The sequence below is a fragment of the Vulpes lagopus genome, chromosome 1, assembly GCF_018345385.1.
Source record: "Vulpes lagopus strain Blue_001 chromosome 1, ASM1834538v1, whole genome shotgun sequence".
NCBI classification, from domain to species: Eukaryota; Metazoa; Chordata; class Mammalia; order Carnivora; family Canidae; genus Vulpes; species Vulpes lagopus.
Window position 1 is genome coordinate 178,615,895 of NC_054824.1, and position 72,089 is coordinate 178,687,983.

General features: G+C 40.2%; 1 long non-coding RNA gene across 4 annotated transcripts; it reads right to left on the reverse strand.

Annotated features, from left to right (window-relative positions):
- Nucleotides 1-34,843: 34,843 nt before the first annotated feature.
- On the reverse strand, nt 34,844-40,006 carry LOC121497933. 4 transcript variants are annotated; one of them, XR_005989567.1, is made up of 6 exons: nt 39,722-40,006; nt 38,383-38,587; nt 37,986-38,053; nt 37,732-37,901; nt 36,023-36,235; nt 34,844-35,145 (listed from the first exon to the last, which is right to left on the reverse strand). It is a non-coding gene; the product is annotated as an uncharacterized LOC121497933 (long non-coding RNA). The 4 variants fall into 4 exon arrangements; XR_005989565.1 differs by having other exon boundaries at nt 35,979-36,235; XR_005989566.1 differs by lacking the exon at nt 36,023-36,235.
- Nucleotides 40,007-72,089: the final 32,083 nt, after the last annotated feature.

The window sequence follows — 72,089 nt, forward strand, 5'->3', positions numbered from 1 at the left end:
TTCAAAGAATTCTTGGTCTGAACTCATTGAACCTTTGGTCCAATACAATTACCTAAAATCTTAAGAGGCTTCTGATCTATTATCTTTTTATCAGCTCCTTATGCCAGAAACCCAGCCCCAATTTATTGTCTGGATGATATTCTCAATTTGTTTTATTTCTTTACCTTCTTGTGACTTGCCTCTCTTTCTTAATACCAGTTTACCTTGGACTTGACAAAAAAATGCATGGAAAGGTGACATTCTTTAATCTCATCTTTGCCATGGGGAAGACTCATTTTGTTCAACTGATAACATTTTCTGAAGGCTCTGCCACTCAGCATATTCTTCAATTTTATCTTTTTTAAAATTTGAGTTTACAGGCTCTTGGCTTTTGTAACCTTCTGAGGCCCCAAATTTCTGGTCTCTCTTTATTTCCTTTCCTTCTAATTGAAAATCAGCCAACTATGTCCCGAAATGATCTCCTTCTTACAATAGCCATCCAATAATGAACAACCATGACTACTTCTTTCTGATTCCTCCAGCCATTTTTCTGGGCATCACTGGCTCAGCATGTATACAATCTTAGTTCCATATTTCGCTAAAAATTTTGCTTCTAAATAATAGGTCGGCTTGTTCACACTTCCCCAGTATCAGTTTCTTGGTGCTCTCTCTTTAGCTGCTAAGTTAGTACCACAGATTTTAGGTTTTTCATCCAATTGTATCTCAATTCTGATAGCAGTTTCTCTGTCTGCTAAGTGACTCTAGCTTTCACAATAGGCAAACCTGAAATCTTTTTTTTTTTTTTTTTTTTTTACTCTTCATTGGTTTATTTTCCCAAATGAGCAACAGACTATTTACAAACAAACAGATCTCCAACGATGCATATTAAAATGGCAAATCTAAACCTGAAATCTTAATGATTTAATAGGTTTCTCTTTTTCATAAGTTACAAATGTAGTGCATGGAGGTTCTAGTCCACAGTCATTGAGGATATTGGGCTGCAGGAGTCTCCACCATCTTGCTTCCACCATTGCCATGGTCATTTACATGACCGTTGGCAAATATAGGAGGAGGGGATAAGAAGGATACTAGATGTTTTTAGGATCCAGCCTTAGCAGTGGCATGCCTCCTTTTTTATCTCATTTCATCTGAGGCTGGGGTTTTGCATAGTGAGTGAAAAAGAACAGGGACTTCTGCGAGCAAGGATTAAATGGTGGAGCCAGCAATTAGAGTGACAGAGCTTACCCTGATGGGTAAGGGACTGAAATCAGGAGGAGGCTGGTTGGTGGGGGATCTGGTGGGGTTGAAGAACTGGTGATCTTGAGGAGATCCAAAAGCATAAGCATAAATAATAAAGTGAGAAAATGGACATGCTGGAATGATAGAGAGTGAGATGTTGGAATTCATGTTTTCATAGATGGGAGAGATCTATACGATGACACGAAGATTCAAATTTGGTTACGGAAATGGCTTGCTGAAGCCTCACTAAGTTATTCTCATTCCCATGTTTCCATCCTTGTGAGTATAGTTCAGAGGCTATGGTACAGGGTTAAGCTAGTGAGTTCAAGAGTCAAAATACCTTGGTTTGGACCTTGACTCTGTTAAGGAAGGAAAATTTTCCTTTACCCTTCCAAAGTATTTTTGGCTGGTCTAAGAATTAAATCAGCATGAGATACATTAATAGGAAAAAAATAAAATTTAATTATGTGTGTATGAGGGCTCCATAAGAATACGAAGCCCATAGGCAGTCAGGCAATTGAAACAAACATGTTATGCCACCCAGTGCTAAGGAGAAAGAGTAGGGGCCTGACACTTCAAAGGGAAGGAAAGCAATTCACAAGAAGATGACAAAAAGTGAATGTTTAGTAAAGAAATGTTTGCTGGGCCATATAGAAACAATGGGATGGAGAGAGGAATTTTAACACGCTTTGCTAGGTTCCTCCCTGTCCATCATAGGGAGTTCCTATTATGAACTATTATGTCGTTGTCTATGGTGATAGCTCCTACTTTCCTGGAACAGCTCCTCTATCTAAATTCTTTTAGGCCGTTAGAGGGAAGCTCAAAGATTGTTCCCAGCCTTCTGTTTCTTAAAAACAATCAGCCTAAAATGATCTACAGGCCAATGAGGCACATTTTAGGGTGGGAGATTTTGCTCCCCTACAGCTCCATTGCTCACTAGATTTGTGTCCTGTAAATAGGACTCTCTCAACTTCACTGCTCATCTGTAACATGACAATATAAAGTGTTCCATGATAAACAAGTCATTTATAGTCTCTATTCTGTCTCTGTCATTCTTGATGTTCTTCTGTTCTCAACATTCCCCACCTCCACATCTAGGCCTATTACTACTCTAACTCTATGGAGCAAACCAATATCAAATATACACACAGTTCATTTTTGAATGAGATAATATATACAACATCAATCTTTCTTCCAAATTCATCACACAACCTATAGATAGAAATTTCTTTTATATCACATTAAGTATCCAGTTTTGGATGTGGTGGCGTAGTCTAAAGTGGTTCCATTTCACTAAATTTCTCTTGAGAATAAGCACCTCCCCCCCCCACACACACACACAAAAAAAAAAAGAAAAGAAAAAATTTTTTGTTTGTTTTTGGTATTAAAAAGCTTTGTCTCCAAGGTATGGCAGATGACCCACCAACCATTACATTTACATCACAGCTGGTGCTCTCATAGCTGGTCATGTATCATTTCTAATGACAGTTCTGATGCCTCTCCTCTCATCTGTCCAGAAATTTCCCAGAGCTTCTACAGCCTTATAACCCCAAATGTGATCTACAAATCAGGGTATCACTATCACCCAGGATGTTAGAAATGTGGATTATGAGCCTTATCTAGGGACACCCTATTGCATCTAATTCTGCATTTTAACAAGACGCCAAGAGATTCTAATGCATAATAGAGTTTGCAAAGCCCTGGTATACAGCAAAGAGACTAACCTTTCCATCTCTTTGTCTGAAGGAAGGGTTACATCTTAAAACAGACATCAGGCAGGGCCCACTTAAAATTCATCCTTCCTATCTAGAGATGTGCAACTTAAAATTCTATGGTTACCTAATGCTCTTAACTTGAGATTCAGAGATGAGAGAGGTGAGGATAGTGGGTCGCTGGTTTCTCAAAGGAATTTCTGCTACACACAAGATTTGGAGAGTGGTTTTCAAATCTTGCTTTTTAGGTTGCCTGAAGAAATTTGCTAATTTCCCTAACGTAAGTTTCCCCCTACCTCAGAAGGAGAGAAACAAATAAAAAAGACACAAAGAAAATACAACAGGATTTGTGTTTGTGTATATAATCCTCAAGGGTCTGTTCCTTCTGGAATGAAGTCTAGTAAAATAAATCAGCTAGACTGGGGAAGTGGTGCCTGCTTACACATAGATATAGGACAGGGCTAAGAGCAGTCTGCTTTGAGAGAGGTGGGTAGTTGTCCCAAGGAACTTGTCTTGAAGCTGTTAGTACAGAAAACATACCATTTTTAATATATATATATATATATATATATATATATATATATATATATACTTATTTGGGGGTGGGGGGGGTGATTAATAGGGATTATGGTAGAAGCTAAATTTCATTCCAAAATTACCAGCTTAGAAGACAAGTTATTTACTTGAGTGGGGTCCTATTATTAAATAGCTGTTATTCTGCAGAGATCAAATGTGATTTCAGGTTGAAAGTTTCTATCCTCAGAAATACCTCAGAAATAAAAGCCAAAAGCAGAGGTTAGTGGGATTTTCCCTTAATTGCTATAGAGAATCTGGCACATCAGACCAAAAGCAGAAACCACCAATAGCTTGTAAATTTGTTAATCTTTTTTGACTGTTCCGAATCTGTTTAGATTTTTTCCTAGGTGCTACTTGGGTGATTACAAAGTAAATTAATTAATTAATTTAAAAACCGACAAGTTAAATCCCTGGCAAATGCCTATTTAGCCAATGATCAAAATTAACAACACCGTCAGTAAGATATGTATTAGCATCATACGACCCTCTGATTTGATGCCCTTAGAAGGACATGGTGTCACTTTTGTGGTAATCTTGCCAAAAATGTGTAACTTCTTTCTATCAGAGGTTGTCATAAGAAAACATCAAACAACCCCAAATCAAAAGACATTCTACAGAACATTGGTGCTCTTCAAAGTTATCGAGATTATGAAAGACAGGGAAAGGACCAAGGGGGTGCCTCAGACTGGAGAAGACAACTGAAAGGAATGATTGCTAGACTGGATCCTATAACAAAAAAAGAACATCAATGGAGAAAATGGTGAAATTCCTCAAATCTGTAGTTTATATACTAGTATCATATAAATGTCGACTTCCTGGTTAGACTATCCTACTATGGTGATATACAATATTAACATTAGGGGAAGCTGTGTAAAGGATATAAGGACACTTTTTTATATCATTTTTGCAACTTCTGTAGAAGTCTAAAGTTATTTCAGAATAAAAAGATTTCGTTTTTTCAAGATTGATTTATTTATTTGAGAGAGAAAGAGAAAGAGCACATGTGAGTGGGGAAGGGACACAGAGAGAGGGAGAGAGAGAGAGTCTCAAGCAGGACACCCAATCTGGGGTTCAATCTCACGACCCTGGGATCACCGCCTGAGCTGAAACCAACAGTCTGATGCTTGACCGACTGCAACACCCAGGCCTCCCTGGAATAAAAAGGATTTTAAACAAAAACTCACAGCTTTTTTATGGCTTGCCTTTCAAAGTAACTACAGAAAATAAGCCGTAGTCTTCTTGAGATGAATACCTAAAATAGGCTAGGAAGATAGACCAAGATCCTTGGGCCAGTAGGAAGAATAGGGGAAGCCACAAGAATTGTTCTGAATCTTGTGAAGTGATCTTTGGGTTTTACTAAATAACTCGTGAAGACCTGAAACACTAACACATGCTAAATACATGTACACACACATACACATAATGTGTATCTATATTCATTGTTATGGTCTGCAGTGTGTCTCCCCCAAACTCATATGTTAAAGCCCTAACTCTCAGTACCCCAGAATGTGATTGTATTTGCAAAGAGAATCTTTAAAGAAGCAATTAATTTAAAATGAGGCTGTTAAGGTGGGCCCTAATCCAATTTGACAGTGTCCTTATAAGGAGAGGAAATTTGGGCACAACAAGTGATGCCAGGGATGCTTGCACACAGAGGAATAACCACGGAGAACACAGCCAGAGGTGGCTGACTGTAAGCCATGGTGACAGGCCTCAGGAGAAATCCAGCCAGATGATACCTTGATCCTGAACTTCTCCCCTTCAGAGCTGTGAAAACCTAAGTCTATTATTAAAGCTACTCAGTCTGTGGTATCTTGTTACGGCAGCCCTCGTAAACTATACAATCACATATATTTTATTTTTTTTACAATCGTATATATTTTAAATAAATCTATATTTAATTGGTCTCTTTAACCTTCTTTAAACATGTCATATTTTGGGGACGCCTGGGTGGCTCAGCAGTTGAGCATCTGCCTTTGGCTCAGGGCACGATCCTGGGATATGGGATAGAGTTCCACATCCGGCTCCCTGCATGGAGCCTGCTTCTCCCTCTGCCTGTGTCTCTGCCTCTCTGTGTCTCTCATGAATAAAGAAATAAAATCTTTTAAAAAATAAAAAATAAAAAAATAAACATGTCATATTTTTAACCCCTGCATTTGTGGATGAACATACTATTTTCACATATGCAAGAATCTTAACCTAGGCTTCTCATAACCTTTAATGTCTGTCTTTCATCTAGAGGATACTCCACTCAGTGTTAGATGAATATTAGATACATCCAAGGTTTCTCAGATAATCTTTAGAATGCTTTCTTCAATTTAGTGTATTGCATTTAAGGACTTGAACCATCCGCAGTATGTTTGAAGGAAATTAACCTGGATTAGGAGCAGTCTATTAATCCTGTCAATCTGGGAGCAGTGGAATGTGGGTTTGCTAAGATTAAGGAAGAGAGTCAGGAAGGACATAACAGATAACTTTCACTATTTATAGGGCTGCCAGTGAAGGAGATTAGATTTATCTCATTAATGTTTAGAGAGCAAACTAGTTAGTTTGAGGGAACATATTTGGTACCAACATAAGAAAATTTCTTTTTGAACAGTTGGCACCACCCAGTAATAGAAGAGTTTTAGCTTGAGAGGTAATGAGTTCTCAGTCACCCAAGGCATTCAGTCATTTAGTAATGGCCAGCTGCCAAAGATCACGAAGACCAATTCCCTTCACTGGATGTAGGGTGAAATATAGTAAACCTTTAGAGTTAACTGGCCGTAAGAGTAAGATAATTCTAAGAGTAACATGGGAGAAAGAAGGGATTTAGGACATGGGGAACATACTCTGGAAAAAAAAAAAAAAGTCAAGGATATTAGCAAGGTCATGTCCCACGACGTGAGAGATGATTCAAAAGTCATGTGTCTACCCCGCTATGCAGGGAGTTGGTTTAATTGCTCTGGGCTAAGACCCAAGCACAAGTATTTCTAAAAAATCTTCTCAGGTAACCCTCAGGTGCAGCCACAATTGAGCTCTCTGATCTAGCTGAAGTGTGTAGAAATGCTGTACAATGTCCCCTCCCAACTCCTTATCATTTCCAGCAATTCTCACAATCCTGAGCTTTACATCAGATTTTCTGCCAAAAGGGATGACATAAATTCTTCTGAAGAATGCTAACACAGAGTTACCCAAGAGTTACGGGCCCATCACAGGCTTTTCCACTGTCTACACTTGTCTGACAGCAATCATCACATCCAAAATTAATGCGGAAGATGTGTATGGGAATGTTGCACTAAATATAAAAGTTTTTCCAACTCCCCCATTGCGTGATAAATTGGTAGCAGTTGGGTAAGTATTCCAGATGCTGCCTCATATTTACTATCCATCTATCATCCTGCACAGGCAGCTGGTACCTAAAAGGGGAGTCACCTTTGTTTGGGATAGTGTAGAAATATACCACAGGAGTTAATAAGAAATTTCTCGAAAACTGTCGGAAGATTCAGCAACTGCTACAGTGCAGAAAAAGATTTCTCCTCTTTAGGGCATTAGAATAATAAAAATAAAAGTAACAATATTTATTAAGCGTATATTCCATGCCTGTCGGTGTTCTAAGTAAGCACATCACATTGATCGATCCATTTAATTATCACAACAATTCTATGAAGTGGGTGCTATTTCCCCTCCCCAACCAGTTACACAGATGTAGAAACTGAGGCACGGAGAGGCTGAGTGAATTTCACTGGCTCTTAGAACAAGCAGGCAATGGTGCTGGGATGCAAACTTTGATGTTATAGTTTAGAGCCTATGTTCTCACTATACTTGCCAAACACACCCCCAGAGGTATCCGGTTTGGTATCCTCAAAAGACAAGGAAACCCATTTGATGTCATCTGTTCCCACTCTCCAAATCGTGGATGCCTATGAGGGGACATGACTGACAGATCTGGCCACCATGCAGCTAAGCAGATACACAGATCAAGGAAACCATAACATGTCCTTTTAATCAGGGACTAGATCATATACCACCTATGTCACTGCTTTCATTTCATTCAATTACCTCATTCCTCATATATAAATAGGATTATTTAATTTTTTGAAAAGTTCTTATAATTGGGACTGACTATTTGGTCACTTCTATGAGTTGATTTTTTGTCTTATGCTGCTAAGAAGATCTTCCTAGGTAATAATCACTATCCTGGTGTATTGTTTCAAATTTAACCTTTGCTAGCTGCCAATCCTTACCTATTATCTTTCTTTTATAGTTGCCTACCTATCTCTCTCTCTTTTTATTTACTTATTTGAAAGAGTGAAAGAGCACAAGGGGTGGGGGTAGGAGCAGAGGGAGAGGGACAAGCAGACTGTGCTGAGCATGGAGCCCCATGCTGGCTCAATCCCTGAGATGATGACCTGAGCCAAAATGAAGAGTCGGATGCTTAATTGACTGAGCCACCCAGGAGCCCCACTGCCTATCTTATCTTTAAGAACAAACAAAAGAAATTAGTGTGAGGAATGTTATTTTGTGATTAACATGTTTATCTGAATTAATGTAGATGAACATTTCTTAATTCAAAGATAGTCTGTGTTCCTGTAGAGAAATATCCAATACAATCAATCCTCCCAAATTACTTTATGAAGCTAGTGCAATTCCAATCAAAATTGCACTTTTTGACTAAAAATGATTCTAACATTCTTCTCGAAGAGCCAAATGAATTGCAGTGAAGATATATTTGAAGGATCAAGTAGGTTTACACTAGCCCGTATCCAAACACACTATAAAATGTAATAAGTACACAGTATGATAATGGCATAGGAATAGAAAGATCAATGGACGAGCACATTATTTCTGACTTTATTTTAGACTTTACCATCTTTAAGTTTTCATTTACAAGGGGATTGAGTACCTTGAAAATTTGGGAATAAGAGACGGGTTATAATCAGATTTGGGCCATCTACATGTTATTTTTATTTTATTATTGGAGTGTCTTTCTGTTGCATGTACTCTCCCAGCAGACTCTCTGCTAATGTGTGTTATTAGACATAATTTAGGACGGGAAATAGAATAGGGAGTTTTCAACTCCCATGGGGGGCCTTGGGATTGATTTGATTAATGTACTGTTTTCAATCCATTTCATAGCTTTCTGGAAGCAAAATCTAAACTCCTTCCAGAAAAGATACCCAAAAGAGCAATGGCCAGTGTTGGAGAAAGCAATTTAAGAAGGTAGAAGCCCAGTTCTCTGGGCAGACTGCCTCCCTGGGAAGATAGCCACACCTGTTACTCTTCAATGTTAAACACCAGGGATTTGGAGAACTCAACCTGAACTGGGTGAGAGAAGACTCTTTTTCTCACTGGGGAGATTTCTTATCTCCTTGTGCAGGGATTTTTCTCTAACCCTCCTGGTGTCTCACTCCTTAAGCTAAGAGAAGAGGGAGTAATTTACCTGATTAGTAGATTTTGAAAGACTTAATCTTGCTAAACTCATCACTCTTCTTTTTATTCTCCTAGGAACAAGCTGCCTGTTGAAGACAGGATATTTCTCTGTAAGTCTGGATGTCTTACCTTGGAAAGACAAGCCCTTGAAAAACCCTTGGATGCCCTTGCCTGTGACTCAACAGCTACATTAACTTTGGGGATTCAGTTAGCAGGGCACGTTTGGCTTCCCCACTAAGCTAATCCTCTAACACACCCAATCACAATAATACAGGTAATATTTGTCCCCCATCTGCACTACTGGTTCTTATTTCTCAATTTTTTTTGGAACCCAAATAGCCAAGAGGGTACTACATACATACGGGACCTCTTCAGATACTTCCAACAATAGTATTTGGTACAGGTGGCTTCTTGACCTTTCAAGTTAGGTAGTCACCACATGTTCTATAGAACATTAGTATCTCTGATGCTAATAGATGTTGTCTATAAAAGGATTACATGGTTAAATATATAATTCCAGGTAAAGCAAGATAAAATAGGTATCTTTACTGCAGAACTTCTTGAAGCTTTTTTTTTTCTTCTTCTTGAAGCTTTTAAATGGAAATATGCTCTGTGAATCTTAATGAGGGAATAGATTATTCAGCATCTCTTAAATATATATGTATCTGAAAGGATTGTTTTCTTCAAGAATTCTTAAGTATTAGTGGTCCATAGAACACATTTAGGGAAATGCTAAAAGCTTCCATGAATAGCATTGGTCCAACTGGTGGTTTGCAAAGAAAAAACAAAAGAGAAAGAAATTACTATCCAGGCAACATACAAAACTAAATTACAGATGAATTTTAAAAAGTAAAAAAAGAAGAAGAAGAAGAAGAAGAAGAAGAAGAAGAAGAAGAAGAAGAAGAAGAAGAAGAAAGAAGAAAGTATAAAATAAAATATTGGTGAATATAAAATCTCAGAACATTGAAGATTTTCCAAACATTATAGGAAAGAAAGAACTGTAACAGAGTAATAGACTTAATTTATCTAACATTAGAACTTTTCATAGATGACATCAACAAAACACACGGTAAATACAGAGGGAAGCAAGTAACAAAGCAGAAAAAAAAAAGATATTTTTAAGGATGTGTGGAAATGGTTTAGTATATTTAATATGTAATCACTTTCACTAGTGAACAATAGAAAGATTAATGTTCCAAGGTATAAAATAAGAGTACAATTTGGCAGTTCACACACACAAAAAAAATATGACCAATCACTGTGGAAGGGCATATCTGATTTCAGTGGTTGTCAAAACTGCAAGTAAACGTTATGATAAGACATGATCCTTCTTTATTTTTTAAAACTTTATTTGTCGTTTCCACATTGTTGGTTCTGGGAATGTAAATGGGAAGGTATAACTTTTCTGGGGAACAGGTTGACAATATGTTCAAAAGTCTTTAAAATGTACATAATCTCTGACTCAGCAATCCCACCTCTAGAAATGTATTCTAAAGAGATGATTGCAGATGCTTGAAAAGATTTATATTCGAGCACAGCCACTTTATCATTGCTTATAATAACAAAAATGGAAATATCCATAATGTCCTATAATAAATGTGATAAATTCATGAGCTAGAATACTATGCAGTCATTAAAAATCATGTTGTACAAGAGCATTTAACAGTGTGGGGACATAATGGCACAGTAAGTGAAGAAGCTTGTTTTAAGGCTAGAAGTACCAGAGACTCCCACTTTACTAGAAAATATATAGAATGAAAATGGCTATATATTAAAATCCAAAGTGATTATATCTGGTTAGGTGGGATTACATGTGATTTTTTTTCTTCTTTCTATTTTACTGGATTTCCCCATTCTCCTGCAATTAAAATGCATTGCTTTTTTTGCAATAAGGAAAAAAAATAATTTCAGAAGGATTATACTAGTAAAGATTGCATTTTACAAAGAAGGAATAGCGTGCCCCCCTTACTAAACTATCATAATTAGTGAAGCATTAGCCTACCAAGTTTTTAAATGATAAGGATCATGACTCTACTGCATTGTATACAGCCAAAAACAATTTAAACCCTTAAATCAATATCATTTACAGCACAAATTCCTCAACAATCTCCCATAGATTTGCATGATCTGAATGAGTGGTCTTTTGGGTGGTTTTTTTTGTTTTTGTTTTTGTTTTTTGTTGTTGTTTTTTTTTTTGCCTTTTGGGTGTTATATGGACTATGACAGTTACACATCTTTAGGTTACAAGCGTGCAAAACCATAAGTCAAACCATTTTCTGATATGAATAAGCTTTGTAATTCCAGACTTCCCAAGTAACCCATGAAGTCCACATTTTATGGTCAGTTCAACCAGAACAACCATCAGCCACTGCCCCCCCACCCCCACCGCCCCACAAAGCTGCATTTAAACTATCCACAGTATCTGAACATCTCTGCAACCATGAGATCTGTTTACTTGGAACCTAGGGATAAAGAGTAGTGGAAAGGAAAAGAAAATTGTTGTACTCGGATATCTCATATAACATAACAGTGAGGGCGAGACCTTCGATACTTTGGATAGCCTGAAAAAGATTGTGTTGGATCCAAAGTGGAAACACTTACTCGGTGTCTCTGGCATTCTCCTATTATGCTCGGTGGGGCCATGTCATTTAAGGCTGTTTCTTTCTACCTCTGTCTCTTTTCAAGCACATCTGCAGAATTAAATTCCATGCACTGATAGGGATGCTTTCAAAAGCTCGGAATCAATTCTTCAATCATTCCACTTTCTTAGCTGTGATTAAAAACATGTGTCCCCTAATTAAGCTAATGAGAAATTGTTAATTGGCATGAAGCCCCCCTCTGTGCACACTTATTAATGTCACCGTTACTTTGACAGGAGAAAGGATCAGAATCAAGGGCAGAGAGTTCTTAAGTGACTTCAACATTGGACTTATGTACAAGAGCTCCATTTATAAAGTGAGGGCTGCCCTTTCTAGGACCTGCATAGAGGAATAAGGAATGCCACTTTTCTCCTGATTTCATAAGGAAGCAGAAGAAAGAGATGTAATAGGACAACAGTTGATAAGCTGATTTCTTTTTTCCTTTTCATAGAAATGATGAAATTCATTCTTTCATCGGCTTTCCATGCAACAGTGAATCTGTGTGGATGAGGTATAGCTAGGCAGGAATGCATCCCCCTGAAGGACCACCAGGAAGGAAGGAGCCTTACTTAGTTATTCAGCTCACTGTTGACTCAGCTAGTTTCTTCCTGGCCTCTAATGAAAAATACCATTGCAAATTATCCTGCACCCAAGGTGCCTTGTGGGTGGGAGGGGTATACTTTGGCAGTGGAAGCACGTGCTTTGATAAAATTATTTTTCCTATGCTTTTTATTATTTCAATTTGGGAAATACCAGAGCTTTTTTTTTTTAAGATTTTATTTATTTATTCATGAGAGACAGAGAGAGAGAGAGAGGCAGAGACATAGGCAGAGGGAGAAGCAGGATTCCTGCATGGAGCCCAATGTGGGACTGGATCCCAGGACTTCAGGATCACACTGTGAGCCAAAGGCAGATGCCTAACTGCTGAGACACCCAGGCATCCCAATAGCAGAACTTTTTACCTACCTAGTTTGTCCCTAGCTTTTCCTGTATACCTTTGCACACAAAAAAATGATTAATTCTCAAAGTCTTGGAAACTTCTGAAGATGTACAAATGTCCTACAGTGCGAAGGTTGGGCAGGACTTGTGGTGGATTTTCAAGAGACCCTTAAGCAAAACAGGACGCGATAGATGAGGAGAACTAAAAGCATATGAATTTATCTTTTTGTTCAGAGCAGCTAGGTCCAGAAGATGGAGTTTTCTACGTAGAATAAGCCCAAATTCAGGACCTAGATTGATTTTTTCAGAAAGGGATAAGCTTAATAACTCAGGTTGCCAATAAAATGCCTAAGAGAAGCAATGGATGTAGGGAAGCTCTGAGCCCACAGCTGAAAGTCCAAGTTATGAATCATTGGTGATAGGAGATAGAGGCGAGGAGCCTCTGCTGACCTGAAGCCTCCCTCTCTGTCACCTGCCTGAAGCCAGGTACTCAGTACTCTTCTTGATCATCACAGGAGGGAAAGAGAACTTTGTAGTTTGAAGGCATGTGAGTCACTGCTGGAATCCTGAGATGTCACAGCAGCAAGCTAGCTCCCTGACTGGGTGTGTGGGGCAGGTTACTCCTGGGGCATTAGTTTCCATGAATGATTTGGTGAGAAAAGGGGAAGGCCTGTCTGGAGGAGGAAATAATTTTCCCTCTACCCTTCTAGGTTCTTAGCTGAGCTACTCCCCCCACTCCCATAATAAAAGATAGATTAATAGGAGAAAAACAAATGGAAGTTGAATACTATGTACTATATCTCCTTTATATATGAGAGCAATACAGGAAAACTGGGTCACTCCCAAAATGGCCCCAGCCACTGCCTTAAATAACATCTCCAGCTACAGACCAAAGATGTTAGGGGATGGGGAAGCCGGTTAAGGAGGTTACCAGGAAAAACACAGTCAACAATGGCAATGTTGTGGTGCAGATTTAAATCCTAGACTTCTGCATTGAGTTTCTAGAGATTTAGAATTCTCTTCATCCTGGTACAGAGTAGGAAAAACCCTTATAAATGAAGATTTCCCTTATAAATGTAAATGTCCCTTACACAAGGGTAACTTCTACTCAGTTTTCAGAGCTTTTCTTATGTCTGCAGTTTCTTAAAAATAACTAGCTTGAGACAATCCTTATGCCAAAGAGACACATTTTGGGGTGGCAAGTTCCTTTTCCCTTCACCAGTTAAGGACAAAGCTGTTTCAGGGATCACAAGTAACAGGTATGAGAATGTGGTAGTAATAGGTAGTGCATTCCCTCCATCCAATGCCATGGACTATGTGTGAGTCCAGAGAGACTACAGCTGATCCTTGAACAACTTGGGAGCTAGGGGTGCTGACCCCCTGCACAGTTGAATATCCACATATAACTTTGGACTCCTCCAAAATTAACTACTAGTAGTCAACTGTTGACTTGAAGCCTTACCAATAATGTAAGCAGTCAACTAACCCATATTTTTGTAAGTTATAGGTATTATGTACTGTATTCTTACAATACAGTCTGCTAGAGAAAAGAAAATGTTATAAAGAAAATACATTTACCATACAGTCCTGTATTTATCAAAAAGAATGCACATGTAAGTGGACGTGCACAGTTCAAACAGGTGTTGCTCAAGGGTCACCTGTATTTGATGTGGATTCTGAGAATCATGGAGAGGGGCAAGAAGCACCCTCAGTGCCCCTGGCTAGGAAAGCAGGACAGTACATGGTGGAGACAGGCATTATCCTGACTCCCTGCAGAGTCTGGCCTGGCTGGGGAAATGGCCTTGGCATAGACACTAGGCACAGAAGCAGCCTGCAGAGCTGAGGACCTTGGCAAGGAGTGCTGGGCAAGAGAGGAAGAAGTCTGAGGCCACTGTGTGATGGTTGGAGCTGTCAGGAAGCCCATGCGTAGCAAGCAAACCTGGAGGGCACTGTGGGAAGGCAGACGTCCCCGTGTGTCTATTGGGCTGAGAGGCCTGGAAGGATTTTAGTCCCACCCTCCTGCTGGGAATGGTGGTGGTGAGTGGGGAGAATTCAGGCAAGACTAGATGTGAGGTCCAAAGAGGAAGAGGGGTGCAGGACCTAGATCACCGTCACGTGATTGCAGGCTTGGATCATCCCATGCAATCCTGGCACGTGCACCTGAGGTTGTATTATTTCAACCCATTTATGGTTTTCCTTCCTTATAATCTCACCTTGGGAACTATAAACACAAAATTCAATCAGTGGAGCTTCCATTAGCTTCTATCTGGTACATTAAGGAGAAAGATAAGCACATCCCAGGATGGGCTTCCTGAGTATCAGCTAAGGGTCCACAGAAAGAGGAAAGGAAGGCAGAGAGTGAGTTTGTAGGGGTGGACAGGATGTCCTTGGCACTCTCTTCCACCTCCTGCCCCCAGGAATTTGTTGTTTAACCGAAGAGTTCTATCTTATGGCCAGAAGGCAGGTATAAATGTTTTATAATCTAGTTTTGTAAATCAGTGAATCTGTTCATTTGCGCCGAAAATGTTTAGTTCAATCAATAATAGATGGCATGGGGACCAAATAGGTCACGTTTTGGGATTCATCTGAAGTAATTCCTTTCTTTTACTTCAATGCTTGCCAGAGGGACAGAGATGAGATGAGATGATGTATACGAAAGTGTTTACAAACTCTAAAGCATTCAGAAAATAGGCTGAAACCTGCCGAGAGTAGCAGAATCGTCCATTTTTAAAGTGAGGATGACAAGCCACGATTTTAGTAGTTCCAAAATTCGGTTAGCTCAAGTCTCCAGATGCATTCATCGCAACTCCGCCAGAGACAGGGCTACGTGCCATGGTTTCGGTGTCCATGAGTGCATCTGGCCTGGCAGAGAGGCAGAGCTGACCAGGAACAAGAAAAAAAGTTGGTTATGCTTCAAACACACAACAAATGTGTGCATTTACCTTAAAAAAAAAAAAAGAGGGTTTTGAGATAGGTTCTGGATGAGTTATTTTTATGGACACTTACTTTAGCCTATTTTTTAAAGAGATGAAGACTTTCTATCTTTCACACAACCTGTTCCAAACTTAACTTAGAGCTGCCTATTCCTATCCTAATATTCTCAGGTCCTTTAACAGGCCCTACCTTCCAAGAGAGAGGACATAGACAGGCCAGGCTCTGGGCTTCTGTCTTCTTCACTCACTCTTCAAAACCTGTTTGCTTCTTATTGTTGCTTTCTTTTCCTCAGTCATCATCTTTAGACAGTTTATATCTGGATCTCCTTTTTGGTTACCATAGCCACCTGTGGATGCTCTCTTTTTGACTATCTAATTACCATTTAACTCCTGTGTCCACTGTATACTTCTGGAACCCCCAGGTTGGATCAGACACTGAGGTCTTGGAAAGAAAGTTTGGACAATTCCACTTCTTGATTCTAATTTCCAAGAGTAGCAGCTGGAGAAGCTCCAAATTATATCCTAAGTCAAGGGCAGGTGCAGAATATAGACATCTCCACTGCACTCACTTCAATAGGGCTGGGATAGTCATCCATGGGTCCAGATGGTACAATGTGGGTATGAGACATTTTATTCAGGTCACACAGGCATGAAGGGAAAGTGGCCCAGGTAAGATTATGAATACAAAGTCCGTGACTCCTAGGCCTTCTCACCGAAGAGCAGGAGTCCATGCTGTAAAATCTTCTTCTGAGTGTCTCCAGCAACTGATTCTGCCCTGATTGCTCTGCACGGTCACTCTGAGAACGCCTGTGATGACAAGAACAGATCAGTAAAGGGGAGAGCAGAGAAGCCAGAGTGGCCACACTCAGGTTCATTATGGTTGGCCGCTTTTTGCCCCAGAATGAGGCCACAGAATTAAGGAAGGATTTCTTCCCAACTATTGAGAAGTGCCCTCTCACTGGCATGAATGATTGGGCTCCGGTGGGTATAGTGCCCTTTTATATTCTTCTTTCAAACTTAGAATCCAGCTTCCCAAGTTCTGGGTCAGTAGTTGACCTGCACTCCTGCATGTTCCTTCAAAATCTCTCTGCTCTGACCACCACACCCATGTTCTGGGAGGAGATGGGTCCTGCAGCCCATTGGGAGCCTGCCTTCATGCCAAAGCAAACTTTCCTCCCAATTTTTCAGAATTTTGACCAAAGAGTGGACGAAATATCCATTCTTTCCAAAAATATCAATGGAGCACCCATTACATGCTAGGCAGTGCTCCAGACATTGAGGATACAATAATGCACAAAACAGACAAAAATCCTCCCTTCAGTGCAGGTCAAGGGGAACAGAATGAGGCAAACACGTGGTGTGTTAGGCTGTAGTAAGTGCAATGGGGAGAAATAAAGCAGGCAAGGTGGACAGACGGTGCTGATTTGGTCACGGCACATTTAAACAAGACAATTAAAGAAAGCATCGCCAAGGAGGTGACTCTGGGGCAGATTTGAAGGAAGTGAGAGATGAGGATATCTGGGGGAGTGTTCTGGGCATAGGGGTGGGAGATGGCAAGAGCCCTGAGTTGGAGGCAGTCCTGCCATTCCCCGAGGACAGGGCAGCTGAAAACCAGTGAATGAGGGGGTGCATGTGGAACAGGTAGGGAGTTCAGGGAGGGATCTGGGCAGGACGGTGGTGGCAGTGGAGACCTCATGATACCTCTCAGGCTCTGCTGTGGAGAATAAAGAGAAGGGTGGAGGCAGGGACAGCGGGGCGGCGGCAGAGACCCGGTGGGGCTACTGTAGTGATGTGGGTGAAGGATGCTGCTGGTTTGGACTGCACATGGGCTGACAACAGAGGACATGATAAAAATGGATTGGTTTTGAATATATTTTGAAAGTGAGCCAATAGGATTTGCTGATGGACTAGATATGGGATATCAAAGAGAGAGAGAGAGAGAGAGATCTCTTTCGCTAATTCTCCCAAGAGGTCTTAGGGTCTGTGAGTGGCCTGTCAGTTCAGAACAGACCTTGAGATTGCAGATGAGGCTCCCGCCCTCCCTGCCAGCCTCACTGTGCACTCGGGGTAGACAGGACTCTTGTGACCCCAGGCAAAGCACAAGGATTAGATGACAAATCGCTGGATATAAACGCGGTGAGTCTGGAGTCATAAAAGATTATCTCCCTTCCTCGGCCTACAAAGATACGCCTTCTTTCATGTGGTGCCAGTGGGATTTTCAGAGGGGCCCCTCGTGCCCAGCTTCCTTACTGTCCTGTAGCAGGAGCCCTGAGGTAGGCCAGTCGCTGCTCCCGCCCCCCACCCCTGCAACTCCTTTCCTCTGGACACCCCAGGAATCCGAAGTTATTACTTTTCCAAAGCAGGAGAGTTTCCGATCTTCCTTGCACAGGGTAGAAAATAGTTAGTTTTATTAAAGTACTCATGAAAGAGGCCAAGTCACTAAGAGAGAGAGTTGAGGGAGAGACCAGGGGCCTCAGGCTTCTGGAGAAGCAGACTTGAAGCGTTCCCAGTGGCTGGGCCTGCCCGCGGCCTTCCCGGGCCACGGCCACTGCGGCCTTTCTGCTCGCATCAGCGCCTGCCCACCTCCCCTTCCTTCCTCACAGGTAGCTTTGCAACCTCATTTCAGCCTGTTGGGATGAGATGCCAGCGCTTGATGGGAGCCCGGTGTCCGCCAGCAATCTGGCGCTGGGCCCCAACCAGCTCAGCTGAGACCTGGAAGGGAGGACAGGTCATGGGGCTCCTGCAGCAACAGGTGTCTCCCAAGCAAACCCGGGGCTGGGGGACCTTCAGCTTTGTCAGTGGCCTCCATGCTCCCAGATGCAGTGAAACACCCTTGGGGGGTAATTTGGGGCCTTAAGATTAGCCCCCCATCGAGCCCCCTAGGTGGCTCAGTGGTTGAGCGTTGGCCTTCGGCTCAGGGCGTGATCTGGGGTCCCAGGACCCAGTCCCCCATCGGGGTCCTTGCAGGGAGCCTTGGCCTGTGTCTCTGCCCCCCTCTCTCTCTCTGTGTATGAATCTCAGGGAGAAATAAATAAAATCTTAAACAAAAATTAGATTCCCACCTCTTCGATTGTGCAATGTGAAGCTGCCTTTCTCACTGCCTGGAAGGCAGCGCTGGTGTAAGCAAGGCCAGCTTCAAAAGCTCAGCTTTGCATCCCGTTCACTCTTGGAGGGCACCGCCCCCCCTTCCTTCCTCAGCACCCCCTCCCCCCCACCTCTCTTTTCGAATGAATCGGAATATGGAAAGCCTTTGAAAGGATAACCAGCACCAACCACACTTGACTGGAATTGAATGGGGACAGGCAGGGCCGAAGCAGCTAAGAGATGCGGCCTTTCTCTTTGCCAAGCAAGGATTTTACAAAGCAGTGAGGTGGGGAGGGGATGAGGGGAGCCGGATCCGATTTCTGAAGGGTTGGAGCAGCTGTGAGCTTCTGCATATGAATAGGGGCTGACTGTACAAAGCCACCAACCTCAGAGCGAGAGGCCATTTGACTACACCAAAGGGAAGAAGGAAGCTGGGGGGTGGGAGGGGGGGTGGAGCAAAATAATAAAGGTTGTATTAAAATGGTGAATAATGGAATTCAGAGGTTATCACCAGAGTTGAAATGGAATCTGAGGTTCTCACTTTCATTCTGTCTTAAGCCCTTGTGCACTGCTGATGTGGTTTATTAAACAGCTGTCCCCACCCAGGCCCCCCGAGGCAGAGGCATTCAATAGGGTGGAGAAGAAATTCCAGTAGAGGCTGAGACACAACTGGTTTCACCACAGGTTCCCCAACTGCGAGTGCCTTCCCATTCTCTCGCTCCCCGCTATCAGGGAATAGGAAAGGAACCAAAGAATAAGAAAGCGAGTCAAAGAATAGGACAAGTACATAACAGAGGAAGAATAGTCTTGTCAGAAATGCTAGGGTTTGGGGTTTCTTTTCCCCCCTTTCCACAATTAGTTAAAAATATCTGGGTAAGCCAAGTAAGTTCCATGCTGTGAAGTACACAAAGACAGATGCTGCTGTGGCTGCCCTTTTCGGGGACTTAGAATCCAAGGTGACATCTGAGTTGAAGGATGAGTGGGCTTTGCCAGGATAGATCATGGAGGAGGGTATTCCCAAGCAGAGAGAATAGAGAGGCATGCAAAGCTTTACTGTCCATGAGGCCCAGCGCGAGATACTCCGCAGGCAATGGAAAGAAATGGCAGGAGGGGACCAAGAAAGACAGGTTGGGGCAAAATGAAGAAGCCCCCTGATTGCTATCCTGTGGCGCTTGGGTATGATCTGGGAGGAAAGGTGGATCCTTGAAGGGTTTTAATCAAGAAGGAATCAGATTCACCTTTAAAGGACCTCTTTAGCTGCAATGGGGAGGACAGGTTTAAAGGAGGCATGACTAGGGACAGACAGGGGGACAATTAGGGGACTTGTCCAATAGTCCAGGTGAGGCATGGGCCCAGACTCCCCTTCGGGAGAGATGGACCCCAATCCTCCTGTTGTGCCCAAGATTGCGAATCCGAGAAACCACCAAGGAGCCGACACCGATGCAAGCGCACGAGGGTTTATTTGCAAGCTCGAGCTTGGGTCCAAGTGTACCCGACACAGCAGAGCAGGGACTTGGACCCCGAAGTGGGTTACAGCTGGGTTTTTTATAGGCTGTTCTAGGGGAATTTCAGGAGGGGTGGGGGAATTTCTCAAGTTCTGTTTACATTCCGATATGGGGCTTTCAAGGGCATTGAGCTCTGTTCTTATTCTAATATGAGACTTTCTACCACAGGCTGGGCTCTGTTGTCTCTCTGATATGGGATTCTCTGCTGAGGGCAATTCTGGGCTCTGTTATCTTTCTGATATGGGATTCCCTGCCAAGGACATTGAGGACATCCTGCAGTTTTTCCCATAAAGTTCAGCTCTTATTCACAGGGGCCTAAGATGGCTGTACTTGTGCTAATGCTAAACTTGAGGTGGGATGGCCTTAATTTTTCTCGGCCTCCACACTCCCAGTCTAGTTTACACCCCCTGGCTTGGAGTCAGAACAGCAACTGAAGCCCTCTGCATAACCAGAGGTGTTTGAGGGGAGGTAGCAGGAGGGGCAGCTCACTGGAGATAAACAAAACCCTAAAAGCAGAGTGTTCCCGAGCATGTAACTGGGTGCATCCAAAGCCCTGGCAGTCCTAGAGTCAGGCAACTTTTATTTTTTTATTATTATTATTATTTTATTTATTTATGTATTTATTTATTTTTTATTTTATTTTATTTTTTATTTTTATTTATTTATTTATTTTTATTTATTTTTTTTGAGAGAGAGAGAGAGAAAAAGGGGGTGGGGGAAGGCAAAGGGAGAGGAAGAGAGAGAATCTTAAGCAGACTCCACGCCCAGCATGGAACCCAAGACAAGGCTCAATCTCAACACTGAGATCATGGCCTGAGCCGAAATCAAGAGTAGGACACTTAATGGAATGAGTCATCCAGGTGCCCCGAGTCTGGGCAACTTTTTGAAAGTGCCCAAGAGCCCACCAAGAGCAGCATGTACTTTGGAAGAATTTGATTCCCAATTTAAAGCTAGATAATAATTATCTCCAGCTCTAAAATTCCTTGAATAATATGGCTTTTACTTCTATTCACAAGTAGATTTAACAATCTCTTATGATGCTATGCTATTTAATCGTTAATTACATTATTATTTTATTATCCAGAAATGAGAAACACTTGATACGCCTTAACATTTTTTAATTCCAGAGAGAAAAGAAATTAGATTGTTAACTTTTTTCAATAAAAAGAAATAAAGTACCTTAAATCAGCCTATTCTTTCCCTTATAGTCTTTTTTTTCAGCAAGTGCTGCATGATAAAATAATTATGTAATTAGAAATAAATGGCTTACAAGAGCGATATTTTGTTCTAAAAGGTGTAAGTGTTCTGTATCCCCTTTTAAAGGTGCTCAATTTGTGCTGAAAAGAAGCAGGGAATGTAATTTTGGAATGAGTGCACTTAATAAGTTTGGCGACTAAGATCTTCCCATTGGTGTGGTTCCCACACTTCCTTATTTCAGGAGCTGTTTGGAAATGAGGTGAACCATCTCCCTCCAACCTGGCTTTGGTTATCCTGGAACAAGATGACAACTTTGGGTTGTCGTGTATTTTTCTTGCTCTGAGCAGATCATGAAAGAACTGGAGAAAGCAGTTGCTAGCTTCGATTTTTTTTTCCCCCTGATTGCTATGGCTTATAAAAGTGAGATTTGTGTTGTTGTTCTTGTTTCGATAATGGTTTCTTTTAAAATTTTTATTTATTTATGATAGTCACAGAGAGAGAGAGAGAGAGAGAGAGAGAGAGAGGCAGAGACACAGGCAGAGGGAAAAGCAGGCTCCATGCACCGGGAGCCCGACGTGGGATTCGATCCTGGGTCTCCAGGATCACGCCCTGGGCCAAAGGCAGGCGCCAAATCGCTGCGCCACCCAGGGATCCCTTGATAATGGTTTAATAGCTAAAGTACATTGACTTTTTTTTTTTTTTTTTTACATTTGCTTAATAGATTAAAATTCTGATTCTGATTGACTCATTCGGTGACACCACTAAGTTTACATGCCAAGGAAAGAGAGAAGAGGGATGGGCACAGGGAGAGGTGAATAAGGCAATTACAATTTATCAGACAAGAGTACAGAATTTCATTTTTCATTCTAAGGCAGGGACTAGTTCATAAGAGTGAACTGTCACATGGGTAAGCCTCTTTCGACTTTTCTAGGACACCTACTTACATATTTGATTCTGTGACTTAGGAGGGCAGTGACTAATGCCCACTTGCCTGGGGGTGGGGGTGGATCTTGGGAGCACTCTTCAGCCCTCCTGAACAAAAGGAGCATTATCCTGAATGGATCCATCCCTCCCAGGGGTATTGGGATGAGTAAATGACATAACAGATGTGAATGCATTTAGAAAGTAAAGGCGATATATAAATGCAAGAGATTCTTAGTTTTTATTACAGAGATCCATCCTGTCCTGCCACATTATGATAGCATAAGCCCTATTAGCTACATACATTATAATAATCTATTATCGGCAGAGTCAGCCTTGGGTGGTAACAGCTGGCTTTGACTATTACCATAGAATCTGTTGGAGATATGATGGATGAAGTACGCCTGGCAAGAAATGAGACTGGTTAGTATGTGTTACCTGTGCAAACTAGTCTTGGTCCCCTTCCAGCTTTGTGAATTCCCCCTGAAGAACCTGTGTCTTAAAAGAGGATAGGTGAGCTGGACTGGATGGAATATCAGGCTTGAGGGCCAAAGTTCTGGTTTCTAGACCAGGTTGCTCCACTTATGAATTAAGCAAGATCTTTCTGGTCAAGAAGGGCCTGAAATGCTTCTCATGGAGAGCCTCGCTATGTCATGAACGAATTGGTGGGCTACGTTGATGCATGCCGATCCCTTTAAATGCCAACCGCTGGCGATTGTTTTATTTTAGAGGAGCAAATCAACTGATCCTTGGGATATATTTGAAATTTGAAAACTTTTTTTCATTCATTCATTCATTCATTCATTCATTCATCAACTATAAATAGTAAACATTTAGTCTGTACCATGCCCCAGTTTTAGGTGCTGAGGTTAGAGTAGAGAACCAAAGAGAAGAAGTCCTCTTTCTCTTGGGGTTAACATTGTAGTGAAGAAGGACATGTTAGTCTCTCATAGTTGCTGTAATAAATTATCACCAACTGGTGGTTTACAACCACAGAGATTTATTCTCTCATAGTACAGGAAGCCAGAAGTCTAGAGTCCAGGTGTTGTTGGGCTCATATTCCCTTCATCCTTTCCTTGTCTTTTCCAGTTTCCAGGGGCTACTGGTATTCCTTGGCTTGTGGCCATGTCATCCTAATCTTCAAGGCCACATCTTCAAGTTTATTTCTGCACTGTCTTCATCTGGTCTCTTCCATATGTGTCCAGTCTCCCTCTTCCTCTTGTTTATACGTGTGATTGCATTTTGGGTCCATGCTGACAGTCAGGGATAATCTCCCCAATTAAGAATTCTTAACTTAGTCACACCTACAAAGATGTTTTATCCACACAAAGTATATTTGCTGCTTCCAGGGTTTAGGATGTAGATCTCTTTCAAGGACCTATCTTTCTACCTACGAGAGTGATAGTTAACATAGGCAGGAAGAAATACAATATGTCAGATGGCGTTCGTGCTAGAGAAGAATAAGGATGTTAGGTGTATTGGGGTAGAGGTGGGGTATGAGGAAAGGCCTTGCTGAAATGCCAAAATGCTGATCTCAGCAGGAACCCACAGGAAGGGAACCAGCAAGCTCTGCAGATGGCTGGAGGAAGCATCATTTATGCAAAGATACCACATAAGTAGAAGCAATGTTGTTTCCTCTCACTTGCAGCCTGGTTTCCTAGAAGTATGGCCCCCTGGTCATCCTAGTCAAGCATATTCGGAACCCTTGTTTGACTTCTGGTCCTGATTTCTTTTCTTTTCTTTTCTATTCTCTTTCTTTTCTTTTTTTTAAGATTTTATTTATTCATGAAAGACACAGAGAGAGAGAGAGAGAGAGACAGAGACAGAGACAGAGACACAGGCAGAGGGAGAAGCAGGCTCCCTGCAGGAAGCCCGACGTGGGACTTGATCCCTGGTCTCTAGGATCAGGCCCTGGGCTGAAGGCAGCGCTAAACTGCTGAGCCACCTGGGCTGTCCCTGGTTCTGATTTCTTGATCAGACCATGAGCCTCTGTCTGGATAAGTCTGGAGCACCCAGAGTTACAGATTCAATATCTTAAAGGAACTTCACAAAAATGGCCATGGAATCCTCAGTCCTCTGGTGTCTCACCCAACTTCTAAAGTAGGGAAGCTTAAAACTTGACAGATACACATCATCTACTTCCTTGGTATAGGACCTGTTCTTTTCTTTTAAGGCTTCCAGATATATCGGTTCTCTTTCTCTTCTTTCTTTCCGTAATTCTCTCCTCTTATTAAGAAATCAGAAACACTCAAAATTCTTTTTAACCCATATCGTAAAGGAATCCTCTAAAAATATTTCTAGCTTGTATTTAAAGTAGTTAAATGGTTTCTCCTCAATTCCATTGATCTTTTTTCAATTTAATCCTTGCAAAGACTCCCATCAGATACTTAACCATTTTTATCTTTATTTTAGAGATGAGGAAACCAGAGACTTTGAGAGACTTAGTAAATGGTTTACATTCTCCTGGCTCATTAGTGAAGGAGCCAGGATTAAATTCTATGCCAACATGAGTCTAAAGCCTTTGTCCTTACCTAGCACATTGGATAGGCAGGGAAGGCATCCTATGTCATGAATGCTGGACACCCATCCCCCCTTCCTTCCATCCCTGCACCCAGCAGAGACTTTTCTAATTTTAGGAGTCCCATCGGAGATCTCTGGTGGTATTTTCAAAATCCTCAGAGAATGTGTATACCTAATGATAAACGGTTGGCTTGATGGTTTCACACACAGTGACTTTCCTGATCTAGACAACACACAGCTTGCTTTTAGCTGCTCTGAACCAGCTCTTCTGGCCGTGATGATTAGAGCTTTGCCGCAGAGGAGCCTACGAGGGCTGGGTGACACCCACAGATAAGCTAGTCATCAAAGGGCTCCCACTATTAAAAACCACATCCTATTCGTAGTCCAGAGCTCATAGGTTTTGCCTGTGGCCTTCTCACCTGTTAAGTCTCCTCCAAAGAGATGCTGTGGCTCAGAGGAAGAGAATCATTTGACAAGGCGGAGCATCAGGGTGGCTGTCTAGGAAACCCGTTGAAGTCCCCTTGGCTGGAACAAATGCATCTCTTAGCATGGCCCATCATTTTGATATTTTTTTGACAATTTCTAAATGTGTACAGAAACAACCTGCCTCCCTTTATATTCATGTATTCCAGCACATAACGTCTGATTTTCTGCATGGCGGGAGTCAACCAAGCGCCCACTCTCCATTCCCCAGTTCACCGTTTTAATGCATTTCATGATTTTGTTGCTTTGGTGTGCATTTCAAAATGACACATTTGATCAGTTCTTTAGGTAATATTGATGTTTTGCCCTTTTAAATGTGTCATTTGATTTTCTGATGTTATTCTCCATCTGCTTTGGTAACACTTTCATTTAGTTGCAGCTTTTTATTGGGTCCCCAAAGGTTTATATAAAGGAATCTGACTTGAGGGTATTTTATTTTATTTTAAAAATGTTTTTTCCCCCATTCTTTGCTCTTTCATGCCCTCAACTCCACCTTTGCCAACCTATGTCCTCTCTCTTTTGCCAGCCCCTTCTCCTATCACCCTGCCTCTTTAGGCTCTTTTTAAAACACTGTGAATAAATCCTTCACTACAAGAGCCTCAAATGCCGGCCTTTCCTCAATCATATTTAAGTATTTCATTGTGTAAGGCCCATTGCCTTGCCTCTGCTGTTCCCTGTGGATTCAATCAAAGAGCAATTTTTAAAAAGCAGGTACAGGGAGCGGGCTGATGTTTTACATTTCTGACATGTTTGTATTGCCCTTGTTGAAAACATTTCCAAATGGTAATTCCAAATTTTCGAAGGCAACAACAAAACTCCAGTAAGGTCTATTCTTTCTTCATTGCTTGACTTTTTTTTTCCCCCCTTTCTTTCTTTTACCCACTCTGATGGTATTTACCTTACATTCTTGGCAGGTTAATTTCCACATTTCTGATCTCTTAACCTCTTCTTCAAATACAGTAAATGCAGATGTTAGAGACATATAACAGCATTGAAAGACTGATGGAAAGTGAGCATATGCCAATTTCTTTCTTGTGAAATATCTGAAAAGATCTGAAGGATGGAGTCAAATAAATAATAAAACATACCTTTGTTTTATGTTTACAAATGTCATCATAGAGCATCTCGAAGCTTAGATTCTGTGCAGAGTGGCCATGCAACCTATGAATCCACCACTTTAGGTTAGAAAAAGTCCCCGACATAGGGGACTCAAGATTTTTTCCTTTAAGAAAAGACATTGTATTACAAATAAGAAGCATGAAGTAAGTCACTATCAAGTATTGTTTGTTTCACTGGAGAGAGCTAAGGATCTATTAGCTTGTGGGAATGAACATAAAGCTATGGGATTATGAAATCATTATGTCTTCTATGGAGGGAAAATGGAAGTGGGTAGACAAATTCACATAGGCTTAGCTCTTGGTATAAATGGGATCGGCCAAATTTGTCTTTAGGTTCATTCTGCTTTCTCCCCTTCCTTTTGAAATAATTTATGTACCCACTGCCCCTCTAAGTTTCTGGTAAAGAAGAATAGTGCAATGAAGAGAGTGTGGATTTTGACATAGAAATGACTCAAATCTGGATATGAGCTCTTGCATCATCACATTGCACACCTACACTTCGGAACTTATTTCCACATCTAAGAAAAATTAGGTGAGTATCATCTACTTGCCAGGAGGAGGCTGATGCCATTTCCTGGGACGATGGAACATGCCAAAAATGGAATCCCAAGGCACGCTGCACTCGCAGTGGGAGTTCACCTGGGAGCAGCAGCAGTTCTGCTCGTGATTCCTCACAGCAGTTCTGCTCGTGATTCCTCACAGGCAGGGGAGGAATTCCTCCTCAGCTTAGCAGGGGAGACATATTACAAGCTTAGCCAGGGCAGCCAGGTGGACACATATCAAGAGCAACCCAGGGTAGAGAGGCAACTTGCAGATTCAAATGGATAAGATTAAGACTAACTCAAGGAAAGTGGCCAGATATAAAGACAATAGAAGAAGAGATAGGAATTTGATAGCTCCCATATTTCTTCAGGATATTATTGGGTGGCTGCTCTTGTCTTTATACTTGGCCACGTCTTGTAAATATAAACTTGTGTTTATCCATTTAGACTTCCAAGCCTTTCTTCTTTTTTTCTTAAAGGAAGACTAACAGAAACTAGAATATTTCAATTCTTCACCACACATGCCTCCAACAATGATACTTCTCGATTTCAGCTTTATTGTCCTCCATAGCACTTATCCCCATCTGTCTCCCCTACTAGAACATAAACTCCATAAATGCAGTGATTTTTGGTCTGCTTTTTCATTGCCATATTCCCAGCACTTAACATAGAGGCTGACTCAGAGCTCTCACTTAGGAAACATGTGTTGAATGAATAGATAAATTATTAGAGATTGTTAAGGGATGTATATAAGTAGAGTTGTAGCTTCAAGGCAAAGGAATTGACAACCTTTAGTGATAGCTTCTAGATATCAGTCACTCATGTATCCAATATTTTTTGAGCACCAATTTTCTTCTGGGCATTGTGGTATGCATGGGAAACTCATCAGCAAATAGTACCAGGGTGGCTTAGATGGTGGAGTGTCCAACTCTTGATCTCAGCTCAGGTCTTGATCTCAGAGTTATGAGTTTAAGCGCCATGCTGGGAGTGGAGCCTACTTAAAAAAAAAAAAAAAAAAAAAAAAGGACCAGGTTATGCCTCCTTAGCAAACATCCTTTCTAGCAGGGATACAAGTAAATTGTATAACTATGGAATAAAGACTATTATAAATGTATGAACACATTTTCTCCTTAAGAAAGTGCTTTAAGGGGCACCTGGGTGGCTCAGTGGTTTAACATCTGTCTTTAGCTCAAATCATGATCCCAGAGTCCTGGGATGGAGTTCCACATCAGGCTCCCCACAGAGAGCCTGCTTCTCCCTCTGCCTGTGTCTACCTCTCTCTGTGTGTCTCTCATGAGTGAATAAATAAAATCTTTTTTTTTTAAAGTGCTTAAAATATTTTTCCATGATTCTTCTTCTGAGGATAAAGTCATTAATAATAATAGACTGTGAGAACATATCCATAATAATTGGCTCCTGAGGGAAAAAAAAAATCCGGAGCTGACAATTCTCTTGTGCTGCTCCCAAGAAGAAAGCAACATAGGTCTACATTGTGGTGTCTTCTTGGTCTCTAAAATACACCTGACTCTGTTAATGTCCTCACAGAACTTAGAACAGTATCAGACTATTCACACATCAGTCCTCTCCACTGTGGCCCTTGTGGTAAAAAATAAAATCCCTTATCCAAGGGGATGGAAAATTGGCTAATTTCTCCCTACAGAGGGACTTTGAAGTTCAAAAGCATTTGAATTTGCTTTCTAATAAGTGGTGACAAAAACTCTTTCTCCCAGCATTTACCAACTAGAAATCTTTTCACTGGCACATCAATATCTCAGCCCTGTAATAGAGTCACATTGATGACTTTTTTTAAATGTATGTCAAAAAGTCCCCTTTATGGAGCATAGGACAAGCAGAGTTGTCCAGAAAAAAAATAGAAAATGCAATTTAATATAGGAATTTTAAAATTACACGGCAAGTTTTTGGTAATTTTCCCTAAAAAAACTCAATGATCAATGCTTCTTTAGAATGATACCCAGAAAAATAGTTGGATGATTGGCATTTTTCTCTAGTTGTGAGAGGATTTTTGTTGTTTCAGCTTACATTTCTTTAAGAGTAAGTTGAAACATTTTTTCTATGTTATTATTTTTTTTCCTATTCAAGTATTTGTCATTTTCTCTTAGATTAGTTGTGTGTTGTAAACTGATAGCTGTTCTCCATCAAGTGAATATTTTTCCTGATGAAAGACAAGGGAAGTGCCAGCTAGACATTTCATAATTGGGGCATTTGACTAGTTTGCTATTTTTAAGCACCAAAGATTTTGCTTGGAGCTAAGGCTGTGCAAAGATCCACAAATGCTTTCTCATAGTCTTGTGGATGGGAGGGGTGCAGAAGATGAACATTTCCATTTCTTTCACGGAGAAATTGAGTCATGACCTCAGCTCCTTTGTCTAGAGTGACAAAACTATTGGATTTATAGTCCACGGTAGCCCCCCATGGAGTATTAATCTATGAAGACTTTTGCTTCTTATAAAGCAAAAGAATAGCAAAAAAAATAACTGGGTAGTAGTATTTCCAAACATGGGCAAACACTTCTGTTATTAGAGATCAGGTGCCTTTTTACTGCAGGTGCATTGGCATTATTCTTTGATTAATCAATGCTGGACAGTCCTCCTGGCTAATCTCATTAGCTAATAGTGCTTCTGGGTAATTAGCTTGATGTGTGCAATTATCCTCAGATTTTAGGGCTTTTTTCCCACTTTGATAGCATTGGTACATATTTAATGCTTTGGATGCCCTGGCCCTTTGAAAGATTGAGCAAAATTCCCTAGTCTTTTCACATCAAGAGAGCATAGTAGTGTACATGGTAGTGGAATTATCTGAGTTCTGTCTGCTAAGAACTTTTTTAATGCCAACAATTTCTCAAGCGTGCACCTGCACACACCCTCTCTCCCACACGCACACACACAACAACACACACATGCATAGTCACGCACCCAACATATACACAGAATCCAGCAGACAAAATTTGGAAGTACTTCCAGAATTTTCCATTTTGTCCAGGTCATGAGGTTCCAATTTCTGTGATAAAATTTCTAGAATTTTTTAACAAATAAAAAAAATCTAGGATTTAGCCAAACACACCAAACCAGAAAAGAAAATTCCACATGGCAGACAACTATGACTGAGCCATGTAGAAATAATATAAAATCTTTAGTCCTTTCAAAGTTTTAATTTAACCTCTTTAGTAGTCATGAGTAATCACTCAGTATGTTTTAAGTTTCTACTGTGAACTGGGCTTGTGCTAACCAAAAGGTATCATGAGTACATGTGAAAGAGTCAGCCCATCAAGCCTGTTGTCTGGCCAGGTTGGAATAAAAACTATTTTCTAAGATCCTTTCAAAGTAGGCATATTTGTGATTCTATCATGAACCACTCTGTCCATTTCCTTTTTCCCTTTGAAAATCCCCTAGGAAATAAGGAAAAAGTAAGGAGGGCTTTGTGAAGTCAAGTGCTACCGAGATGTTTGACACCAGGTAAAACCATTGGTACTAAGCCGTCCAGAAGAGTAGGAATGTCATGTCATTTTCCATTTTACCTTATTTCTTAACCTTCTCCATTACCATCTTTAATCCCACTCATTGAAACCTGAAAAAAAGGATTAAAAAAGGCCATATTTATACATTTTTAACCCTCAGCCTCTACCTGGATCTATGGTCAGATTAATTCATTTCTCCAATGACAGCAGAACATCCAATTGAATTTAGATCCTGAACATATACCCCTGGCTGCTGAGTAATGACCCTCAGCTGTTATATCTAAGCCATTTTATTTCAGGGCATTTAAGCAACTTTGCCTAAACCAATGTTGTCAACTAACCCTTATGGACACTAATGGAGACTTTGAAATAAATTGTCCTACTATGGAAACATCATTTTTGTTATTGCCTAAACAAACTGGAGTTTGGTTTGTTTTTCTGGATCTGGCTGCAAAAAATCCCAGAACGAACCTTAGTTATGTTCCAGGTCTTGCTTTTATGTGATTTTGTACAGCACTTTCAGGGAGAGAACCATCAACCATGACTCAGAGAAAATGTGCTGCTAAGATACATTATTGTCTGGCCACCAATGGCCTATCACCAAGGTTCTGGGGGTCTGGAAAAGTTGGGTTTACTGTCTCATCTAAGCCAAAGCTATTTATATTAATGATCAGTGCAACAGCAAATATATAGTATTTTATTCTCCCCTTTAACCTGCCTTACTAATAATCTTAATAATGGGAAAAGAAGCCCTCATGATCTTTCTCAGAAGCCCTGTAGTTCCTCTTTCTTTCAGACAATTTCTTTCCCCTGAGAGCTTGAGGGAGACAGAAATGGAAAACTCAATGATTTTCTTTCTCTTATATATGAAAAAGAAAGGCAGTATTTGAGTGCCTACAAAGTATGGGAAGTGACAATAAGTCAACTAGTGTTTTTCTGTTCTTCAGCTCTACTCTGGAGAGGGATTCTTTCTCTTCTCTAAACTTAGTAAATGAGAGACATTGAATGGTTCTCTAAATAGCTAAGCATTGGAGCATTTATATTGTTATTATTATTTTTATGCATGCCACTTTCCCTTAGCAGTAGAAAAGAAAATAAATAGTCTTTTCATTGCCAGTTCTATTTTTGTTGAGGGCTTAACTAGAAGATATATCTAATCATAATGAGCAGAGCATAAAGAATATTAAGATTAAAAGAACTTATATTTTCCTTTATCCTCTCAACAATCTCCAGATGGATTTCCTAGGGGTTGCCTTCTAAATCTTCTTACACAGTGAGCTGTAAATCCCAGACCCAGCAAGCTTCTGGTTTGGCTGAACATAGCCTTTCATGTACAATATGTACGGCCTGAATAATGGCAGAAAATTATTCAGAGGATAATTACAGCAATTGATCTTGAGATGTTTTGTAGCGTCCTTCATAGATCATTCTTCAAAGCTTTTTGGAGAAATGGTGTCTGTGGAGTCCGCCAGAGGCCAAAAGTTTCTAAGGTCTAATGCAAAATAAATAGTCTGTAAGAGTCCCAGTCACCTGAAAAGGGAGAAGGGACAACTCGAAGGGAACTCAGGCCAGAGGTCAGAGACAGCTCAAAGAACAGATAATTTTGATGGTCCCCAGATGAATATTACTTCAATCTCCCTCTCAGACTATAGCCTCCATCTCAGATATTCTAATGCACTTAAGTCTTTATACACCGCTTGACAATTTCTGAAGAGCCCTCCTGGGAGTTGTCCCACATGACTCTGAACATCTCCCTGTGAGGTAGGAGGGGCGATGAGCCATCACTCTACTTCTAGATGAGGAAAATCATGAGGAGAGGTCAAATAATTTTGCCAAGGTCACAGAAATGGTGAGTGGTGGAGCCCTAGGATAGCAGGGTCTTCTGACCATGAATCCATGGGACTCTTCTCTCTCACAACCTCTAAACAGGAAGTGAAGCTCCCATTTGACTTCCAGGGGAAATGCTACTTGCTATGCTGCCAATGGTGATGGCATATGCAGTATCTCTTCTACCAGAGACAAATGATTTCATCCCCATTCTTCTCTTTAACACCACCTCTTTTCACAGACACACACACATACCTTCTCTCTCCTTTATTTTTCTCAATGGTCCTGTGTTAGGCAGAAAACAGATGGGCAGCTGAGCCAGCATACCTGTATTGGACGCAGAAATCAATAGAGACAGTTATTTCATAAACGGCTCCACTAGGCACGAAGGAAATTCATGGCTCAGAGAGAGCGGGTGGTTAGAGAAGGAGGAGGGTTTTGGAGGATGCAAGTGCATCCTTTTTTTGATGACAGCTTGTTCTCAGGTATACCTGGAACATTCACAACTGGGCCGTAGCTAAACACACCAGATCAAGTGCTTAGACTGTGACATTTTCATTTTTGTTTCCCCGACACCTGTTATGATGCCTAGCATTAGAATATTTAGTATAGAATTATATAAACATGATAATGTATATTATGTATATTATATATTTTATAATTATATTTATATAACTTCATAAATGCATTATTATTATTTAATTATTATGTAAATATTTTAAACTGGACAGATTTTAATTAAGCTGATGGTATGATATCTGACAAACTTTTTTTTTTTTTAATTTCTGACAAACTTAAATGAGGCCTGGGTAATTGGTAATTATGGCCTCAGAAAAAAAAAAAAAGAAAGAAAAAAAGATTTGTGGTTGAAACAAAGAAAGCACAGAAATCAAATGACTAACTTAATCTGGTCAATTAATAGGAAACCAAGATGGCCAGATTTGTATCCCCAAATCATTAGCTGGTAATTAACCTTCCCCACCTCCACTTTTTACCAGAGCATTTTTTTTTCCTTAGGGAATTCCCATGAAAAATTACAATCATCTATTGTTTTCTAATATGTGCATCACCACCCTTAAATTACCACAATTAAAATAATCAATTATTTCTCTGATGGGACTGCAGTCAGGACTGAGGTTTCTCTAAATGAGATTGGACAAGTTGTGTGTGTTTGTGTGTGTGTGTACGTTCCAGCTTTTAAACCAGTTCTTTCCAAGGGGGATCATCAAGGCTCGTGCTCTCATGCAGCTTCATCTAGAATTTAAAATCTGAATTTACTCTTCCTTTCTTTCCTGCCAAAGTGAGCACAATGCTCCTCATTAAGAAGAGGAGTAGGTGGTGTGTGTGTTACAAAACAAATGACATAGGAACATGGAATTGCCATATTCCAACAGATTCTTAGCGTATTAGCCCAGTATTCCATTATCCATCTGTATCCTAAAGGATGTGTTTTGGAAATGCAACACTATTATCTCTAATTTCAATCAAAAAGGAAAGGCATTCATCTGTTTTGCTCACAGCTTGATACGGTTTTTATCAGTGACAAATGTGTTTAAGTTTTTCTTCAACCCATTTCCAGGTTAGGGCCATAGATGATAATATTTTACAAATTTACATATTCACATGGGCATTATCCATTTAGAAGAGTGACTTTGAAACACTACACATTTTCTTAGGATGCTATTAATTCAGAGTGTAGCTAGAAGAATGCTGGATCAGGAGCCAGGCAGCTAGGCTCCTAGGTGTGAGTCCACTACTGATTATAAAGTGTGTCCTTGATCGAAGCTCTTCCCCTTGTCCGTTCTCAGTTTTCTCATTTCTAATGTGAGAGGACTGATGTTCTCTTAAACCCTGCAGGGTCTAAAAATACACAATGCTATAGCTTCTATGTCCCAAACCTAGGGGGACTTTTGGAAATTGCCTTCTGTCCCTTATGATATGCTCTTTAGAATTTTCTTAATGGTTGCAACTTTATTTTTTTTTCCCTTGAAAGCAAATTTGATTGGCACCAGATAAAGATCATTGAGAGCTGAGACAAGGGACTCAAGGCCTTGATCAAGCTGGTTATGAGCACTTTATGTCAAAAATGAGCTGCGACCATCAACTATTAATAACATTAGTTTTCTCGATGTGTCATGTAAATTTGACTTTGGGAACCTAACCCAAAGACCAGTTCCAAAAAGAATTCAAGTACTGACAGCTTAACAGGATTGTTTTGAAGGGAAAATAATTTTCATTTGGCCCAGGACAAACTCAAAATAGTCTCATCGCTTTTTAGGACTTTTTAGAACTGTAGTTTGGATGTAGCAAGCCAGAAATGCTTCTTCTTATATAAAGTAACAAAGCGGTTGTGGCGTAAAGTACTGCCACACTTTTTTATTATAATAGTTACCCAGATTGTGAAGAGGTTGCTCTTGTCCATTGTTCATTATAATTTTTTATAATAATGGTAGTTAAATGTATCTGGGGTGCCTATCTCTTGTATTTCCCCAACTCTACAAGATAAGCAGATGAAGAGACTGTGTGGTTTCTGAGCGGTCAAGTGACTTATCCAAGATAAAAAATTAGGAATCAGCTCAACAATGTCAGAATGTTTCTCAGCCCATGCAGTATTCCATGGTATATTGTTGTTATAAATTTAGAAATTCAATTATTGGTAAAAAAAAAAATTCTTAATTGCGTTTCGCCTCGATCTTAGTCTGTGTTGCTCCGAAATGTAAAGCTCGAGATAAAAACTTGAGTGCAGACTGTTTATTTGGTGATAATATCCAAAGAAATGGCAGTGAGGGAGTGGAGGGGTGAGGCAAGGAAGAAGGATTATCCAAGTTGCTGCTGGTGGCCACGAGGGTGCAGTTCTGTGGCTCGCTGGAGGAACACAGACGGTAGCCTGCAGATCTCCGCCCACCACAAGGTGTCCATTGGCTGGGGGTTGCCCCTGCTGGGGGTGGCTCTCCGAACTTCTGGTATCAGCTTGTGCTCAGGCTGAGTGGGATGCTCATGAGAGAAAATTCTACTGCAGAACAAAGATGTGGGGCAAGCTTATCCTGGAGATGGAAAGGGCAGAACAAGGTGAGCCTGTGCATTTAAACAATTGTCCAACCTGACTGCTCCCAGGACATCCACTCCAATCCCTACAATGTTCATGCTATTGAAACTCCCTCTCTTTCACCTTTGAATGTCCTCCCTCTCTTTTCTATTGAAATTCCACTCATCCTTAAAGGTGCAAACAGGTGCGACGTTCTTTGCGAAGCCTCTCTGGCCCTGTGACCTTCTCCCTTTGACTTCCTACTACAGTGCAGTCATGAGGTCATGAGATATTCAAACAACACAAGGGTTAGCGGTGCTGACTCCTGCATTGTTGAAAATCTGACTTGACTCCCCCAAAATGTAATTACTAATAACCTACTGTTGACCAGAAGCCTTACCAATAATATACACAGTTGAACACAGATTATTGTATGCATATCTATATACATATCTATAGGAATACAGACAGTATTCTTATAATAAAGTAAGCTAGAGAAAAGAAAATGCTGTCAAGAAAATCATAAAGAAGAGAAAATACATATACAGTATGTATTGTATTTGTTGAAAAAAATCCATGTATGAGTGGACCTGCACAGTTCAAAGCTGTGTCATCCAAGAATCAATTGCACTTGCTCACAGGCCCACCTTCCCCACTGAGTCCGAATTCCTTGAGGACAGGAGTTGCACTCATTCATGACCATAGCACAGAGCCAAGACCATTGCAGATCCTCTACACATTTTTATTAATGAAATACAGGAGTGAATAAAGATCCACTATCCATGATTTCTTGTATTTCCATCCTGATCCCCTTTCCTTCGCTTTCTCAGGCTAAGACAGCAGAGTACTAACCCTTCCTATCATTTTTGGTGCCTTTCCCTGGACCTTCTCCAGACCTCTTTGATCTTGAGATGTGGCATCCAGAACTGCTGAGAGTGTTCCAGGTGACAAGACACCACAGTTGTACATATCGAGGTAGTCCTGGCATCTGTTTCCCTGCCTCTCGATCCGGCAACAGCAACTTCCTCTTCATTGCTGGCAATGGTTTTGATGCCCTGCATTACAGTGATTCATGGACCGGCCTCTCTTCTCTAATGGACTGCAGACTCCTGAGGGGAAGGCGATTGTCTTATTCATCTTCCAATTCCCACACGGGAGAGAAGGTGACATACTGAATGGTCAAGGACAGCCACCTTCTCATATAATAGTAACAATAATGGAGATAACTAACAATGATTAAGCATTTACCATGTCCTGTCTCTCTGAATGCTCAGCACAAATCACATAATTTTCTCACTCCGACCTTTAAGGTGATCTGATTATCACCCCCATTTCACAGGCAAGGAAACTGAGGCTCAGATAGATTAAGAGACTTGCCTGTGAGTATGCATCTAGCAAGTGACAGAGTCACAAATGGACTCAGGTCTCCCTGACCCTAACCAAAGTCTGTGCAATTACAAAATCCAATCCTGCATGGTCTGCTGAGAGCTCTCAAAGACAGAAGAGAGCAGAGATCACCAAGGGCATGGGGGGAAAATTTCTGTCTATTTGTTTAGATGAGTGGTTCTCAACCAAGGGCGATTTCACCCTTCAGGGAAACATTTGGCAATGCTTGGACACATTTTTCGTTGTCACAGCTAGGGAAGGGGGACGGGTGCTGTTGGCACCTACTGGGTGGAGGTCAGCGGTGCTATGAAACATTCTACATGGCACAGCAGAGAGAATCATCTGGTCCACGTTATCCGTCGTGCTGAGGTTAAAAAGCCCTGGTTTACCTGGAAAAATTGAAGAGGAAGAACGAGGAGGAAGTAGGTCTAACACAACACAGAGCAGGGTGGAATGACCCACTGCATTTCTTAATTTACCATTCACTTAACCATGCTGGCTCAGGCTGACCTATGGCAGCAGCTGCATGTTCAAGTGCTTTGTAAACTGTAATGTTCTCACAAAGGTTAGATTCTTATTGTCAGCACCGCCTCCCTGCTGAGCCCACGTTAACTGACTTCTCAGGACTTCTTTAGAACTTGCCTGAATCTGTTCAAGCTTTCAGAACAGAACTTTTCTGCAACAGAACTCCGAGTCCTCTCTCCTTGACGATCCCTACCACTACTGCCTGAGGTGAACACCGAGAATCTTATCATCTTATTTGTCTCTAGCTTCCTTTGTGATTTTTAATGGGGAGTGGCCTTCTTAGCTGGCATGGTACTCCAGGCTACTGTGTTCAGGAATGTTCTTGTCCTTCTGGGGCTCCTACCTGGTTTCGTTTCATTAAAAATACAAGATTTGTCAACTTGGGTCATATTTATAATCTACTCAGAGAAAGGATTTATTTCTGGACACCTTATTGTTGGCTTCTTCAAATGATCCTGGCGTCTGACAAGACCTCCCATCTCCAGAACTCAAACAGGTCCTCTTTAACGTACATGCTCTGGCCTGATACTTGATGTTGGCATCTAGCATAGTTGTGACCTCTACAGGATTATTCATCTTGACCCCAACTCTCATTGCAAACACTACTGGTCTTGAAAGCCTCCTGAGGACATAATACTCTGGGTGGGACCTCAGCCTTCTTAGACCCAATTTCTTGCCCAAGCCCCCTACTTACCAGGATAGCAAGATCAGACATATCTTTCACAGTGATATTGCAGAAGGCCAAGGATCCAGTTTGCAACCAACTTTCGAGAACTTTACTCAGTATTCTGGGTCTCTTTGAAATTTGTAGTAGATGTTTCATCCATGATTTTCTCTGTCCCTTTTTGAATTTCTGTGTTCAGCCTGTAATGGGTTACAATCAATCAAACAAGCAAGCAAGCAATCAATAATCTAAAAAAGTAAATAAATAAGAATTCTGCAACTTACTGCTCACCACATGAAACAGCAGTGTCAAAGAAATGTTCCAGAGTTGCAAGAAACAGGAGCATGTCCAGCTGTGTGTAGTTAGAAGAGGTGTTGGGTGTGATGAGAAGACAAGGGCGGAACATGCACAGTTCCTATAATTCCCTTTTCTCTTTTGCTTTCTCCCCCCATTCTCCCGTAGTTAAATATACAGAGTAGAATGATCTGGGCTTAAAAAAAAATCAAGCTGGCTTGAGGGAAACTAAAGTCTGTAGCTTTCCGTACTATATCTGGTATCATCATTCAAACCACAACATTGATTTTTTTAGTAGCAAAACTGCTGCTTTGAGACCCCAGGCAAGCTACCAAGTACAGAAGTTGGTTTGGCTGGTCCTCCCTTCTCCCCGAATTTGTATCCTACCTGCTTTTTTTCTCCTTTTATTATCATAGAAGGAGATAAATTTTGAGCACCAAGGGTAATTCTGCTTCTGCAGCTGGCCATTATGGTCATTAGAAAGGACGGAGTCCTCTTCAGCAGCAGAGACCCCAGGTCCCTTCTTTTTAAGCACCCGGGAAGGCTCTTTTTGCATCATCTTGGCAACTGCTCACTGGAGTTCCGCTTGGAACTAGGACCAAAGGCAAGCCAGAGTCAACAGCAGAGTAACTTTATACTGAAGCTATTTATATTCCAACTTTGAGGTCAATTTCTTCATCTTTTATATTCTTGCCATCATTAGATACTGCCAAAAAATTCCAGCCCATTGGTCATTTACTCTTACATTTCAGGCTTCTCTTTATGCTATGTTATGTTAAGCATTATATATATATATATATATATATATATATATATATATATATATATATATTTTTTTTTTTTTTTTTTTTTTTTTACCAATTTGTCCTACCTCTGCTCCTCTTTCCTCCAAATGCCATCTGGAACCCCAGTCTCACAGTTAACACCTCCTCTATCTCTGCAAGTCTTTACAATCCCTTTCCTCACTCTTTCTCTCTGGCTTTGGGTGAATCCTGGCAATCACTCAGGAAGGCTGCAGTCTAGTGTGGGTGTTAAGAGCTCAGATTCTGGGTTCAAATTCCAGCTCTGCCACTCACCAAGTATGTACGTAGGGCAAGGTACAAAATTTTTCTTAGCCTGAGTCTCTGCATCTGTAAATGAGAGGAAAAGCTCCTTCGGGATTATTATGATTAAATGAGTATATGCGTGAAGTACTTAGGACAGTACCTAGCATGTTGGAAGACTTTAAAAACAAAAGTATTTAGGGGTTCCTGTTTAACTCAGTTGGTTAAGGATCTGACTCTTGATTTTGGCTCAGGCCATGATGTCAGGGTCATGAGATGGAGCCCTGTATCAGGCTCCATGCCCAGGGTGGAGCCTACTTAAGATCCCCACTCTCTCCCTCTCCCCCTCCCCTACCCCAGGCACACTCTCCTTCTAAATAAATAAATACATAAATAAATATTTAAAAAACAATAGTATTTAGTTAGTCCAGCAATGACTGCCTATATCCCGTGCACTTCAGTATTTATTTTCTTGGTGGTTTTCAGTATCCTTTCAATGATGCATTTCCCTCTTCAAGCCATTATCCTTCACTCTTATATAAGACAGACAGGTGGTAACTACACTTTTCATGGTGAACATGGCATGATGTATACAATGGTCAAATCACTATGTCGTGCACCTGAAACTAATATCACATTGTATGTCAACTACACTTCAATACAAAAATAAAAATTAAAAGTACCTCTTGCTACAAGGCTCATCGTTGAAAGATGGATCGTTCTTTCCGCTTTATCCCTGCCACAACCTCACATTTATTCAGGACTTCTGCATCATGTCACAGCACTTCACTTTTGAGTCCCACCTTCATACTGTGTGACATCTGTGATGGCACAACTGTTCATCCTCCTGGAAGCCACCTCGGTGTGTTGGTTTATCTCCTCAGCACCACACCACAGCTTCATCAGCTCCTGAATACCACTGGAGGTGAGGACACACCTTGCTGCCACTCATTCACTGTGAATCAGGATTAAAATACCCTATTTTACTCATCTCTGAGGAGACGAGGCTCAGTCTTTTGCTCCAGAGCACACGGCTAGTAAATAATTAAACCCAGATCTCCTGATTTTACATGCAGACACTTTGTACTGCACCAGAGCTGCCTCATAGGACTTTCTGAAGCTTATGCACATTAGTTTGGCATTTTAGTACCCCAAAGAAACACTCAGTGTCATCTGAAAGCTTAAAGATGCTACTCTTCTTACCTGTAAATTACTTTCTTTTATATAAATGGCCCTCTTTCATTGTCAAATATGCAATTCTTCCATGAAAATTCTATAACTCTCCTTTCCTAGCCTTTGGGGATGTATCTATAGTCCCATTTCTCCGAGCAAAGGGGCCCATTTTACCATGGCAGCAGTACGAGGAAAAGGACAATCTTCTTGGCCCTCAGCCCAGCGGGCTTACCACCCTATGAGACTTACCAGCAAGCTGATTGTCATTCTAGGTACAAAAGTGGCTAATGGCAACACTGAGACAGGGGTGAATGATCCACTGGGAGTGAGCTTGTGGCTGAGGGCCCATTGCTGGTTGATTGGGTTTTTAATTTTCTCTTTGAAGGAAGGGGAGTGGGCATGGCAGATGGATCACCTAGTAGTCTCGTGGGACAGAAAGTGGCCTGAGGTGTTGTCCAAGGACGAATTGATGATACCTTCTCAGGCACAGAAAGTAGGAAATGATTTGGTGCTCGGTGCATAGCTACAACCTTCTGAATAGACGTTCATAAGAGGTGACCATGAGTATACTTCAGCCTCACATCTTCACATGGAGAGAACCAGGTCAGAGGACAGAAGTGTTTATTTTGAGAAAACATGAACTTCTGGAAGTGAGGCTCCAATCACCCAATTAAATGAAACTGATTAATCACAATTAATTCTGTATTGAAGGTTTACTGTGTACTGGGAAATACTGAAATTAACAACAACAAAGAAAAAAAAAAAAAACAAAGTATCTTCTACCCTTAAGGAGTTTATGATCTACTCTTAGGAACCAAGCAGCAAAAAAAAAAAAAAAAAGGAACCAAGCAGCAAACTGCAAAGATGATTTCACTTAACCATTGAAGTGGTCCAGGGAATGCCCATATATGACCAAATGTAAACTACCCTTTTAGAGACCACTTAATCATAGGACTTTTTGACTTCGGAGATGAGAGTCCTTTGAGGATATGTGTATTTATTTTTTGTCCTTTACGTCAGATAATCAACATTGTTCTGGTTCACTCCTGAAGGCGTGCATCACATTTGTTTTCAGTACTCCAAGTACAAGAAAGAAAAAGAGAGAACTGATAGAAAATTATTTATCGGGGACTGCTTGTAATTATTTTTCCCAGTCTTGTAGAAAATTGGGATTCACAGGAGAACCCGGTAAGCACTTGGGACATTGAAAAAGTTTACATCTGGGGTTCATGTATTACGGTGCACAGGGGTAAGTGGGGGAGAGACAGATTTTATTCAATAGTGAGAAGAAGGTTTTACTGTGGCCAGAACTGTAGTCAACTGCCTTCTGAGACAGTGAAGGGCTTGTCACTAAAAGTATTCGTGGAGGAGTTGGAAATACACCAACAAGGATGATGAGGATGAAGGCAATTTTTGGGACAAGAGTGTTGATTACTTGCCTGTGAGTACCTTTATACATCTTATGACATCCGATTGCGGTGAAAGATCCCAGAAAAATAATTCTTACCTAGATTCTTAGATCCCACCCCCCTCCTCCCCTCCAGTCACAGTTCGGAACACCTTTGGAATGTTTCCATAGGAGTAGATGCAGGCTACGGAGGAAAGAAATATTATTTTGCAGCAACTAGTGCTCCATCAAAACAGAGGCCTTGTGAAATGACGGCAGACATCAGTAATCGCCAAAGCGCTGGCCTTATTTATAGGTTTGAGGGAAAGATAAATACTGTACACTCACATTCTAATTAAGGCCAAGAGTTCCCAGCATGCATAGCTCTGCATCTCATTCCCTCTGTCACTGCTGCCACAGCTCTCATATTTTCTGTGGTTTCTCCTGGTTATTAGTAATGCTGTGCTGACTAAAATGGATGGAGTCCCAAGCTGGCTGCAGGGCACAGGGATTTGATCTTCTACGTGGCTACAGCCTGGATTCACAAGTACCACAGCTGCATTTGCCCTTGTCTTCAGTGCATTTAGACCGAGGATGGTGATGTAGGGTGTGGGATGACCTGTGAAAGGACTCCAGCTCCACCATGGAACAATGGTGGAGGGTAAAGAGTGAAGCAATCCATAGAAATGGCTCCCTTCTCAATTCCATTCGTGTCAACTAAGCATCTGTTGGGTTGGGAGGAGAGATAGAGTCTGTTTCCATCGGGTACATTTTAAAGATAGATTTCTAAATGCCATGAAGCTAATGCTCTTTTTATAGTCTCCTCTACCTATTACATAATGAAAAAAATTGAGCACGTGCCACGAGCATATGACTAATGGCCCTTAAAGAAAGTCCAATCCTAGCTTTGATCTTTGGGGGATGAGGACATCATAATCTAATGTAGCTAATCATGTCAAAGGCACAATCAATAAGCATACACTGATCTCACAGTGTAATTAAGTCTCCATAAGTTCATTTATGGACCAAATCAATCAAGAGTAGTCAGTCTGACCAGGAATCCACACATATCATTAATGAAAAAAAAATCAAGATTTGTTTTGCAAAATATTAATATATTGTTATTAAAAAACTTATCTATTCTTAGTTTCTTATATAGACCCATGGTGATAAAATCTGTGGTCTTTTCTTGGCAATAGCATGACTTTTCATCACCACAGAAAAAATTTAATAAAAGTATTTTCTTCTTCTTATGCCTTTTGGAAGCCCCATCATTTTATTCCAGAGCTATATTCAGGTCATCCTCAGATCACGTACACATAACATAACAAGCAAGGACAAGGCAGAGATCTGGTTTTTTGTTCATAGCTTTCTTTGGCCAAAGTCAAGGTTCAAGAAAAATATAGAAACACAAGAAAACATAGGGCCAACCTAGGGACGGAGCCTGGTTTTCTTCAAGACTTTTGCCTTGAATCCAACTGAAAATGTGTTTGAATTATCAGATAACCTTTCTTCTATTTTTTTTTTTTTTGTTAATATACTGACCAGGACCAGATGTCTGCCCATCTGTATGTATACCTATGTGTGTGCGTGCGCGTGTGTGTATGTGCATGTGTGTGTGTGTGTGTGTGTTTATGCATATGCAGGAAGGCTAGCTACATGGCAAAAAGACTTACTAATTGAGGAGTACATTTGTTCTCAATGGATATAGCAAATCCAAGTGTAAATCTCAACTTAACAGAGTGTGTTAGAGTTTGTAGTGCACCATTTTTCACTCTCCAAGATTCATTTGGATAATTGCAGAAGCTTAGCACCACATCTTGGGAGGCATCAGCATGCAGTGGGGTGGAGGGAGGAGATTGATATTCATATTACAGCTACATAACCAACTTTATAACTGACAAAGACCAAGATACTTCGCATATTTGGCAGCATTTTTTCTACATTGTGAATAGTTAGTTCCTATCTCTCAGCATAGCAATTTTTATTCATATTTTATAGACAAGATTATTAAAGCTCAAGAAATTAAGTAATTCTGCAGTATTTCATGATTAGTAAGTTGTGATCAGGGATTTACTCAAACCTCCAGAAATCAGGCATGGGAGTCTGAGTTTATCAGAGAGGACTCATGGATGTAATTTGGTAGGGTCAGAGCTACAAAGGATCATAGCCAAGTTTTAGCACAGGGCCGCATACAGTAGGTGGTCCAAAAAAACTATTGAATGAATGACTTGGAAATCCAGGCCCATCAACCTAGTCCTGACAGAGTGAAGGAACAGTGTGTGGTGTCAGGGCTAGGACTGCTTAAGCATCACCCCAGGTGGAGAGCAGTAGCCAGAAAGTGCTGATTTGATTCTGCAGACAGGGTTAGAGGTACAGGAAAACAGTAAAAAAAAACGAAAACAGCAAAAAATTGAGCTTTAAACACACAAGATTCAATTCAGAGCCAATTGCCATTTATTGAGTAGCTGCTATGTCCTAGGTTCTTATTCTTCTCCACAGCTTTCATGTTCTCTTATTTCACCTTTACAACAATCATGGAGGAAATGGAGTTTCCTGAAGGAGTGACTTTCTCAATATCACAAACCAGTATGTGGTGAGGTCAGTGCTTGGACCCAGGTCTCTTGACTCAACTCCGACGTTATTTATGCAATGTGCAGAGTCTCTTTTTAGGAGGCATCTGTCGCCTACATCTAGCAATTCAATGCTCTCTGCTTGTTTTCCTTTTATTTCACCAATAGCTCTTTTTCCATTTCCTCTGTCAGCTCCTTCTCATTCCATTGACTTCTGAACACTGGACTGTCTGTAGTACAGATTTGGTACTTTTTTTTTTGTTTTCTAACTGCATTCATTCTCTTGATGAGCTTATCTAGCCTAATGGCTTTAAGTGCCCTTGTGATGACTCGAACATTAGATCTCTAGTCCAGAGTTTCCTTGGGAGCTTGTTACAGCTCTACTTCAATGACTAAAACAGCAACTCAAATTTCAGCTTGTCAGTACTGCACTCCTGATATGCCCCAGAACTTGGTCACTCTTGCTCTATCTTCCATCTTCGTTAACCTCCCTTCCAGTTGCTGAGGCTCAGAATCATCTTTAATGCTCTCTTATCCAGTCCATCTCTAGTCTGTCAGCAAGTCCTGTTGGCTGTGTCTTCAGAAAATGACAAAGACCTGATTACATCTTACTGTTCCTACAATTATCCTTTTGGCCCAGTGCACTGCCAACTTTTTTGGAATATTACAAAATTGATTGAATTTGCCCACCTTCAGTCTGTTCTGCATATAATAGACAAAGTAACCTGATACAAGTTCAGTGAAATTATGCCACTTTTCAGCTCACAACCAATTCACTTAGGGCAAAATTCAATATCCTTACACTGGTATACAAGGCTCTACATGATCTGGCCTCATTAAACATAAATTTCCACCTTAAAGATTTTGCCCATGCTATTCCCTTTGCCTGGAATATACTTCCCTAGACGTTTGAATCACTTGTTCCTTCACCTTTTTTTTTTTAGGCCCTTCTTAGCTATGCTATCCAAATTTACATGATCTGGGGCACTTAGGTAGTTCAGTCAGTTTAGCATTTGACTTTTGATTTTGGTTCACATCATGATCTCAGGATCCTGATGTTGAGCTCTGTGCCAGGTGTGGAGCCTGCTAGGGATTCTCTCTCGCGCCTTCTGCCCCTTTCGCTCCCACTGCTTATACTTTCTCTAAAGAAAATAAAACAAAAATAAAAATAAATAAATAAATTTACATCGTCTTCACAGTTACAACTCTCCATCCCCTTCCTCTATTTTTCTGCATAGCAATTTGCTGTCTAGCGCTTCACTCACACACTTTTTTAATTGTCCCCCTACCCCTATAAAAATGAGCACTATGAATGAAGAAGGCAAGGATTGTTGCTATTTTGTTTGCCAATGCATCTCCAGGAAAGGAGAGAACAAAAAGGAGAGATGCCTGGCACCTAGGAGAAATAAAACAATATATATTGATTGGATAAATGAGAGGGAGAGAGCCATAAGAATTCAGCACAGCAGGAAGGGGCATGAAACACAATATAACCCCTGGTCAACAGGCAGCAGCCTAAGCAGTTCCAGAGAGGTGTGAAGAGTATCTGCATCAGCCTAGAACCTCACATATTCATTTTTCAGAAAATTGCTCCCAATATCCTGACGTGAAGTTCTTATGTCTCAGGAGAAAACACATTAACTCTCAGAAACCTGATGGAACATGAACCATGAAAGTACTTGTAAACAGCTGTGTAGGTACAGAACATAAGTCCTGATTCTATTTCTTCTGTGATAGTGCACAACTGCAAAACAAAAGTAGAAAATAGGAAAAAAAAAACCCTTTGAGAATCTTTTCATGGAAACCCCCATTACTGTCTTGCCTCCACCCACACACAACACTGTCCCATTAAGGCACTCTCTATGGTGTTGTAGACAGCACAGCCTAGTAAAAAGAACACGGATCCTGGCATCAGAGAGACTTGACTTCACATTGTGGATCACAATACTTGCTAACCACAGAATATTGGTGAATTTTCTTGACACTTCTAGGCCTCGATGTTTATTTGTAGAATAAGTAGCATAAAGTATTATAGAATAATTATGAAGGTCAAATAGTGTATAACATATATATCTATGTATGTTTGACACAATGTATAACTGATTATATAATATTTTTTTTAATTTTTTTTTATTTATTTATGATAGTTACAGAGAGAGAGAGAGAGAGGCAGAGACATAGGAAGAGGGATAAGCAGGCTCCATACACAGGGAGCCCGATGTGGGATTCGATCCCGGGTCTCCAGGATCGCGCCCTGGGCCAAAGGCAGGCGCTAAACCGCTGCGCCACCCAGGGATCCCCTGATTATATAATATTATATATATATATATATATATATATATATATATATATATATATGAATGGCAATTAATTCCTATTTCTTAAAATTTGATTGATATTGACTGCTTTGAGGTAATAGAAAAAAAATATATATATATATTGGTCTCTGCCCCCATTGCTTGGCTCCTAAAACCCTTGTAATTTCCTAAATGAAAGGCGCTAGAAGCATCTTTTTGTTCTGATGTTTGGTCTTTGACCTTGGCTCCTACAGAGTTCCCAAATCCCTTGGAATCTCCTGGGTGATTGCAGTGTCTTTTGTTTTACTGAGGTGACTTTTGGTGGGCTCCTGAATGGGGGCCAGTCACCAGAAGGACTAAGCAGAGTGGAAGCTTGGAATTTTTGACCTGACCCTCATTCTCTATAGATAAGGAGAGGGGCTAAAATGGAATTAAGGTTCAATCATACCTACATGATGAAATCTTTATAAAAATCCAAACAGTATAGGATTCAAAGAGCTTCTGGATAGGTGAGTGAGTGGAGGTATTGGGAGAGGCATATGCCCAGAGAGCTCAAGGAAGCTCCATGCCCTGTCTCACAGAACTTGCCCTCTCCATCTTTTCTATCATGGTGTTTATCTGTAAGCTACATCATGTCTGTCCATAATTACCTGGTAAATAGTAAATAAACTGTTTTTTCTAAATTCTGTGAGCCACTATGGTAAATTAATTGAACCAAAAGACAAAAGAGTCATGGGAACCTCCAATTTATCACTGATAGGCCAGAAGCACAGGTGACAAGCTAGACTTACAATTGAAATCTCAAGTCTTATGCGAAGTCTTGTGAGACTGAGCCCTTAACTTGTGAGATCTGATGCTATTTTCTGGTAGATAGTGTCAGAGTGAGTTAAATTGTAGGACATCCAGTTGGTGTTGCAGAATTGTTTGGTGCCAAGGAAGGCCCCACACAAGTGGTGACCGAAGTGTTGTGAGTGTGGTAATTATAGTGTGAAAGTAAAGGAGAAACACAGGAGGAATAGAGTGTAGGTTTTCTACACAAGTGCCAGCCAAATATATATATTATTATATATAACATTTGAATATTATATAATATACACATGTATATTATAAATTGTTATATAATGTATATTATTACATATAACAACATATCGTGTATTATATATTTTTGATATATATTTTTAAAATATATAATGTAAATATAAGTATAAATACATATATGTTACTATAAATACTCGATACTTAAAATTTTCTAAGTTCTCTGTGTAAGGAAAAGAGTATTGATGGAAAAGTGGAGACTGAAACTTAGTGTCGTATCAGAAATAAGGGTTACAGCTCCTGGCCTCATCTCTTCCCACATGTATTGAACCAGGGTCCATGTCCTAAGAAAACATTGGTATACCAATAAGATCTGTCTTAGAGTATGCTGGAAGGTCTAGCACTTGCACTTAAAATTATGTATTATAGTAATTTCTAAGGATCATCCAGGCTTGGTTTTGCATTTTACAGAGTTCAGTCTAAGATATGTTGGAATCAAGAACTGCACCAAGTGTATAGGCTTTGGCAAGTAGTTCTGGTATGTGACCTGGTGTTATATTCCTGGGCTGGTTGTCCAATCAACACTGACAACTCTGAGCACAGAGGTCCTTTCTGAAAGAAATGTATAGGAAATGGTTCTCCTCAGTTGTCCTGACACCAGCAGGATTACTGCCTCTGGGATCCATCTGAGGTCTCAGAGCATGACCGTAAGAACAATGATTTGTGTGGCCAGCAGAATCTTAAGAAATTTCACTCAAGTCATGATGTCCGTAGGCACCATGGGAGTAAGCAATGTGATTTGAAGTCCAATTCAAAGGAATAACATTTGAAACTTCTTTATAAAAATAATGACTTTTTCCATATCTCATCTTCTTTTAAAATTTCTTCTCAATTTATCTCTCCCAACACTGCAAAAGCCAGCATCTCTTAGCAAGCAGTGGGTAGGCATTGTGCTCTTATCCATATGCATGATCTATTCTATTTTCTTCCCAATTCAGATTCTTCCCATCATTATAAGAAAAAAAAATGTGGTGTGGGCTTATTAAGAAGAAAGGAATAGTGACCCTCTGGGGAGATAACTTAATCCAGTTTAAATAATTTTTTCTTTGACAGATGTTTGCTATTTGGGTTTTCATCCAGCTTTCTGAAAAGCCAGTGCCTCCCAAACTTGTGTGCACACAGAATCACCCGAGGAGCTTCAAAAACTCCTGAAGCCTGTTCTACCCACCAGAGACTGTGATGTGATTAGCCTAGACTTTGGAATTTTTAGGATCATCAGGTAACTCTAATTTGCAGAGAAGTTTGTGAATCACTTCCATGGGCCCATGATATGAACCAGCCATTCATCACTGGAAAGTCCATCCAAATCAAAGTGTTTCTAATTTCATGGAGCCAGAGATACATTCAGGCCACAAATATATTTGCCAATGTCTGGCATCAATATATAAAGCCAACATAGCTAATTCTGAAGGCTGAAGGATTATAACTCTCTCTAGTAATACTGCAGTAACAAATTTATCTAAATTATAGAAGGAAAAAAAGGATTTTTAATTATAAAGGAACAGGAACACCTAAATTATATGCAGGCTCTCTGTCAGCAGCAACTTAACCATTACAGGAGTGCTATTTGAAGGGAAAAATGAAAAGAAATACAGGCTTCAGCTGGCTGATGGTAGACTCTGTTTCTTGAACTGAGAGCATATAAAATCAGTTTGGGGGTTCCTGGGTGGCTCAGTCTGTTAAGCATACAACTCTTGGTTTCCACTCAGGTCATTATCTCAGGGTCACGAGACTGAGCCCCACTTTAGGGTCTGCGCTCAGCAGGGAGTCTGCTTGAGATTCTCTCCCTCTCCCTTTCCCTTAGGGCCTCCCTCCCCCAACATAAATAAATAAGTTTTTCAATAAAATAAAATAAAATAAAATAAAATAAGATCCTTTTTGAATATATCCTTCTTAAAACTTATCCCAAGAATCATGAGTAGAGAAATTAGGAACATCTAGACTTGAATATGAGAACATTAATAATTCTGTGGCCTTTTGTAATTTGGGCTGTCCCCAGTGGGACTTTGAAGTAAAGATCAAAGCTAATAAGTTTCAAACCACCTTCTACCCTCTGAACTTTCACGGGTGGTGACCACTCTGCATAGCACAGGGCTACAAGACAGGCCATTATTCCTTGGGTCTATAAGCCCATGAGAACAAAAAGGATAAGAGCAGCCTGACCAGAATTAGAATCCTCATGGGAGGGTTTGAGGGTCTGAGCACTCCTACCACTTTCCTTGTGAACCCATACTCAAAGAGAGAAAGATGTGTAAGACAGTGCTGTTCCATGAAAATAAAATGTGATCCACATGCATACCTTACAATTTTCTGGGAGCCACATTCAAAAAAGAAACAAATGAAATGAATGTTACTGTGTCTTATGTTACCCCATATATATTACCGTTTCAGCAGGTAATCAATATAAAAAATATAAAAATCAATACATTAAAATTATTTTACATTCTTTTTTTTTCCTACCTGGTCTTTGATATCTGGCATAGGTTCCACACACTTACAGTATGTCAGTTTGGACTACCCACATCCAAGTGCTTAGTAGAGCCACATGTCACTACCATCTACTGCTTTGGACACTGCGAGTATAGAGGAAGATCACAAGGTCTGAGCAAAAAGACCTGTGTTCTAAGAGGTCTTTAATTGGTGGATTATGTTAAGTGGTCTTTAGAGTGCATTTTAGCCCTTATGTTCTCTGATTCAGTGGCAAGCCAAGAATATGGATTCATCAAAAAATTGGAGGAAGGATGGCCAAGCCTCTGCAGCTGGGACAGTCCACAGGTCAAGTTCTGCATTGGTCTGCTATTTCTATCCCAGTTTAGGGAAATAAGAAAAAAAAAAGTGTCTTCATCTTGTACCAAAAGAGCAGATTCTGAGCAGAGGGTGGGATCTCTGTCCCCTAAAGCAAAGGGATTCTCTGGGATGTGGTTCCAGAGAAAATCTCACTCTAGGGATTTGCCTAATTGGAAATTAAACGTTGTTGTTGATCCGAGTGGTCAGGCGATGAGCAGTGTGGCATAAATCAAACCCTTGACTTACAAACAGAAAGCAAAAAACCCTTTTGATTAGTTGTTGCACAGCTTTATTTAAAAGAACACAGCACACTGGTAGAAATCACGAGGAACACCATTGCCCACCCCCACTGCCCTTGGCTTTCAGAGCAATAGGAAGCTCAGGCACAGCATAGCTCTGTCTTGCCTCTTAGCCTGGGGTGGCCCTGGAGCTATTAAAAGTCTCTATTCATTGCCCCACTTTCAGATGATTTTGCTCCAATGGTTGTCTATTTAGACCGCAAGTCACGAAACTTCTGTTTTTACTGGTGTGATGCGCAAGTGGCAGTGGAGAAATACTTGAACTAAATGAGAGAACGGAATGCTCAGCCCATCTGTTCTCCTGAAGCACCGTGTGACCTTAGTCAGATGTCTCCCCACGTCTAGACTTCAGCTCTTCCCCATGTAAAACAAGTAAAGCTCTTTCCCCTTTGATGGTGAGGATCATATTCATGGAATCCTGGCACATTTCACGAGAAGGTTTAAGATAAATGCAAGACACTATGATGAATCATTTCAACAGACCCCAGGGAAGAAGCGGGATGGTAAATAACTGTCAAATCTGGGTAAACAGTTCAGACAGATGAGGAGCTGTGTGATACCTTGATGGGCAGGTCAAGGACAAAGGGAGAGGCGGGGGGAGAAGGAGGAAGGCCAGGGAGGGACTGGGGAACGCGCACTGCCAGGTCACCAAAGCCTAATGCTGCCAAAGTTTGAAAACCTTGCCTTTTCTGTTCTGGGAGGACTTGAGGAACAAAACTGATTAGCTATAGAATATCATTTAAATCTCCTCTTAAAGCAAATCCAAGTCTTTAATCATTATCTCCCAAACCACCAAACAGCTCCAGACACACACCAGCCTCACTGAGAGACTTGTCAAGACTGAAACAGTAATTCACAAATTCACTAAAATTCCCTGCTCCACGGAGCAGTATGACAGCTCCAGCGACCGCGGTAACATTTCTATTCAAACTGGCTTTGGAGCCGAAGCTATAAATATCCTTGCAATATTTCCTGCTTCAGAACATAAAGACAGCTTTACAGCACTGATAAAATAGAAATTACTTTCTCTCTGAGGTCTTGCTGGAATTTTAATGTCTGTTTTGCAATAAAGCAGCTCCTACACAATTTGATTTGAGGGAAAGAAAACAAACGGTCTAATTTAGTTACAATAATGACTCTTCTTGTATTGTTTGCCCTACTTGCTTCTCTGGCTGCTGGGCTGTTAAAGTTTGTAGTGGAGAGCAGAGGGGATGATGTTTATGAGAATATTAAAATGGTTTCTTTATTATTTAAAGATACATTGTCTCCATCCCTACTCACCACAAAGCAACCCAAAAAAATTTTTTTTAAAAAAAGGAGAAATAGAGAGTAGAAAATAAAGTTTACAGCCCTTAATAGCACTTTGTGAAAATTGCTTGTTAGAACTGTAAAGCTATTGACCAAAGATGACATGAATTTAAAAGGCTTTTGAAACGCAAAAGATCATAGTGGCTTTAATTATTCCAGTTATCCCAGTTCTTGTTAGTGCCTTCAAAGCTGAGCAAAGCATCTTTCCTTTCTTTCTTTTTTAAGTCCATACGCACTCCTCTGCTTTCTGGATTACATGACACAGAAGGGGAAAGAGAGGTTTGTGTTTGCACAATGTGGACATGTGCTGAGGGCATAGGGGAGTGGAGTTGAGAACGAGATGCTAAGGATGGAGCAGGTTGTCTGGGGATAAGCATTAAAGGGTAGAGGGAAGTCGTGGCTTGATTAGATCCTGATTAGGAATGGCACTAACCCAACTTCCTGGCAAAGGATGAGGGTTAGGGTTAGGGTTGGGTTAGGGTTCAAATTAGTGTTGGATGGGTTTTGGGTTCCCACTAATTTATCTTTGGACTAAAAAAGGATTCCTCCATATTTGAAAACGCCAGGACCACCTAACATCCTCCAACCCATTTGTCAAGGAAGGGTATGTCTCCCAGGCCAGATGGCCCCAAGCAAGCCCATTAAGCAGAGGCTTCTTCCGCAATCCGCTTCCCTTCTTCCTTTACTCATCTTCCATGCCCTGTTTGTTCTTCTTGTTCCCCTTTGCTTACAAGAGATTGCATTACCTTTTCCCCTTTGGTTTCTCAAAATCTCCCATTTCCTTCCATCCAAACGTTCCATCTAGCTGTGCAGACATCCCAAATCCTGATACACCAAATATTCCTGCCCTTATTCTAACTCACTTGGTGCTTCTGTGTCGTTACACACCACAGATCCATGAGATATTTGGTTCAGAAGGGAATTGGACAACTGCCTCTCTTTTGGTTTTCAAAATATATTTCTAGGACCGTTTAGATGTCCGAAAAATATCTCAGTGGACTGCCTCTAGGGAGGAAGCTGGGTGCTACACTCTTAACGTCAATCACAACACCCACACTTTTATCAATTTAGTAAAAGGAAGTCTCAAATAGTTTTAAAGTGGTCTGCTGCCTTAAAATAAAGTTGGGAAATGACCTTCTCGTTTTGCAGAAGAGAAATCTGAGTTGTGGAAGGGGGAAATGATCAAATTCCTAAGAGCTGAATAACAGCAGGGTGGAAACGAGAACTCAAGGGGGCGTAGTGTTACAAGCAATAGGGTACGAGTCTCTAATAAACTAATTCACACCAAAGTGTAAACATCTTTATGATTTATTCATGTTAGGGATAGCTAATTAAAATAAAAAGTCATGATGATCATAATGCCTTTGCCAAGGAGACATTTTAAGAATAGATAGTGTACATCAGCAGTTCTCAAAGTATGGTCTGAGGATTCAGTGGGGAATGAACTTCTCGACAGATAGTGCTGAGGAAATGGAATCTATATGGATTCTATATGCATGGAATCTATATGCATGGAATCCATGCAGTGAATAAAACCAGATCCTTATCTTATACCTTATACAAAAATGAACTCAAAATGAATCAAAGACCTACATCTCTAACTGCAGATCTCTTAGAAGAAAACATAGGACAAACTTCATGATAGTGGAATTGGCAATGGTTTCTTAAGTGTAACACCAAAAACAGAGGCAACAAAAGAAAAAAAAATTGGACTTAAGGAAAACTTTTAAAAATTGTGCATCTAAGACAATATCGGCAGCGTAAAAAGACAACCCACAGAATAAAGAAAGTATTTGCAAATAATGTATCTGACAAGAGGCTGATACCCAGAAAATATAGAGAACTCCAGAAACTCAATAGGAAAAACCAAAAACCTCAATTTGAAAATGGGCAAAGGACTTGAATAGACATTTATCCAAAGAAGATAAACAAATAGCTAATTAGCACACAAAAAGATGCACATGCACAACAAAACTCATCATCAAGGAAATATAAATCAAAACTATAATGATACTACCTCACGCTTGTTAAGATGACCCCTATCAAAAAACAAACACAAAACTCAAAAATAAGCAACCGAAAATAACAAGTGTTGACAAGGGTGTAGAGAAACTGGAACCCCTGTGCACTGTTGATGGGAATGTAAAATAGCATAGCTGCAGCGGAGAGAGTCTGGCAGGGCCTCAAATTCTTAGAAATAGAATTACTATAGGATCCAGCAATTCCACTTGTGGATCAGAAAAAGTATTTTCAGATGGCCAATGCATGTTGTTACAAAATCATGCCTCGGTAAAAGATCCACTTGAAGTACGAGATAGACAATTAATGTTGACGTAGTAGAATACGAAAAGTTCGTGGATATGGTTTCAGATTCCACACTGCAACAGGTTTCAAGAATCTACTGATTCAGTTTCAGTGGAATGTTGAAGATGAATATCTATAATTATGAAAAAGATATTAAAATACTCCTTCCTTCTCCGGTGACATATCTGAGTGAGGCCAATTTTCCTCGTATACTTCAACCAGGAAATACACGTCGTGGTGTATCTCCTATACCACAACAGATTGATGGCAGAAGAATATTTGAACAATACAGCTGTCTTTTATTCAGCCAGAGATTAAAGAGATTTGTAAAAATGTAAAATAATGTGACTTTTGTCACTCATTTTTCCTTGTTTGGAAGTAACAAAGAGGTTCTGAGAGCAACAGGTTTGAGAACCACTGTTGTAGATGTCAGAGATTCTGGACAAAGACTGTCAGTGCTGGATAGGACCTGAGATGATCTGGCTCAACCCTTCTGTTTCACAGTCAAGGGAACTAAGGGGCTGGCCAGAAAAATGATTTCTCCAGGTCACTTGGTTAATAGTGGCTCTTCATGACACAGGCATCTTGACTCCTTGTTCCTCTCCCATCTTCCCCATGGCTCTCAGCTTTGGGGGATATGCACAAGGAAGCACTGCAATTCCTATTTTTGAAATGAGGCAAAGAGGCTTCAAAGCAATGAACAACTTGCCCAGTGTCACAGATCCCATAGTACTAAGTGTCCAGTAATTTAATCCTTTATTTAAGCTTCTTCACACACCAAAGCTGTGTGAAGCTACATAGGACACTTACACAATATTATACAGAGCCCTCCTAACTGTGGTGGCTTCTGAATCCCAGGACTCATACATCCCCCCTGTTTCCTTCTCTTGTCACTGGATTCCCTGTTTCCTGAATGAGATTTCTAAGTGTTTCAGAAGCATTTACAAATCCCCTACAAGCCCACTTACAGCTCTTTGTATTGATTCAACCACAGAGTTGTGGCCCCAAGTGAGAGATTTTAGAGAATAAAAAGGGAAACTTGGTTTCTAGAAGAAATAAAACACAACCCAGAAGCCTCAGCATGGGAAAGAAATGTTTTGAACTAAAATAGACAAACAAAATACTCTTTGATCATTCCTAAAATCTTCCCATGTAGGGATGATAAAAGAGGGCAAGTACAATGGCTAGACTGATGATGTGCATTCTGTGCCACAAAGCAGAGCTTCTCCTTGGTTAAATCATTTCAGCGAGCGACTATGCTGTGTATTATTGTAAAGAAAGCACAAAGCCAAGTATTAGAACATATTAGCTCTAGTCCTGGTTTTATCACTCAAAAGTTTTGAGACTGTTAAATATATCATCCATGGAAGATGGTAGATTTCTTTTGTATGCACGGGGTGGTAAATAGGAAGACCATTGGACCAGGAGTATTAGGAAATAAGCATCAAGTGTATCACAATGTTCCTGACACATGGGAAATGCTTCACTAGCAGAATTTTAGTATTTACTTTGCATTAATAATACTATGGGATCTGTGACACTGGGCAAGTTGTTCATTGCTTTGAGGCCTCTTTGCCTCATTTCAAAAATAGGAACTGCTGTGCTTCCTTGTGCATATCCCCCAAAGCTGAGAGCCATGGGGAAGATGGGAGAGGAACAAGGAGTCAAGATGCCTGTGTCATGAAGAGCCACTATCAACCAAGTGGCCTGGGGAAATCATTTTTTTGGCCAGTCCCTAAGTTCCCTTGACTGTCATCTCAGGTACTATCCAGCACTGACAGTCTTTGTCCAGAATCCCTGATGATCCCACAAATGTGAAAACTCTTTCCTAGATTACTTACTATGTTCGAGGCAGAGCTGAACCTAGAACCTAGGTCTTCTACCTTCTGAATGTGTAAGTGGATTATTCTGTCTAATGGGATTTTCCAAGATCACCTGAACACCTGAAAAATGCCATCTCTCATTGACTCTTTCTTAAAGGTCAAACTTTGAAAACATGAGGGTCTCTGGATAACTTTTACAAAGAAGCCGGGGGAACTTTTTTTTTAGTTAAATGAGGAAAGGAGATGCTGTCTCCTGAGAACCAGCTGTCTGGTGAGATTTCAAATACTTCCTAGTTCCAATGGGTTGGAAATGCCACAACAACATTCGTCCTGGTGTCATTTTCTTAGTTTCAGTCCCAACAGCAATCAGAAAGTGCAGAGGAGTGTGGCAACAATGAAACAAGAAATTAATCAATCTCTCTCCAACTGCACTGGATGGGGGAACAGTAAGACCAAAGCTATGACAGGATTATCTGGAGAAACGGAGAATATCTGCTCTATGTCTTATATCCATTTTATTAGAATAGTAATGGAAGTTAAGTTACCAAAAAACAAAAATATACATTTCCTTGGATCTTAGAAAACTTTTAGTTTTCATCCAAATCATTTGGAACAAAATCCATGTCTACATTTATCTTCTATAGGAACAATGAAGCAATCTCTTTTTATTTATTTATTTATTTATTTATTTATTTATTTATTTTTTAATTTTTCTATTGAATCTTCCTCCCCCTCTTTGCCATGGGAATGATCAGTTTCTGCAGAGTTGATCAGATCAACCAGGCTATTGATTTGATTTGGTCATTGAAATGGTCTCTGAAGTAGATAATTTAATGTTTTTCATCTTATAAATGAAAATCATACTCACCTAGTGTTTCTTAAAAATATGGTCTGTATTCTTCCTGCATCAAAACCACGAGTAGTGCTTGTTGTAAATGCTGATCCAAAGTCCCCCTCCCGAGTCCTCCTAAATCAGAATCTCTCAACATGGGGATTCAAGAATCTTCTTAACAAGTTTTGCGGGTGATCCTTCTGATGGTCACCAATGTCCTAACTGCCAGACCAATACCATCTTTGTAGTCCTCATCCAACGGAAACTTCCTGAAACATTTGATGCTGCGGACAACGTCTTCCTTCTTGTTGCCTCAGAACAAACTTTGAAATCTATATACAATCAAGTTTAATTTTCTGATTATAAATATTAAATGGCTCCAGACATGAACTCATACCATGGAATTCAAGCATTTTTTGTTGTTGTTGTTGTTGTTGTTGTTGTTGTTGTTGTTCTGAACTCCTATGGAGTCCCTTACATGATAGCCTAACCACAGTGTTCTTTCTTTTATAAATACTTTACACCTTCTTGCTTCTATGCATTGCCCTATGTAAGTCCCTTAAACATAAATAATTCATCCATGTCCACCTTTGTCAGAAAAACGATCTTATTAATCCTTTTGATCTTTCAAATTCTATTTTAGATGCTACCTTTTTAAAAATATATATATTTTAAAGTTTTTATTTATTTGACAGAGAGAGAGAGAGCACAAGAAGGGGGAGTGGAAGAGGGAGAAGCTGGCTTCCCACTGAGCAGGGAGCCTGATCCGGGGGCCCATCCCAGGACCCTGGGTTAAGGATGTGAGCCGAAGGCAGACGCTTAACTGACTGAGCCACCCAGGCACCCCTAGGTGCCACTTTTATAATCAACACTTCTTACTGAGTTACTTCTAAGTGGAAGTTACTGAGTTGGGCATGCAAACAGAAATGAAGACTTGTCCTTTGCCCTTCATGGCCTCTGAGTTTAAGAATTGCTTCATTAGGCCAATCTCCCTCTCCAGTTTTTATTTAAGCTTGTTACTCCACAGTGGTGAAGCTGAACGCATCCCAATCTATAATTTTTTAATTAATTAATTAATTTATTTTCCCAATCTATAATTTTTTAAAATGCAATTAGAATATGCCCTACTCCTGTGAGTAGACTGAAAGCTTTTGAGTGGCTCAGGTCAAGCATCAGACAGCTTTCTAGCTCTCAAAGCGTTCATAGTAGCTGCTCAGTAAATGCTTGCTCTGTGAGATTGGATTTAATCTCTCCCAAACTACTAATGTGAGAGATGAAGAGAATGAAGTGCAGAGAGAGTAAAACCAGTACTCAAGGTCGATTAGTTAATTGGTAGTAGAACCAGAACAAATACCTTTATTTCCCTGACCTTCTCTTATTCAAGTCTGAGTCTTAGCATGGAAGAGGAGACTTGCTTGTGTATTTTGACATTTGTTCCTTTCACATTGTGTGTTTGCATGTGACATTCCCATCCCTTCATGTATGTAGACAAACTATATTATTGCAGTTTATCCTAAAGCTAATTCTTTCTTTTTTTTTTTCTTGTGATTATTTTCATTTTTGGTCTCTGGATTTCCTTCCGTCCTGTCACACATATCTCTCGCTGAGTGCATCAAGGTTACATGCAGTGTTCCAGCTGCAGCCACATCATGATTCTGTACACAAAATAATAATGTTGTCTGTGCCTTCCCAGCCTCCTTTCTGATCATGTCCAGGTAATTGCTGGTCTTTTGGCAGCCACAGCAGCACCTGGAGCAGCTAGTTAAGGGAATGGATACAAAGGTTCCAACATTCCTATTCTGCATTGTAACTGCTATTGAACCCATCATCATACAAATATCATCTGTATTTATTTTTTTCTCTAAATGCATTCTCTACACAAGCCTATACTGAAGCTCGTGGGCTAGATATCTGCCCTGTCTCACAGCCTATAATTTACTCGCGTTGGCTCGGTGCATTACTACATGGAATGGTTTAGTTCCACCTGCAAACTTCACTGTGTACCATTTTCAAAATAATTTCTTGAAAAATAATATAAAACACATTCCAGTATCAATATCCCATAGGTTGTTCTGTTTTTGCCGCACCATCCAGAGAAAGCATCTCATTGACCTTATCTTTTGTTTCCTATCTTTTACCAGTACTTTAACAATATTACAAGATCTTTTTCCTTGTCCATTCCACGCATAATGAGCTCTAAAAAATCCACTAGAAAATTGACAGAAGGCATCAGGAATTTTTACAGAATTTATCCATTGGCTTTCTGTGTTTATATTTACCATGCTCTTCAAACAGCTCTGGTAGATCGATCAGACATGATTTCCTTTCTCAATACCAAAAAAAAAAAAAAAAAAAGGGGGTAATGTTTACTTTGTATTCAGTAATCCTTCTTCATTGTATAGGATCTTCCAGCCACTTAAGGTGTATGTCACACAGGCTACTCTGGAGTCCCCTAAAAAGTGCCCAGCACAGTGCTCGGGTCATGTGGTACCGAGAGGCTAGTTGTCTTTTCCTTCTGCTCTGATGGTGCCTTTGGTGCCAAAATGGACAGGAAACCCAAGAACTTGGGGCCTAGTCTTGGTTCTCTGTCTGTCTGTCTCTCTTTTTCTTTCTTGTAATAGGAGCCCAGAATGATCTAAATAGCCTCTCCATGGTTTTCCTCCTTTTTAGATCTATATGCACAGAATTTTAGATGAGAAATACATTTGAAAGATACATGCCACAGTCAAAAGAGCATCAAGTTTTTATTCATAAGTCTTACTTAACTGCTCTGACTTTCCATATGAAAAAAGAAAAGCAATGATAAAAACACTAAACACTTTTCTGAAGATTACACAAGCAAGAGTAGCAGGCACACTGCATACGTCTCTGTCTTGATGTTGGTTATTGTCATTATACAGTTCTCTGACCTTCTCGTTGGCTTGGCAGCCCCTAGGAAACTGGTGCTTGGATTCATTTTTGAATTCTAGTTTGCACCCGGCATGTTGTATTTTTTAAAAGAATGTCCAGAACAAGCTTTTCTATTTCCACATAGGCTATCTTTCCCTCTTTTAAAGCACAATGCCTGTGCTCTGACAAAGGCCTCTTTCCTATGATAGCCATTTGCTGGGGGTTTTGTCTGAGTGCCTGTTCAAGCAGAACGTGTGATTTACTGTTGGTTGTGAAGGTGAAAGAGATTTTGACAAGTGGAGAAATGGAGAAAGTCTGAGTTTTGTTCATTAACATGCAATCCTCTTTGTATTTATGTGGGGGGCGGGAGACAGAGTGGGGAGGGTTAGACATATGAGTCCTAAACTTGAAGCCTAATTTGGTTATGGAGACAGATCTGTGTCTGGCAGAAACACATGGCACCCCAGTCCTCAACCATCAGTGTTTGGGAAGCCGGCTTCATTTAATTGGTAAATCATCTGTCTTGCATTGTTCTCCACCAGCATTATCTGTGAGGCAGCTGCCCACCTTGGCTAATTTAAATATGATTTAGCAGGATAGCCTCCTGTCCCTCCTGCCAGGACATTCATAGTACCAAATTTATGTTGATTGGCATCCCCCGTCCCAGCCACTGGTGATTCATAGATAAGTTTCTGTGACTGCTCTGCACCAGGAGTTAGATGAGGATATCTTTATTGCCTCCTTTTCATTGGAGAGGACTTGACCCATTATCCATTTGCTAATTTTCTTTATTTGTCTGCAAGATCCATTGTGTGAGCAGCTGTCATGCATGTAAGTGGGGACTCCTCAAAGCATTCTGGGCAAATTCCCACGGTTCCAGGCCACTCTCCTGATTTATCTTTCTCTTGTTCAAACAGTGCAACTAACCCTTCAGGTGACTGGGAAAATTATCTTTTCCCCTTTTGCAAAGTCTAATGGAAAGATCATTCATTTGATGCAGTAAATACGCTTCTAGGGATCACCTTTTATGTGTCAGGCATTGAGCTGGGGACTGAAGGTGATAGATGTGTGGGCCACACACCATGCCCTTAGGAAACAGTAGTCTAGATGTGTCGGTGGGTAACCAACTACGCTCGGAAATGATCAAGAGCCTGAGCAAGATTTTAGTGATATTCATGCCTGAAACCCCATCCACTTTTACCACTTAGATTCTAGTCCTCTATCCACTCCTTTCTTCCCTCTCTGTTCTGCTGTTTTCCTTAGATGCCATTTCAGGTTTCTTTCCCCCGATAGCTTAAGTTATTGTTTTAAAAACTTAAATGTAAAAAACAAAGCAAAACAAAACTCTGCAGATGATTTTGTACCACTCATGTGCTGCCACATAGGTAATTTTCACATTTGATTGAGAAATTCACTTTATAAAGAAAGTGTTACTGATAAAATTAGTGACTTCGATCTTCTTCACCTTCAATGTCCTTCTTTTCTCTACAGAAGTTAACACTATCCGGAATGTGGGATGTAGGAATCCAGTCCATGTTTTGTTTTTCTATCTGTTTGTTGTTGTTGTTGTTGTTTTAAATTTATTCTATTTGAGAGAAAGAGAGAGATTACAAGAGAGAGCACGAGTGGGGGAAGGAGGTGGAGGTAGAGGGAGAAGCAGAGACCCCGTGGAGCAGGGAGCCTGACATGGGGCTCGATCCCAGGATCTGGAGATCAGGACCTGAGCCAAAGGCAGACACTTAACCAACTGAGCCCGGTGCCCCTCAAATCCAAGTTTTTTTTTTTTTAAACTTTAACTGTGTGTACATTTATCAATACTAACATGGAGTATCATGACATTTTTTTTTAATTTGTAAAGATTATATTGCACTGTAAATATCCTTCTGTGACTTGCTTTTTCTGTCAGTATTATGATTGACAGATCTGTATGGTTACACTTGGTTCTATTTTATCTGTTTTAACTACTGTGTAACATGTCACATACCACTTTTTCCTCTCTTGGCCTAGTTTGCTTTTTCCTACCTTTTGTTTTGTTTTGTTTTGCTTTTACTATCTGTGACCAACAATGCTTCACAGAATATCTTTGAAGATATCTCCTGTTGCACGTGAGGGAGTATTTTTCTAAGGATAGATATTTAGAGATGGAATGGCCAGGTCATAAGCTATGCACACATACAGTTTTCCTAGATTTTTCCAAATTGCTTTTCAAAATAGTTATGCCAATTCATATTCTCACCAGCAGGGCTTGAGAGTTCTTATTTCTTCTCTTCCCTGCCAAAGCTTGGCAGTGTCTGGCTTACGGATCCTTGCCAGTGTGATGGGGTTAAGGAGTATCTTGCTGATATTTGCATTTGCCTGATTAGAGCTAGGTGGAACATTTTTTTCATATTTATTGTTACTTTGAGTTTCATCTTCTGTGAATTGTCTCCTGCATCTTTCATTCATTTTTCAATTTTCCCTATCTAAATTGATTTGTAAGAGTTCCTTTATATTGAGGATATTAATATTTTGCCTTTTACATATGCTATAAATCGTCTCCCAGTGTGTGGTAGATCTTAATTTTGTTTACGATTTCTGTTGTTCTACAGAAAGTTTACATTTTAAGGATTTCTGCTTTTGTTGTTGTACTTAACAAGTGCCTTCCTACTTCAAGGTTTTTACTATTCCCCTCTGCATTCTATTCTAATAGTTTAATTTTTTCCCCCCACATTTAGGTCTTTAAGACATTTGGAGTTTGTTTTTGACTTCGGTTGAGGTGGAGTTTAATTTTGTCCTATTTTATACAGGAACAAACAATTGTTTCAACATCAGTTTGATCCCAACTGATTTTGGATGCCTCCTCCAATCATATACCAAGGTCTCAGATACGTCTAGATATCTTCCCGGAGTCCCAATTTTTATTTCATTAACTGTTGTTCCACTACTGTGCTTATACTATGTAATCTTAATTTCTGTGTCTTTTTCAATATAGTTGGTATTTTTCAGGATAAATCTATAATTATAATTTTGGTTTTATGGGTGTTCTGCTAGTCCTTTCTTCTTACCTTAGGAAAAAAATTATAACAATGTTTCTTTTTTTTTTTTTCCTGTTGCAGTCTCTCTGCTTCAGAATCTGTGTCCTCAAATAAGTCACATAAATTTTACTCTTCTTTTATCTAAGTATGAATCCTCTGTGTTCTTGCTTATCTGAATTTGAATCTCAGCGTCTTGGATTTTGATCACCGAATCAAAAGATCCCTACGCTATTTCTTCTAAGACATCTAGGGACCACCAAGGGGATTAGACTCCTGGTGATAATTCCCTGAATTTCCAGGGCAAACATGTTCTCTAAGCTCCCAACACATGACTTTCTGCAATGATATTACCTTATACAAGGCCAAAATCAAAATCAAGCAAACAGTTATGTGTCCTAGGAGATGTCAGTGTTGAAATGAGAAGTTCAAAATGAAAAGTAAAGATGAAGTTATATCTGGCAGAGCAATCAAAGGAAACTTCATAAGTATGATGATATTTTAGTTGAAACTTTGAAAATAGGCAGGATTTTCACATGTAGGAATTGGAAACAGCATCCCTCACCTAAGGAAACCATGGTTAAACCTGTGGTAACAGAATATAAAAATGGAACTCTGTCGAGTTTGGCTCAAGACCAAAGAGGATTCCAGACCACCTAGGTGAGATTTGCGTAAGAGTTGGCCAAAAGTCAGTTCCATGAACAAAACATATTTTCAAAAAACATAGTTTATTACTTGTACCTTCAATCTATGAAAGAGATTGGAGAGGGTGGGAGAAATTGAAAAGACTTACGTAGGGAGAGAATTTGTTGAGGTGCTCTCCCCTTACTCTCCCATGCACACTGGAGTAGGTGTTGGGGAATACCTACTCCTTACCTTAAGACAAGTGAGGACTTCTAAGAAAATGTGTTAATCATGTCTTTTTATGACACGTGAGGGGCCCTGCTGACACTGGAGGGGCTGTCCCTCCCAAGGCTGGCTAATTCCTAGAGATGGCAAACAACTCAATGTGGCAACATGCCTTTTCATATGCAAACCAGCCAGTCCAGAGCCTGTACCCTCAACCACCTTCCTGGTCATGCTCTCTCATTCTAGCCACTATTCCCCTGCCACAATCATCCCCAAGGACCAAGTACCTGACAGCTAGGGACAACTTCTACACCATAGAGCCCACTTTAATTATTCAAACAAGCTAATCTTAAGCTTGCTTATTCTGCTTGGCCAATTTCTCCCAACGGAAATCACAATAAAGATTCTCGATCATGTCCCTTTGCCTCCTGACAGACCCTGCTGCTTCCCCATGTGGTGCTGCATAGCATACTGTGCTTCTTTTTTCTAACGGTCTATGAGTATAACCAATTTCTTCCTTCATGACAATCATTGTCATGTCTTCATGTCTTCCCATATCTGATTAAACCATATCCCAGGTGCCCTATGACAGGAGACCATTTGGAAGCTTGATGTGGAACATGCATCCATGATGGATTGAACTCATAATCCGTAAATTCTAAAGAGTAAGCGCAGCCTGTGGTTGCTGCTTTTGAGGAGTAACTTTGCCATTCAGGTCCTCCAAAAAGCCCATGCCAAGATGAGATCAAAGGTGCAAAGTATTTATTGGGAGAGCTCCTGTGAAGGATAAAGGAAGACAAAGCAAGAGTAAACAGAGAGAAGCTTCCACCATGATGTGGGTCTAATGCCTGTGAAAAGAGAAAGGAAAGAATTAGGAAGAGCCTCAGGTTGCTGCTTAGATCTGGAAAGCCTCAGCTAGACTGATGGAGAGTCCTTGAGTTGAAGTCACCTACTAGAAAAATCCTGCATCAAGCAGTACTGCCTATTTCCTAGGACCCTTGTATATGCTCAGTCTTTGTGTAGGAGCAGCCCAGGAGAGAATGGCCTGGGACAAATACCCTGATTGGTCCAGAGCTATAGCACTTCAGCTGTGCCCTGCACAGCAGTTTGTCTTAAGAGACATCTGAGTGGAACACTTCCATGGCCATCACAGTGCACCCAGATTGTGTATTGCTCACGAACTAGACATGGTCACATAAGTGACATATGATATTGCCCAACAGACTCCTGGAGGTGCAATGAGATCTCTGTAGCAAAAGGCTACAAGTGGGCATCTTCTTAGAGAAGGACAGACAGAAAGACAAGGCAAAGAGACACAGCATAAGTAGAAGTAGATCACATTTCTTTTTCTCCACAGACTTCTCACTTGCAATAGGTTCAGAACAGATAGAGGACTCTCCTAGAAAGCAGTCTAAAATTTAAAATTTCCCCCTTCTGGTTTATTCCTAGTGGTATTCTAGTCACCAGTGATGTCTTAACCTTTGTGGTAGATCATTGCTTTGTGCATCTTTGCTGCCCTTGGGCTGGCCCTCTCCTCAATCCTGTTATGTTTGATCTCAGGTCTTGGGGCTCTAGACCTCACCATTCATTTCTTATCATTTAGTTTCCCTTTGTAATTTCTTACTTTCTTGCCCAGTTTAGATTCCCTTGTTTGTGTCTTCATCCAGTCTTTTGACAGATCAGTTCAGTGCCTCACTACTAATAAATCACACTTATGCTTTGGAGTAGCATGGGGAAAACATACAGCCATGCAGATATTACCACTATAAATTTGTGTCCTTCACCAAATGGTTCCTTCAATACTGCTCATTGGACCTCCTGTCTCCTAGTCAGAATTTTTTTCTCTACAATTCTTAAATCTTTGAAAACCACCTCTCCTTTCATCTCATTCTCAAATACTCTATTCCCAAATCATGTAGGAGGTAAAAGCCATCAGCTTTTATACCACAAAATGTACCACTTGCAAAATAAATGTATAAATAAATAAATAACCACTTGCATCTGGATTATTGCAACAACCTCCTAAACACTTCCGGTTTGGTCATATTCTGATCCATTTCCCATTCTGCAGCCTATCGGATCATGTCCTTTCCTTGCCTGAAATCCTTCCAATTCCTAGGATAAAGCACAAACCACCCGACAGGGTGCACGCTCCTTTGCAAGACCAGTTCCCACTTATCTCTATCAGCCTCATTTCTCTCCCTTTATTACTGTATTCACAATTGACATTCCCACTACAGGAAACTACAGTTCCTAAGTGGACCACTGTATAGCCCTCTCTGACCTCCAGACCTTCCTTCACATCTACCCGGAGCCACCTTCTTTCTCCCTCTTTACCTCGCCAATGGTGATTTATTCTTTATGACTCAGCTTAAATGCAGCCCCTCCTCAAAAACTTTCCTGCTCCCCCAATCTGTGTCTGATGGCCCTTCTGTAAGCTTCGTAGTGCTCTGCATGTCCTTTCATAAGCTGTAACACATAAGATGTGTTACCATTGCCCTGACTGTCCTAGCTCTAATAGGGAAAAAATAATGTCTCTCTTATTTATAATTTATTCCTAGATCCAAGCAGAGTCCCTTGCATATAGAAGGCACCCAGTAAATGCTCATTGAGTACATAAATGTGAATAGTAACTTGAAAATTCTTTTGTCACTTAGGAGGAAAATAAAAGCATAGCAGAATAGTCTATAGTCAGAGAAACCTGGCTATGTATCCTTCAAAGAAAACAAGTTATTTAGAAACATACCAGCATAATCTGAACACTCTATGGGTATTTATACATGTGATGAAAGTTGTGAACTCAGGCCAGAACTGGTGCGCTGCTAAGCATCCACCAAATCAGCAGATAATTGTGTACCTTATACCACAAAGAAGCCTGCTATTGCAGTTGGCTGACGTTCATAATTAATATCTTGTAATAACCCAAATGCCTTTATTTCTATCTGAATCTCTATGATAAAACTGCTAATAAACCTCTTTCTCAACATGAATAACAATTACATCTCCTCTGGTAAAAGACATGCAAGTGTATTTCCCTTCATAAATGAGAGTTAGAGTCAATGAAAGCAACAACTCTCTTTATCTCTACAACTCTGCTGCAGTAAAATGGTCATATAGAATTTTAGCAGAATGCCATACATTATTTCCTCCTTAAAAATTAGCATCTTTAGTGCCACAATGAATACTAATTTATAGACTTCTTAAATATCCTCTTATAACATTTTTTTAACATAAGATAGCTAACATCTCTGAGTTAAAACATATTAGAATAACATTACCCAAAGCAGCCACTATGGAACAGTAGCTTCTCAGCTGAAAGATGTCTTTTCCTGCTGGGCTGAAAACGAATACAGCATTAGGAAAGCCCTTGCTCTTGGTACTTTTATTAGGTGGTAACTACATCCAAACAGGACTAATTGAGTGAGAGAACTGTAATATAAATCATTTTAATCCTGAGCATTTTCACAGACTGTGAAGATAGCTAGCTGGTAGGTTTAGGGATTTAAACTTTTAAATTAATTCCAAATTTAGTTTGTTTGTGATATTAGGCTTAGTTGTTTAAGGGGAAAATAGTTCACCCAGGAATGAGTTATGCTTCAGAAAGTTGGGAAAGGGACCTGCATGGTCCCTTTCCACTGTGCACCTGGGAACAGAAAACTCTTGTGGCAGTAATGTGCCAGCTAGAGGCTGTGGGGTGGGATCTGGGACACAGAAAAAGGCAGAGTTCCCTTAGATACTGTGACTCTTACCTATTCCTCAATCCTACTTTTAGAAGAGACCAAGAGAATCCTGATTTCATGCCCTAACTGAGCAGAGTTATACACCAATGAGACTCCCTCTTCCTGTTTAAAAGAACAATGACAACACTAACATTAATGGAAAACTCAGAAGACTCTTTATTTGAACAGCTCTTACCTGTTTTCCAAGCACTCTCTAGGACTTTAATTTGGCCTTTGCAATAATCTTTCCTCCCACTCTGTATTTTATAAGACAGCAAACAGAGCTGTTACTTTTCCTATTTTACAGATAAGAAACTGAGGCTTAGATGTGTATTGGCTTGCCCTGGGTCACACAATTAATTAATGGTGATGTTAATGCTATTTGATTCCTGGTTCAATTCTTATTTTAAATACTTCTTTATCTGCAATACCCCCCGTTGGCAATATATTACCAAATTTCACAATTAGGAATATATATCCTTCCTGTTACCCAACTACAATTTTTCAATCTTAAGAAGTTAAAGATGGCCTCGCCTTATCTTATTCTCAGTGAAAAACAAAACAAAAGAAAAAGAAAGAGAAAGAACTGATGCACATATTATACAGGCCATCTTAGTTTATTTCTCTCTAGAATAAATGGCCATATTTAGCAAAGGACAGGCTAAACTGTTAGTAAATAACAGTATAAGATGAATGCTGAAGAAGCTGAAATAAACTAAAACATTCTGAATCAAAACCTTTAAAAAGTGCATAAAAATATAGAGAAGAGCTTCAGGTAATACCAGATCTCTAGAGAAAGAAACAATTAGAAGCCAGTAAGATGCATTTATCCTGACAGAGTACTTGGAGACAAAAGAATCCATCAGGGTAGGATTTTTTTTTTTTTCTTTATAAGGGCTGAGGTCACTGTTAGACAGGCAGCAATCCTGGCTTATTCTCCTTTAATCTTCCTCAAATGTGGCCTTCAGGTGGAACAGACTTAGATTTGGTAGCATTCTGATGGTGCAGAGCTGTTGCAAGCAGGAAATGTTGATCTAGGAAGCTAGTTTTTCATGTCTGCCCAAAGGTCATATTTCCAAAGTCTGCTGGGTATGAGGACCTGGCTTCCAACATGAAAGGGAAAATGAGCGTCTGACACAGAGGGTAGAATGTGAGGACAAAAATGGCAGAGTAATGATAGGTCAGCAAATGGACACTGACATTGCCAATACTGGTAATAGAGGGCAAGACAAAGAGGAAAAACAGTGAGTCAGTCACTGAAAATTTTAAGGATTAAGGAATGATAATACTAAGCAAGAGGAGCAGGTAATGAGGTCTGATGACCTGAAATTCAATGGAGGAAGAAAGAGAAAGAGAACTTTTTTGAATATTGGAAAGCAAAGGGCACACCTACCCCTTCTTAATACATGGAGTGTAGGAGGACAGATAACTTTCAAAAGAGGGTACCATTTTTCATTTGGGAATATGAAGAAACCCAAGAAGAGGTATAAGGGATATAGAAAAGACAATAAATGCCATACATTTCACAAGTCACGTTGGAAATTTTGAGAGGCCAGGGAGAGATAAGACATTGGTGACGTTATGGATGTACTGAGCAGTGAATGTGGTACATAGACACAGTGAAGTATTATTCAGCCATGAAAAGGGATGGCAACCTGCCATTTGTGACAACATGGTTGGACCTTGAGCACATTATGCTAAGAGAGATGTGTCAGAAGAGAAAGATAAGTACTATATGATATCACTTATATGCGGAATTTAAATAAACCAAACTTGTAAAAAAAAATAGAGAATAGATGGTGGTTACCAGGGATGGGGTGGGAGGGGAGCAGAACAGATGTTGTTTAAAGGTACAAACTTAAAATGAGTAGTAAAGAAGCCCTAGATATATAATGCACAGTACAGTGAATATAGACAACAATATTGCATTATAGTTCTCAAACTTGCCAGGAGGCTAGAATTTAATTATTCCAACTACTAAAATGAAATGATAATTATGTAATGTGATAGAGGTGCTAATTATCTCTACAATGGGAATCAATTAACATGTCCTACAGCTTAAATTTACCCAATATTATATATTTTAAAAAAATGTTGGAGGAGGTCATCAAGAGGATATGACTACTAGTTGACCCACAGGAGGGACTCAGACAGCTGAAGGCTTCTCACCCCCTCTCTTGCCCTTGCAATGTATGTTCTACTCACTGTTCCCTCAGTGGGAACCTTTTTAAGGACATAGCCTCAGGGGAGGCTTTAGGTGTTGTTGAAACCATTTGGACAAATATGTGACTAAATGTAGTTAAGTCCTCTATACAAACTTTTAAGATTCTGGCCAATGGGTTTAAAGATCTATTTGTCTAACAGCTGCTCAAGGAAAGTTTCATAGGGAAGTTTTCCTGCTTATTGAACCTGTCACTCACCAGTCTGGAGTAGTCTGTCCCTTGTACTCTGTATATGGAGCCAGTTTCAGAATTCACCTGGGAAATTCCTGAGTTTGCAATAATTAAAAAAAATAAATCAACAATCAACAATAAAATCAACAATTAAAAAAAATGAGAAACAAATTGAGAATAGACTTTCTGACTGTACCAATATATTATGTGCATTATAAACAAAATTTTAAAATAACATTAAAATGAGATAAATGATATTTTAAAGGTCTTTAAAAAATGGTGTGAAGAATTTCAATGCATATTTTACCTGAATTCCCGCATTTTAATATTTTACAGTTGCTTTATAATCCTGTATCTCCCTGTCTCTCAATCCCTGTGTGTGTGTGTATGTGTGTGGACTTAGATATTTACTAGCTATCTCAACTCTGAGGGTCTAGAAGCAATGACATTGAGTACCAATGAGCACATCTATCATCCAGATCTTGATTTCTAAATGCTAAATAAACTTTCAAAGAAAATGAAACAGAGTTACTTGGAGAAAAACAGGGAAGACACAGACCCAAAACTTCATCTTGCATTAAAAAAAAAATAGTGCTCAAAGAATTCATAATTACTAATTTTGTATGTCAATTTGTCTAAGCCACGGTACCCAGATATTTGGTCAAACATTATTCTAGATATTTTTGTGAAGATATTTTTTTTAGGTGAGATTGACATTTAAACCAATGGAGTTTGGCTAAACCAAATAACTCTCCATAATTTAGGTGGGCATCATCCAATCAGTTGAAGACCTTAATAGAAAAAGACTGACTTCTCTGAAAGAAGAGGGAACTCTGCCAGTGGATGGCTTTCAAGCTGGAACTGCAACATCAACTCTTCTACGAGTATCTGCCAATCTACCATGGAGGCCTTGGACTTAATAGAATCCATAGATGTGTGAGTTAACTCCTTAAAATAAATCCTCCCTCACCTCCTCCCTCTCTCTACCCGCCCCCCATGTACGCACACACACACACACACACACACACACACACATTCTGTTTTTCTGGAGTACCCTAATATAGAATGATAAGAACATGTCAGGAGCAGCCTGCTTGGAGGGGCTGTCACTGGCCAAATCTGGGAGATTTAGCAACAAAATAAAAATGATGGTTTGGGTAATTTTTACTGAGCTATTTTCAAGTTGATGGCTTTTCCCCAGCTGTGCCAAGAGCACTAAGAAAACTGTAGAAATCATTCTGGATCTCTTACCATGATTTCCGCTATTAATATTTTCAGCATTTTCATTTGATTCTTTCTTAAGGTTTTCATATCTCCGCTAAACTTCTCCCATTTGTTTATACATGTTGTCTCCTTTTACAGCAGATCATTTAACATAACAGTCAGAATTATTTAAAATCATCTGTCTGATAGTTCCATTATCTGGGATCTAACTGTGTGCGGGTTTTGTTGATTGCTGTGATTTTTGACAGTATCGCATTGTGTGTGTGCATGAGTATGTCCTTTTTTTGTGTGTGTTTCTTATAATTCTGGGTTAAACGTCAGACATTGAGTACAAGACAGTTGAGATTCAAGTAAATAGTATTTATGCCTGAAAATGGGCATACTCTTCTGCTGGGCTTTCAGTGAGGGGTGTTGAGTCAAAGTAGTCAAGCGTTGAGCTAGTCAGAGTTTGGGTTTTGCTGAGAAAGTTTTCCTCAGCAAAACACTGGCTTCAAAGTCTTCTAACATTACTTGATGCTTAGGATGGTATCTTGGTTGCTGGTGGATTTTTTTCAGTGTTTCTTTATCACCTTTAGCTTCAGGTTTTTCCTGTGAATCTGCACGTTGAAGTTTCTCTCTCCATGTTCTTGCTCCTCCAGGCAGTGAACTGTTCTTATTTGTTACTATTTGATGCTTACCAGCCTGGTAGTGGGGCCCAGAGGGACTTTCTCTGTGCTCTCGGTTCAGCCTTAGTTTTGGACAAACACAGAGCTCCTGAGTCTCTTGGATGGGCTTCCTTTTTTTTTTTTTTTTTTTTAAATTTTTTTTAATTTTCATTTATTTATGATAGTCACACACACACACACAGAGAGAGAGAGAGAGAGAGAGAGAGAGAGAGAGAGAGAGGCAGAGACATAGGCAGAGGGAGAAGCAGCAGGCTCCATGCACCGGGAGCCCAACGTGGGATTCAATCCTGGATCTCCAGGATTGCGCCCTGGGCCAAAGGCAGGCGCCAAACTGCTGCGCCACCCAGGGATCCCCTTGGATGGGCTTCCTAAGTCATCTTCCCCTCCCCTGGTGTCAGAAGATCTCTAGTGGCCTGAGCCTGA